General features: G+C 37.8%; 2 protein-coding genes across 2 annotated transcripts; one reads left to right on the plus strand and one right to left on the minus strand.

Moving 5' to 3' along the window:
* Positions 1-315: 315 nt before the first annotated feature.
* On the plus strand, positions 316-19,484 carry NDUFAF5 (NADH:ubiquinone oxidoreductase complex assembly factor 5). The gene is made up of 12 exons (XM_070956488.1): positions 316-366; positions 1,083-1,368; positions 3,749-3,789; positions 5,601-5,664; positions 6,553-6,600; positions 6,695-6,798; positions 7,609-7,648; positions 9,853-10,050; positions 14,330-14,390; positions 16,184-16,267; positions 18,010-18,092; positions 18,515-19,484. Exons 2-12 carry the CDS (start codon positions 1,120-1,122, stop codon positions 18,602-18,604), a joined length of 1,062 nt encoding a protein of 353 aa, XP_070812589.1. The 5' UTR covers positions 316-366; positions 1,083-1,119; the 3' UTR covers positions 18,605-19,484.
* A 4,879-nt stretch (positions 19,485-24,363) lies between these two features.
* On the minus strand, positions 24,364-53,679 carry SEL1L2 (SEL1L2 adaptor subunit of SYVN1 ubiquitin ligase). Its single transcript, XM_070932874.1, has 17 exons — positions 53,537-53,679; positions 46,075-46,237; positions 43,092-43,145; positions 42,941-43,000; positions 42,767-42,848; positions 40,186-40,340; positions 39,561-39,617; positions 38,661-38,729; positions 38,394-38,471; positions 36,999-37,061; positions 36,672-36,759; positions 36,420-36,568; positions 34,456-34,621; positions 34,295-34,369; positions 30,972-31,141; positions 28,978-29,106; positions 24,364-24,483 (listed from the first exon to the last, which is right to left on the minus strand). Exons 1-17 carry the CDS (start codon positions 53,677-53,679, stop codon positions 24,364-24,366), a joined length of 1,821 nt encoding a protein of 606 aa, XP_070788975.1.
* Positions 53,680-72,089: the final 18,410 nt, after the last annotated feature.

Here is a 72,089-nt window from a genome sequence, read left to right on the forward strand (position 1 = left end):
CATTTCACCATTCATGTTGGAGCTCAGAGATGCAGCGCTCCAATATTTTAACTACAATGAGGCTGAAAGAGAAGCCTTAGGCAATCACAATTTAGTTTTCTTACACTGAATTTGCATGCCTCTATAAATTGTGATTGGGTAACTTGAAGCTCAATATGTCATGTAAACAGAGCCAATGAGAACTGTTTATATTTCAGGCTGTTGCTGAATCCTAGCAATTGGCTTTGTTCAATAGCTGGGATGCATTAAATGTGTAAATAATATTCTAAGTCGTTTTTAATGTTATTCTGTTATTTGTATTATTTCCTTAGGGTGCAAGTCAGCAGAAATTGCAAACTAATATTCTTCCTAGAAGCCAGAGGGAAGGTTAGTTGGGTGGTTCTGGGTGTCCTGCAAAAGCAGGCTAGGATTGATTTCACACTTCATACTAAACCCTTGTTTATGGTTTATTGAATAAACCAATCGGTTGGTTTTGCACATAATGGTTTAGAATCTAAACCCTAAACTTTAGATAAACCCTGTCTGTAGCTGATACAGACACTTACTGCTTTTTTCTCCCCAATTGCTTCTCGTCCTTTCCGAATTTTAATCGACTTGCTGAGTCAAGAAAGCTTGTACACGACATAGCAATCTTGCGCCAACTTCTATTCAAGTGCATTGATTTTAGCCTCTCTCTACTTTTCAAAGGATCATCACAGTGGACTGAAATAGCCTAAAGCCATAAAAAGAAGCTGGTGGGGTGCGTTCAGGAGTGAGGGTTTATTATGCTTTCCCCAACTCTCCTTTTCAAGCAATTCAAACTGGGTCTATCGTTACTTTTAGAATAGAATAAGTTGGAAGGGTCCTTGGAGGTCTTCTAGTCCAGCCCCCTAAGTTAAGAAACTTCCCTTTCAGATATATTTTAAAAAACAAACAAACACGACTGTTTCCACTACTAAAATATACAACCCTCTCCTCCCATTCATTTCAAATAGTTTTGCCCGCCCCCTCTATCTTCCAAGCTAAGCGTGCAGAAGTGACCTGAGCTCGACGCAGGCGGATATTGCGAACCCAACAGGCGTTTGTTGCTCTCTCTTTTCTAGCTCTAGCAGTCTTTGCAAAGCTGGCGGCGGCGGAGCAATGGAAGCGAAGGCGTTTCTGCGGGCATCGTGCCTTTGCCGTCTGCAGTCAGCCACGGCGAGAGGAGGCACACCAGGCGGGCTCTGGTTCCGCCGCCGCTTCGCCCCTTCGGCGCCCGCGGCTGTGGGATCCCGTCCCGCCACGGGCCCTGGAGCCCTCAGCCCTTTCGACCGGCAGATGAAGAGAAAGCAAAAGAATTGGGCAGCCGGGCAGCCTCACGCGGAGCGCTGCGAGTACCTGCGGGAAGAGGTAGAGGCGAAGGGGCGAAGGAGAGGAGAGGCTCTCCTTATTCTTGCTTGGAAAGTATTGAAAATACTTAACGGTTCTGTTGTCACAGAAAAGTCCCAAGCAATCTAGCCTCCGTTGCATTGTATTGTATTGCCGAGATTGCATCCTGTGCCTTTTTTTAAAAAAAAAACATCCAATATTGTTAAGATCCTTCTGGCAGTAAAGAATACATTATATTGTAATGAAAGGCATGTCTTCAAAACCTTATATGATGATACATTGCTGGAGATATATGTGGAGCCTGAGCAAACCTTTTAGCCTATTTTCATTTCATATTGTCTTTTAGCCATTTTTTTTTTGTCTGTATAAACTTGTCTTGACTATTCTGACATTGCCGATTTAGTTTGGGACATTTTTGAACATTTTGAATACCAATTCTCTGTCTTGGTTAATTACCCCCATAGAGTTAAGTAAGTAAATTGCTGGGGTTAGATTCAAGGTCGTTTTGATTTTGACCTTCCTTTGGTGATTGAGATGTACACGAGATGTCAACACTTTTGATCTACAAAAGCAACTCTTTAGTTTTGTGTAACCTTAAAATGAAGAAGAAGAAAAAAAGTAGGCAGTGTCCTAAACAGGTAGTCCTTGACTTACAAGCATTTGTTTAGTGACCATTCAAAGTTACAAAGTGATAGATGAGATGATGAAAAAAGTGATAGATGAGATGACCATATCACCATTCCCAAAGTCATGTGATTAAAATTCAGGAGCTTGGCAGCTGCTGTGTATTTATAATTCATTTAACAATCAAGGCAAAATAGTAAAATTGGGCACAACTCAACGGCTTTGCTTAGCAACAGAGAGACTGGTCCCCATTGTAGATGTAAAGCAAGAATTACTTACAGTTGGTTAAGGCGTCAGGCTAGAAACCTGGGGACTTTGATTTCTATTGCTGTCTTAGAAACAAGGCCAGCTGGCTAACCTTGGGCCAGTCATTCACGCTTAGCCCCAGGAAAGAGGCAAAGGCAAACCACTTCTGAAAAGCCTTGCCAAAAAAACTACAGGCAATTGCCATGAGTCAACACTAACTCAAAGTATTGATGACACTAAAAAACACACAATGCCACAAAAAAACAAAAGATACCTTAAAATTAATAAACTGATACCAAAAATGTTTATAAATTGCGATTTATTTGTTTAGATGCCACAATTTGTTCATCCTTGATATGTTGTTGAGTAAATTGCAGTCCGATTATTCACACATTGCATTAAAACTAAATTCATGATTTACAATTTAACAAAACTGCTGGTGTGAATTCATGCAACATAGTAAGTGCAGTGGTACCTTAGTACACATCGTTAATTAGTTCTGGGAGCCACGGTGAGAACCAAAAACTATGAGTACCAAACAACTTTTTCCCATAAGGAATAATGTAGTGAGTCTCAAAGTAGCCGACACTGACAAATTCTAGCTTGTGTGTTGAATACCAAAAAAATGAAGAGTACTAAAACAAAATTTTAGTTTCAAAATGCATTGAGTACCAAATTTGATTAATTTCAAAGCAATTGAGTACCAAGGTACCACTATACCCATGTTGGCGAACCTACGGCACGCATGCCGCAGGTGGCACACGGAGCATCTCTCAGGGCACATGAGCCATTGCCCTAGGTCACCTCCAATGCGCATGCACGCGCACTGGCCAGCTGATTTTTGGTTTTCGCCCTCCCAGACTCCAGGAAAGCTTCTGGAGTCTGGGGAGGGCAAATAACGGGCCTAACGGAAGTCCGGAAATGGGCCGTTTCTGGCCTCCAGAGGCTTGAGGGAGGCCTGCTAGGCCCAAAACAGGATGTGGGGGGTGGGGGGATTCTGCGCGCATGCACGGGCGGCAGGGGGCATTGCATTATGAGTATGGGCACGCACGCATGCAACCCCCTTGAACTTCCCCCGCTTTTGGCACACGACGGCAAAAAGATTTGCCACAACTGCACTATACTATGGACCATTTCCATTATTAGAATTATCAGAACTAGGATGCAAACCTTTTTTAGACCACATGATGGCAGCAAAGAATAGAAAATATTAGCTCTAATGGTCATCTGGATTATTACAGTGTACTTCTAGTAGCACTAATGCTGTGACTTGGCCCAAAGTGGGAATTCTGTAATAGTTTCAACATTTTCCCCAAATCCTATGCCAAATATTAAGATTGCAAAAAATATAGCAAAACTAGAATACAGAATATAGAATAACAAAATTGGAAGGGACCTCGGAGGTCATCTAGTCCCACTCTCTGCTCGAGCAGAAGAGCTATACCGACAAATGGCTGTCCAGTCTCCTCTTGAAAGCCTCTATCAGTGGCAGTGTCTATCTTCTAATAGATATTTTTTTTCTGCATGCTAGGTTGGTGGTAGGATGGCCGATCGTGTGTTTGACATAGCCAAGTAAGATTTTACCTTGTGTTTTTTCTCTACAAAATGAGGTGACTTGTCTGTATAATATAAATTTTATTTATATGTATAATGTAAAATTATTCTATTTAGTTTGTTACTTGAACTTCTTTACATTTTATCTTGTCAGTATTGAAAATGAGGACAATGGCATTCTGATCTATGAAGCAGATGTGACTAGGTTGCTCTGTCTTTCTCTGAACAGAAGCCTGGTCAGATATCCCTTACCTACCTTAAAGCCCCACCCCTTAAATGGTAGACAGATCAGAGGTGGGTTTCAACAGGTTCTGACCAGTTCTGGAGAACTGGTAGTGGAAATTTTGAGTAGATCGGAGAACCGGTAGTAAAAATTCTGACTGGCCCTGGCCCATCTTTTCTCTGCCTTCCAAGTCCCAGCTGATCGGGAGGAAATGGGGATTTTGCAGTAATGTTCCCCTGGAGTGGGGTGGAAATGGAGATTTTACAGTATCCTTCCCCTGCCACGCCCACTAAGACATGCCACACCCACTAAGACATGCCACACCCACTAAGCCACACCCACAGAACCGGTAGTAAAAAAAATTGAAACCCACAAAATTGAAACCTGAGACAGATCTATTTGCGGATATGGGAACAGGAGAAAAAAAATTATGAACTCTTTAGTATTATCTATAATCTTGAAATATTGTGACCTATAGTACAATCAGAGCTGTAAAATAAAAAGATTCTGATTAAACAAACAGCATACAGCACAAACATGCACTGTCTCAAGCCTGTATTGTAAATACTGAGGCAATGTTTTAAAATTATGTGAAATTCTAGAATAATCAGCTCATTTGACTCAGTTGAGTCAACCGGGTGTGGATTTGAGGCACTTTTCTTATACATTTACACACTTTGCTTACCACTCCCAGAACATAGTCTTCTTAACACAGGATTGTAGAAGTGAATCATGCCCCCATCAAAAGAGATCTAATCCACCAAAAAAACGTTTTGATGCTCATGAAGCTGAAAAGAACTGTAAAACCATGTTGGCATGTTTGATTGAAGTCATAAAACCTCACATCCCCTTTCCTATAAAAATAGTGCTGGCTCAGGTTGTTGAGTAGAGATATGACAAAATACACTTCTGTCCGTGTTTCTATTTAATTGGAATCTCTGTCTATTCATACAACTTAGATCAGGGGTTGGCAACCTGTGTCTCTGGAGCTGCATGTGGCTCTTTCATCCCTCTGCCGCAGCTCCCGGTCGGCAGAGGAAAAAACGCCGCCGCGCTAGGAGGAGACTATATCGTGGAGGAACCAGACTTCTGGTTGGCTCCAGAACTGAATGGGGGGCTTCCGGTTAGGACCTTTGTGGTTCTTTGAGTGTTTAAGGTTGCTGACCCCTGACTTACCTGAAGCTCAGATCTCACTGTAAGTACTACTCACTGTTTTCACTCTGCATATCGAACAAAACTGGGTAAATCTGAAACCTCCCGTTGCATGCCATACCTGGTTTTGGGATTCTGGAAATCTTCACCAATCGCAGTAACCCAAATGTGGGAAATATTCTCACACTTTTCAACCAGGAAACAGAACCATAGTATAAGCCCTAAAATATGCTTAATATAGTTTTAGAGAAAATTTAAAATCTTGTAATAATCCTAAAAGCAGAAAGGTTCTCTGCAGTGAAAGAAGCATTCTGTTTTCCATTTGCTGCAGCTATCAGATTAAGCTGTATATCAGCCTTCTTCAATGAGGCAATACATCTTTGAAATTTAGGTTAAAGTAGATGATCGATTTGCAATTTTGCACCTTAATCCTATTCTATTTTTCATTCTTAAGGACATTTCCCCTTGCCTTGGACCTTGGGTGTGGGCGAAGCTACATTGCTCAGCATTTAAACAAGGTATTAGGCTTTTTTTTTTTTTTTTGCAGTTTGGTTTTATTCATGCAGTACAACCTGTTAGATTGTGGATTGCTTAATAAATAACAATATTCTCTTCTATTGAAATCACATTTGGCTGATTTACACAATACATCAAAATAATAAACCATGGGTTAAAAACCAGAATGCTTGGGTTTCTACAACGCATGAAGCTGCAGCTAGACAGATCACATTAGGACTTAATATGTTGTGGGAACCTCCCTAACCTTGTCAATTTGAATCAGACAACTGAACTAAGCAATTTGTTGCATGCTCAAAATAAGATGTAACAAATGCCACTCCTGTTTAATCATTTTGTGTCTTATAGTCTCAGCTTTTTGATATACTGTATGGTCACAAAAAAGTAAGCCTCATTGGTTCAATTGGATTTTTAAGTAATTATGCAGAAGATTGGAATTAATTGTCATTACTTACAATACGTGGGGTTTTCTGGGGTGGGCAGAGAATCCTAATAGTGTTTTCTTTTCTGTGTCTGATCAGAAGCCTCTGTCAGCTAATTAAAATGGCTTTCCTCAGATAAAAAAATAGAGGTCTGTAGTTTTGAGCATGTTTTGATTCCCCAAATACCTGCTTTTCCAAAATGTTTTTAGGTAGTTTTAGACGAGTGACTGTAGTTCCATAGATCAATTATTTAAAAGGCAATGTTTCAGAAGTATTATTTTAACAAAATAACGAACGCAAATAAATAGTTTAATGGCACATATATACAATATTATCCTTTAGCGAAGAAACAGCCTTATCACATACAACTCTTATTTTTCTTCTGGCTAGTCAAACAAACTTAACTAAGTTTCCTAAATAAAATCAATAAAATAACTGTAAATTATTTATCACCTATTTTTCTCTTAGGATGTTGTTGAAAGGCTTTTTCAATCAGATGTCGCTGAAAATGCTCTGGTAAGATTTGCATGCTGTTTATCAGATATTAACTCATGCTACGGAAAAGTTGAATTTTCGTAACCTAAATTATTTTTCTTCTAATCCGATTTAGAAGAACACAATAGATTCAGAAATACCAAGAGTCAATATCATAGCGGATGAAGAATTTCTTCCTTTCAAAGAAAACACATTTAACCTTATTGTCAGCAGTCTGAGGTAATTAACAATTGAATTAAAGTAGACCATTTATAATGAGAATAGTGATTTTTGTAATTGGGAGCTTTAGGTTCTAAAACTGTTCCTGAGGTTGCAGTTTTGTGTGTTAGTATAATATCTGTCAAGCACCGAGAAAATCAAGAGATTCAGGCAGTTCAAATGAGTATAAAGATTCATTGCAAGCTTAAGCCCTCAACAAGAATCTGAACTATTAGTGGTCAAAGGAAATAAGTGGGAGTTAAGGAATTCAAGGTAGGCTGAACTTAGATCTCTTGTGGGGGCGCAGGGACTCATGACTGATGACGCGTTTGACCCCTCCCTTCGGCTCAGCCTCTCTTCTACAATATCTGGCCTGCTACAAGAACAAGTTTGGCGAGTGTAATTTATAATTGAGAGGCCAGAAGATTAATATAAAGAAAATTGACTATTACATGTACTCCTGCAGCCTTTCCAGAACACTGTTTTAGGAAGTGTGGTGTGTTATCTGCAGTAAAAAATGAGGAAAGTTTGAATACTAGTCTCTACATCACTATGAATTTAAGTTAAAGGGATCCAAGATGGAGTCTGTTTTGAATTTGCACACTACAGTGAAACTGAAATTTCGGGTGAAATGCACATCAGAAATGATGCCATTTGTGTTTATGTTACTTAAGGTCATTCTCTTGGTATATTATGTAAATGCAGCTCTCGTGTGGTATATTTTTCTTGTGCCAATATGCCAGTCTGAGTTTGCCATCTAAAATTTACACTGGTGAGATAGTGGTTTTTTTGCCTTTTATTAACTTGCTTTCTATTGTATTTACTTTTTAGTTTGCATTGGGTCAATGATCTTCCCAAAGCCTTGCATGAAGTAAGTACACCTGTCCCCTCCCTATAACCTATTGATATAATGGAGACAATAACACTTCATCTTAACTATCGTTTTAGCAGGTAGATGGCAGCTCCTGACTGACCTTACTTGGGCTTAGAAGCTAAGCTGGTTCAGGCCCAGTTAGTTCTGTGATGAGAGAGGGACAAGAAGTCTGGGGACTAGACTGAGAGGTTGAAATGACATCCCAGAAGGTGGCAGTAATAAGCTACATCCTTACAGTTACCAAGGAAACTACATCAGTGTATTCCTAAAGCAACAACAAAATTGTCAAAGCAAGCTTCCTAAACTCAGCAAGAATTGTGTATGGCTAATAGCTGATTATGCTATTCACTCAATAATGATACATTGAGTGTGAGTTGACAAAAGCAAAGAAAAACAGAAAGGGGTGGAATAAAGTAGCCTCCTTGAGCTTATTTCCAACAGAAATCAGGTTGACCTATAATATTTTGATACAGATCTTACTTTCTATACACATAGTCCTTGACTTACAACTACAATTGGGACCAGAATTTCAGTTACTAAGCAATGCAGTCGATAAGCAAGTAATCGTGTTCAGATTTGATTTTACAACCATTTTTACCATGGTTGTTAAGCAAATCACCGCAGTTGTTAAGTGAATCACATGGTTGCTAAGTGAATCATTAAGCGAATCCGGCTTCCCTAATTGAATTTGCTTGTTGGATCCGACTGGAAAGGTTGCAAATTGTGGTTACATGACCACAAGACACTACAACCATCAGAAATGTAAGCCGGTTGTCAAGCATCCAAATTGCAATCACATGTCCACAGGTATAGTATGACAGTTGTAACTTCAAGGACAGTTTGTAGGTCACTTTTTCAAGATTGTCATTTCAAACAAACAGTCATAAGTCCATAACCCACATGTAACCATAATCACTCTATACAACCCAGATGGCCCACATTCTTTTCTTTGCTACCAATTGATTACCAGAAGGGAAGGAAAAGATTGCTCTTCTGACAGCTACTAGCAGCAGCAACAACAACAGAAGTGCAATTTTTTTTTATTCCTTTCTTACTCTCCCATCCTGTCTCAAGGTTTGTGCTTTTTCCCTGTGAATAATAACATTGGAGCTTTGGTGGTGCACTGGTTAGAATACAGTATTGCAGGCTGACTCTGCCTACTGCCAAGAGTTTGATCCTGACCAGCTCAAGGTTGACTCAACTTTCCATCCTTCCAGGGTCGGTAAAATGAGGACTCTGATTGTTGGGGGCAATATGGTGATGTTACAAATCGCTCAGAGACTGTTGTAAAACATTGTGGAGCAGTATATAAGTCTAAGTACTGTTGGTACTAGAAACCCTTGGCTGAAGTGAGATCATTGGATACAAAAGTTAAAAGCTTTTCTGCCAGGAGTCCCACCCAGATATTTATTTCTCATTTGAAAAGGAGTCTGCTGTCTGTTTTGGGGGACACCTCTTTTTGTATGCATATACATGTGTGGCAGTGGTGAAATCCAAATTTTTTTACTACTGGTTCTGTGGGCGTGGCTTGGGTGTGGCGTGGCGTGGCGTGGCTGGTGGGCATGGCAGGGGAAGGATACTGCAAAATCTCCATTCCCACTCCACTCCAGGGGAAGGATATTGCAAAATTTCCATTCCCACCCCACTCTGGGACCAGTCAGAGGTGGTATTTGCCAGTTCTCCGAACTACTCAAAATATCCACTACCGGTTCTCCAGAACCTGTCAGAACCTGCTGGATTTCACCCCTGATGTGTGGGTATATTATTGATACGGTATATAGCCCTGACTTGTAGCTGCTTCTACATATAATTTTCAGAGCCAAAAAGATTGCTCATTTCTGAATTAGAATATTGATCCAGATGTTTGGGGGCAATTCATTGATGAACTTACCACATATAATACTTTTCATAACTATTGAGATATATTAATTTGGATCCCTAGATCAAACTGGATGGCCCCTTCCAATTCTACTAATTTCTGCAAATGCATTGGTTAAATATTTCTTGTGTTACATGTCCAATGAGATTTTGTGGAATTTAAGAATGAAGTAGGTCCAAGCATTGTACAGTGACTTTCAGTGGCATGCTGCATTACTATGAGATTGGTGGTGTTTACTCTGAAGTAAGACCTTACCATCAAAATGTAGATAAGGATATATTAGAGCTTTATTAATGCCTGGTTTAATTATGATTTATTTTAGGTGCACCGAGTTCTTAAACCTGATGGAGTATTTATTGGTTCTATGTTTGGGGGTGACACACTCTTTGAGCTTCGCTGCTCTTTGCAACTAGCAGAACTAGAAAGAGAAGGTGGATTTTCTCCACATGTGTCTCCTTTTACAGCTGTGAGTGATCTAGGACATCTACTGGGAAGAGCTGGCTTCAACACACTGACAGTGGTAATTATCCATTACAAGAAAGGAACATTCCAGAAAACTACAACAGATGTTAATCACTACTTGTTATCTTGCTTTGACTGAAAGAAATTTTTAAGTTGTAGTGTATGCCTTATGTCAAGCAGACATAGGAACCAGACCATAATTGAGCCCAAAATTTCTGATATTAAATAAGACATTTGTTAAGTGAATCACTGCAGTTGTTAATAACATGGTTATTACATGGTTATTACATAACATGGTTATGTTAAGTGTATCTGGCTTCCCCATTAATTTTGTTTGTCAGAAAGTAACAAAAACTGATCGCATGATCCCCTGGGACATTGCAACGGTTTTAAATATGACAGTTGCCAAAAATCTGAATTTTGATCACATGACCGTGAGGATGCTGCAACAGTCATAAGTGGAAACGTGAAAGTATGAAAAGTGACGTTCAGTAGTCACTTTTTTCAATGACGTTGTAACTTTGAACAGTCACTAAATGAACTGTTCTAAGTCGAAGACTACCTGTACTTAACTTTGGCAATTGATCTATAGAGATCTATAGAGATTTGGCTGAACCTCAGTGTGGATCTCTGATAGGCTTCTCCATGGATCTAGATCTGAGGAAGAAGAGCTTTTACCTGCTGAAGTCTCCTGGATTTTAGCAGAAGGACTTCGAAGTCTCAGATTGTTCAAGTTTCCCTATCCTGTTCATTTAACCAAAGTAGTTGAATGCCCCCCTTTCCAGTCATTCAGGGATATTCCAATATGATCAATGGTACCAAAAGAAATCAATGAGGATTGTGCTTCCCCAACCTCAGACACCACCAAGCATGATCAATACAATTTCTGTGGTGTATCCTGACCTGACACCAGACTGTCAAGGATCTGTGTAGAAGCATGTTCCCCCCCCCCCCCCCACACACACATACATTTCTTTAAAAAGGAAGGTTGGGGATGGATCTAAAGTCTAAAATAGTTGACTGGAATAAATGTTTATTAAGTCGATGGCACACTACAGACTTTTTCAGAGATGAGGGAAACAATCCTTCCCTCAAGGAAGGACTTATTACTGCTTCAATCCAACTTCCCGCCATTTTACAGGAAACCTTAGCCAGTTATCAGGAACAGATAAGAAGTGGTGAGACTGGCACTGCAGAGGGTTCTATCTACTTCCTTGGAACTCACAAACCCATAATGATTCCAGATCACAGGACGACATCCCACAATTTTTCATTGTGTTAGTCCAGGTGAAGTCTAGCTCCTGTTAAATCTAAGCAGTTTTAATGCTGATTCTTCACAACAACCCTTCAGGTGCCAGTCTTGTCAAACATTCTTGAGAAAGGAACAAGTTAGCAGTAGGATGGCAACATATTTTGGTTTTGCTGCTAAACATGAGCTTATATCAGTGTCCAATCAGACCTGAGATGGGCCTTCCAGCTGTGTTCAGGTATCTTCTCAATCACTTCATATCTCTCATCTCCTCAGTAAAACAAGAAACTACAGTGGATCTCCAGGCAGAGAGAGGTTGCCTCAGTGTAATTTAGTCCAGCCCTCTACATGACCCATTGATCCAATGGGTGATCATAATCAAACTGCATACCAGACTCTTAGGAGATTCCGTAAATGTCCTCTGACCCATCTTTCCCCACTGGAGAAAGTGGGATCACGCTGTAAAATTCCATGGCAGTCAGAGAGTAATCTGACTGGTGAGGGTGAGTGAAACCACCCTTTTGCATTGTGTCGATTTGTTTTCAAATTGTTCCCATCTGTTTTTGTCATCCTTGCCATCTTTACTGTGTATACAGTTGCAAGAAAAAGTATGTGAACCCCTTGGGATTACGTGGAGTTTTGCATGAATTGGTCATAAAATGTGCTCTGAACTTCATCTAAGTCACAACAATAGAAAAACACAGTCTGCTTAAAATAATACTACACAAACATTAGATGTTGCCATGGTTTAATTGAACACAGCACGTAAACATTCACAGTGCAGGGAGGAAAAAGTATGTGAGCCCCTAGCCTAATGACTTCTCCAAGAGCTAACGAGCCAGGAGTGAGCCAGCCTTGACTCCAATCAGTGTGATGATATTGGATGTGTTGCTGACAGCTGTCCTGCCTTTAAAAACACACACCTGTTTTGAGTTTACTGGTTTCAAGAAGCACTGTCTGATGTGAACCATGCCTCGCAGAAAAGCACTCTCAGAAGACCTACGATCAAGAATTGTTGACTTGCATGAACCTGGAAAGGGTTACAAAAGTATCTCCAAAAGCCTTGATGTTCATGTGTCCACGGTAAGACAGATTGTCTACAAATGGAGAAAGTTTAGCACTGTTGCTACTCTCTCTAGGCATGGTCGTCCTGTAAAAATGACTGCAAGAGCACAGCGCAGAATGCTTCATGAGTAAAGAAGAATCCTAGAGTGTCAGCTAAAGACCTACAGAAATCTCTGGCACATGCTAACATTTTTGTTGACACATCTACAATAAGGAAAACATTAAACAAGAATGGAGTACGTGGGAGGACACCACGGAGGAAGCCATTGCTGTCCAAAAAAAAATATTGCAACACGTTTGAAGTTTGCAAAAAAGCACCTGGATGTCCCACAGCACTACTGACAAAATATACTGTGGACAGATGAAACCAAAATTGAGTTGTTTGGGAAGAACACACAACACTATGTGTAGAGAAAAAAAGGCACAGCACACCAACATCAAAACCTCATTCCCCACTGTAAAACATGGCAGAGGGAGCATCATGGTTTGGGGCTGCTTTGCGGCTTCAGGGCCTGGACGGATTGTTGTCATTGATGGGAAAATGAATTCCAGAGTTTATCAAGACATTTTGCAGGAAAACGTACGACCATCTGTCTGCCAACTGAAGCTCCACAGAGGATGGGTGATGCAACAGGACAATGATCCAAAGCATACAAGTAATTCAACAAAAAAAATGGCTTCAACAGCACAGAATACGCCTTCTGGAGTGGCCCAGTCAGAGTCCTGACCTCAACCCGATTGAAATGCTGTGGCATGACCTTAAGAGAGTGATTCACACCAGACAACCCAAGAATATTGCTACACTGAAACAGTTTTGTGAAGAGGAGTGGTCCAAAATTACTCCAGATCGTTGTGCAGGTCTGATCTGCAACTACAGGAAACGTTTGGTTGAGGTTATTGCTGCCAAAGGAGGGTCAACCAGTTATTAAGTCCAAAGATTCACATACTTTTTCCTCCCTGCACTGTGAATGTTTACATGTTATGTTCAATTAAACCACGGCAACATCTAATGTTTGTGTAGTATTATTTTAAGCAGACTGTGTTTTTCTATTGTTGTGACTTAGATGAAGTTCAGAGCACATTTTATGACCAATTCATGCAAAACTCCACGTAATCCCAAGGGGTTCACATACTTTTTCTTGCAACTGTAATTGTTTTGTTTGCCTTTAAAATAAACACACAAAATGTTTTTAAAACATTTTTATTGTAATTGCCTAGAATTGTTGGGAATTGGGCAGCATACAAATAGAAATGATAATAAGAAAATATCCTCTGTGAGAGGTGGTAAAATTTAACAAACACCCAACCCCCCATATTTTCCAATTAATTTGTGTCTGCACACATTAGAAACTAAATATATTCCGTGACCTTTCATGTACACCAGGCTCTTAATAAGTTGGTCAGGCCTGTAGTTGTTTTTGTGGTTATGAACTTCTGAGCTGCTTCAAGTCCCTAGCAGAGGGGAAGTTGGTTTGAAGTCTCCTAACCTTACAGTCTCGGGGATGAAAGAAACCAGGGGAGGAGATGATTGTAGCATCACATTTCAATAAGCCATAGCTTGTCAAATGAACTACGTTGTCCAAGTTTACACACAACACCAAATCCCAGTCTTTGATTTACAAATCACAGTAGCCAATCAAACCATGATAAGGCTTAGCGTGGTACATAAGACCAGCGTCTCTCTCCTAGCTAGTGCCTCAGGTTTCTGTTTAACTAGCTTGCTGGACTACTACACTTTCTATATAACCTGGAGTAAAACTATCATTTGTGGGGTTTGTTGTAGTTTTTTTCATATCCAAACAGATTATTCTTCTGTCAATGTGCAATGTTAGTATTTTATTGATAGGTGCTGCTCCAGTTCAATTTTTAAAAAAGTATTTTATGATATGCAGCGGTATGTAGGATGGAAAAAACTCAATTAGCAATATTGGATTTGACCTCATTTATTTATTTCTAAAGTCCCATTTTTAAAGTTCATACGTTTTGTTCTGGGGATTGTCAAAAATCTATTTACTATTTCCAGGATTCAGATGAAATCCAAGTTAACTATCCAGGAATGTTTGAAATTATGGCTGATCTACAAGGCAAGTTCCAGGTTTTTTTTTTAAAACAGTGAGCTACCAAAGTGATTTGACTTCATTTGGAGAAATAAATTAGGGCTTATTACTTTATTATTGAACTGTGAAGTATATTAATGAGAATGAATATACTCTTTCAGGAGAAATTAATGAAAAGTATATAAATATAGAAGTAATATACATTTCAGGACTTAGAGATGCATAATGTAATTTACCCTTGCAGTCTACTTTTTCATATCCTGTTAAGATTGATAGTATACCGTTCTGCATATTGTGTTTAACTTATTCAAAGAAAAAAACAAAAACCTCTGTATGCTATGCTCACATTTTTAAAATAGATGGTAAATTCTGAAATTATGCCAAAGAAATTAATAGTAAAGTGGTTAAATTTGGGGGTAGGTATTATTTTTGGACATCCTCCAAGTTTGGGGAGGGTTTTAAAAATGAGAATTGTAACAATTTATCTCTTAGAAGCCACAACTCCCTTTTTCCCAGCTAACCACCCTGTGGCCATATCTGGAGGGGGATGGCAAAGGAGAAGGGGGTAGGGGGGGGTCAGATGACAAAAGCATCATTGGGAGATAAGTCCTGCTTCTTTTCTCCAGGCATCACAGCATTGCATGTGTGCCAGTGGTGGGTTGCCCCCGGTTCTGACCAGTTCTATAGAACCGGTAGTAAAACCGGTGGGAGGCTCTGACCCCCGATGTTATCGGGAAGCTTCTGCGCATGCGCAGAAGCTTCTGCGTATGCACACATGGCCCCATTGCAAAATGGTAGTAAAGGTAAGTAGAACCCACCCCTGATGTATGCTCCCCAAAAGTTGTACCCTGCAGCACCACACCATGGCACTGTTAGCACCCCCTTCCTTCTTCTAGAAACAGTTGAAAAAAGCTATATGCTGTCCCTTCCCTCAAAAGATGTCTGACCTAGGGTGTGCCAGAATGATTTTTTTAAATAAATAAGCCATAGCAATGACCCATACATTCCAATAGGCATTTTGTGGGTCTAAATTATAGATTTGTTGAAGGCCAATTTGCTGGTTCCACTTAAGCTAATATATATGTATGTATGTATGTATGTATATGTATATGTATATGTATATGTATATGTATATGTATATGTATATGTATATGTATATGTATATGTATATATATACAACAGAGCTATCACCATACATCAAGTAAAGCTTTTCATTTCTGCTTAGACTTGATTCACCAGAGTAATTTTCAATCACCCTGAATTCTTACATCTTTTCTTCCCTTAAATAGTTAAAGGAAATGCTTGCAAGCTGGCTTGTAACTGTCTTGATTAATCTGTACATTAAAGAGAAACATAGGTTGCAGTTTTAAGCACAATTAGCTGGAAATAAATTCCACTGAATTTAGCGGAGTTTATCTCCCAGGTGACATATAAAGCATTGTTCTGTTGTAGAAGGAAGGTATATGTATATATTGGAAGTTTTATGCTGCAGGTGTTCTGAAGACATTTTCATAGAAAATTGTTTACTGGTAAATCATATTAATTTTTTATTTTGTATAGGTCCCAATTTTCATTGGGTTCATTAATCTTAGTGTATATAAATTTATAAGGAGATTTTTGGGCTAAAGACTACTTACTGGGGCTGCAGTCCTGCATGTTAATCTCATTGTTGATGGATAAATTTGTCTTTGAGTAAGCAGAAATAAGATCTTTGGTGTTATTTTAAAACATTTGCGCTCATCTGATCCTATTCATATTGCTGAAATAATATTCAACTGATGGTGTGTGCTGTATCTTTTAAAGCCTAAAACTGTTTTTAGGTATGGGAGAAAGTAATTGCTGTTGGAACAGGAAACCTATGATACATAGAGCGACCATGTTGGCAGCTGCAGCAGTATATAAGGGTATGAGCTTTCTTTTCTTTTCTTTTTTTATAATATACTTTATTGGTTTTGTAATTAAAAAAGAAAAACAACAGATCTCTACTGAGATCAGCAGTGCAGTGTTTGTACATATTTACAAGATATATATCAGATATACTACACGCTTAAGTTGCAAGTAATAAGCACAATAATAAGCATACCCTAACATCATGATTTTATCCTATTATTTAACCATTCATACCACTTTCCCGATACTACTCGGTGTTTAGACTCCTCGTCATTGTTTAGCTCGTTCGTTAGTTTTGACATTTCTGCGCACTCTAAAATTTTATTTATTAAGATTTCCTCCGGTGGTATGGTTTTTTCTTTCCAAGCTTTCTATTAAGTAATACAGCGGCCTCCAACCTTTCTTGGTGGACCAGCAGAAGTGGTGAGGGAGAGGGAGGGAGAGGGATGGTTTTGTCCCCACACTCCATTTTCACAAAGGCAGCTTCTCACACACGCATTCACCCATTACCTCCACGACTCAGTTCCGAACAGGTTGCGGCCCACCACGAGGCCACAGACTGGAGGTTGGGAACCCCTGAAGTAACTCATCTTTATCACATGGAGGTAGATTTTGTCACTCTATATTTTCAAGCTTGCTCATTTCATGCAATTTTCTGTCCCACCATCTTTTCTGTGGTGCTTAAAAGTTTGTGAAAAAGTTTGCTTTCTGTAGCTGGAGTACCTCTTTGGGCAGTATACAGTCCTTGAATTATCACAATTGGAGACCATAATTTTGATGACTAAGTAATGTGGTTTCTAAGCAAGTCTACCTGACTGAACACGGTTTTACGACCATTTTAATGGTTGCAAATCCAGCTTCCCCAATTGAGTTTGCTTGTAAGAAGCTGGCTGGGAAGATTGCAAATTGTGAACGTGTGATCATAACTTGTTGCAGCTGTTGTACATGCAAGCCAGTTCTCAAGTGCCCAAATTGCAATCACATGACCATGGGTTGGTGTAACAGTCATAACTTGGAGGACAGGTTGTAAGTCACTTTGTCTGAGGCTGTCGTGACTTCAAACCATCGTTAAAAAACTAGTCGTAAGTTAAGGACTACCTGTAAAAACATCTCACATTCTTTTACCACACACAAATATGTAGCTTTGGATAATTTCCCTCAGTAAATAAATGAGCAAATAAAACATTTTTGACCCATTTGTTTAATAGGGTTTTATTTATCAGCTTTAGGACTTGTGTGGTGAACAAATCAGGTTTTAAGTCACATTTATGCAAAAATATTGAAAATTCAAAAAGGTTCACAAATCTTTAAGCACCATTGAATGTACCATTCCAGCACAGATGTGTAATCCATTGGCCCTAATACTAAAGAGAGAATGGAAAGCTACAGTCAGTAAAATATAGTTATGATATAAAGTTTTCATTCTTTGTTAATTCTTCTCACAGACTGCCATTGTTATCAGTGTCCCATTTGGGTAGCAGAACCAGTGTTGAGCTCAGAGACAGGAAAGGGAGAGGGATTTAGGCCAAGGGGGCTGGTGTGATTCCAATGAACCCCATTACATTCACTTGTGTTCTCTTTTGAGAGTTCCTTATATTTGATAAGTTTGCTGGCACGGGGAGTTGAACCAATACATTTGAAGCATCAAGCTGCCTTGAATTGGATATAAATCACTTATTTTATAATAGATTAGGTAGGTTTCTGCTGTATTTCTTGCTGCTGCAATGAAATAAATGCAAAATATTTCTTTTTACAGAATTGTATGGAAATAATGATGGGACAATACCAGCAACGTTTCAGATATATTATATGATAGGATGGAAATTCCACAAATCACAGGTAATATTTACCTTCCATGTAATACATAGGATGGCTAAATAAGAGTATATTAGGGTTTTTAGTTGACCTTAAAAAAAAAAAAAACTAAAACCATATTATTTTACCTAATACTTTTTTTTTTTTTTTAATTTGATTTATATGCCGCCCTTCTCCGGAGACTCAGGGCGGCTTACAATGCGTTAAGCAATAGCCTTCATCCTTTTGTATATTTATACAAAGTCAGCTTATTGCCCCCACAAACTGGGTCCTCATTTAACCTACCTTAGAAAGGATGGAAGGCTGAGTCAACCTTGAGCCTGGTAAGATTCGAACCTGCAGTAATTGCAGGCAGCTGTGTTAATAACAGGGTGCATTAAACCACTGTACTACCAAGGCTCCTTGGTTCTTAATATTTAAAATGACAACTTCTTTCTCCTTTTCAGGCACAACCAGCACAAAGAGGTTCTGCAACAGCATCATTTGGAGATCTGAGAAAAATAAATGAACTTATTTCAGGCAAAAAAAATCTTTGACATGAAATACAGTAATACAACTTGAACATAGCCTGTTGGATATTTAACAGTTATCATTTAACTTTGACAAATGAACAACATTGTTTTCCCCAAAACTACTTCGTTGCCTAGGAAAAAAAGGGGGACTATATTCCTGTTTACCCTATCAGTGGCTATATTTTACTATTACCATATGCATATTTTTATATGCAAATAATAATAGTAAAATTGCCAATTTGATCTGGATACATCCAGAGAAATGATAGTGTGTATTTCTGTACACATATTATCTGCCTGTGAAAATATGAGAGGTTCGGCTATTCAATAAAATAATAAATGAATGATGGAGAAGAGACTTGATAGTTGCGCTTATGATTCCTGGAAAGCCTAATTCTGACGACTGCAATTCTTGTACCTTCTGTGAGATAATATGCCCTCTGTTATCTGGTGGGCTGTTTGATGAAAGGAAAGCCATGTAATTCCACTACGCCAGGCCACATCCTTGTAGGACTTAGATTGTTGGCCAGGATCCCAAGGCCCACCAGTGAAGAGTTGAGATGAAATGTAATGATATACAGTAGGCATATGCTAAGAATAAAGGAATAGACGCTTCTATTTATATGGTTGTCCCATAGGTAACTATTACAAGCCACATGACATCACATGGCATTATGATATCGTTAGAGGAATTTATTATTGCACAATGACATCTGTTAACTTGAGCCACTTGTGGAATATGATGCACAGAGGCATTTACCCACCTTACCAACTTGGTGACATTCATATGCCAGCCAAAATAATAGAGATCCAGATGTTTTCTTGGTTGCAACCATTTCCTTTCAATTTTTTTCCTCAACTATCTAGAATAAAAAAGTTTTTTATGCTGCATTAGACAGTTATGTCGGGCATGTATGCTGACTTGTAGCAAAATTATCCAAAGATCTACCACTATTTCTTATTCTACTTTTTGCATTTGTTAAAACTAATTTGTTAGAGCTAATGAACTGATCTATATACTACCAAACTCATGTCTGTAACCTTTAACTGGGTGAAACAGTACATCATAGAGCAAGAATTTTTGAACCAAGGTACCTCAAATGTTCTTAATTTACTGATTGTGTCCAAAATCCAAAACACATAACAGCCAATTGAAATTTGGTAAATTTTATAAAACATTTTATAAAATTTTATAAATCCTCATGTTTATGCTATGCAGTTCAACAAGGAGCTATTTTCAAGTGAAGATATAACTCTAAAAATATTTCCTTGAATTTTCCAATGAAAGTAGTACATGGCTGAAGGCATTGGGAAGAAAATGTATCTAAAACAGGTCTTCAAACTTGGCGACTTTAAGACTACAGCATAGATGGCTGTAGAATTCAGGGTCCACAAGTCTTAAAGCTGCCAAGTTTGAAGACCTCTGATCTAAAATAATGACCCAATAGATCACGGGTTGTCTTAATTTGCCTTAAAAAGGAGGTCCATTTCACTTTTGGTGTGCATGGCAAATTGTGATCGATCAGACTTGTTCATACTTCCAGATGTATAATCCATAATTTTTTTTCCAATGTGGAGGAGATGAAAGCACATAATGATATGGGGAAACTGATATATGAAAGAGCTAAATAGTTTGCAGGAAGGAACTCAGCGAAGCAGTTCTTCAGCTGTTCAAAATATATAAGTTGCCATATTGCTGAACTCTGAATGAATCAATCACACCTCAAATGGCTACATGCAACTGCATACACTTGTCCCGAGTGTCTATTGCTGTTTGTTTAGAGTTTCCATTCTCTCACAATAATGCTCAATTAATATAAGTGTACAAACAATCTATAAACAATTCAAACTTCAAATTCCTTGTTCTAAACTTATTGGAAGGGTTCTGGAAGTTAGTATATTGTGTGAATCCCCCCCTTGTAGTTTTTAGTTATCCTGTATAGTTTACTAACAATTGTATTTAACTTAATGGTGCAGAATGCCAGTTAATGCTACTGAGCTTAGAACAAGGAGACAAAGAAGAAACATTTACAGTAGAATAAGTGTCTAAACACTCAAAGAGTTGAAGCAAAATTTATTTGAGCATTTAGATGTCCTAAATATTTGTTCTTTTTACATTTTCAAAACTACATTTCAGTACTCCTATTACCCCAGCCTATTATTGTGCAGTTTTTATGGTTACATTCTCTTGTCCTTAATTTCAGTCTGTTGACCTGGCGTTCATCAAAGAGCTAAGGATTATGAACTAATTGAACTAGAAAGAAATATAACAGTCTGATAATGATCTGTGGAAGACTCTGACTGCTGTCTTCTATTAGCAAAAAGAAATTAAATGCAAGTATTATCCTTAGCAGGACATGGTTGCTTAGCTTGATTGGCTAAACTATAATATCCTTTCATTCACCTTTTGCACAGCTGAGCTCAGGAGATGTGGATTCTTCTTCTGTCCTTTAATTAAACAGGCTGGCTCAAATGTCTGTAGCCTAATTTACATAATACTAAAACAATTAACAACAGTTTACATGTTTGGACTTAGTGTGATACACAAGCTCACTTATAGCTTTCTATTATGTACAAACCAGGCTACTGTGGTATGTTCAACAAACTGGTTAATAACTTCTCATATGCAGTGTGTGAACATTCATGCTACCAGTGTTCAGGTTGAAAATGTTATCTGAACATCAGTTGGACCCATTTTTAATTAATTTACAACCTTATGTATGCTATAAATAAGTTCTGGCATAGAGAATTAATATATTGTCCTATCCCTTCAAATATAGTACAGAAATCACGTAAAGGCTATTGCTTTAGTTTAGGGTAATTGAGTGTTTTCAGCGATGTATTACTGTAAGGTAAAGGTAAAGGTTCCCTTCGCACATATATGCTAGTCGTTCCCGACTCTAGGGGGTAGTGCTCATCTCCGTTTCAAAGCCAAAGAGCCAGCGCTGTCTGAATACATCTCCATGGTCATGTGGCCGGCATGACTAAACGCCAAAGGCTCACGGAACGCTGTTACCTTCCCACCAAAGGTGGTCCCTATTTTTCTACTTGCATTTTTTTACGTGCTTTCGAACTACTAGGTTGGCAGAAGCTGGGACAAGTAATGAGAGCTCACCCCATTACGCAGCACTAGGGATTTGAACCGCTGAACTGCCAACATTTTGATCGACAAGCTCAGTGTCTTAGCCACTGAGCCACCACATCCCTGTTTGTATTACTGTAGTTGGACAAAATCAAGATTAGTTCCAGTCTGCAAATACTTCTTATGTACTGAACATATATGGTTACATTAAATAATCAGAACAGTATGAGTTAAAATGTCAAAAAAGCAGAATTATAACCTTTATAAATGATTTAGTTAGAAAAAATTCTGCATAATACTTCCACAAGTCATTGAGTATGTCAAGGAGCACCTCAAGAGGTCATCCCTAAATTTTAAACATCTCTAAAAGTTATTCAAATGTGTGTCCGCATGTAGTCATTTTCCAGAATAACGCCTGGAATCATCAGATCTCAAGCTCATATTTCCAAACAAGAATAAGTCTCTGTTACTTTATGTGGCCACTGTTCTCTGCTTCTTTTATATAAAAGGCTAAGGCTTGCCTTTTAATATTTTTAACCAATGAAACATCAGTCCCACTAATACGTAACATTTACACTGAGTGGACTCACAGGTTTATTAAAATCACAGTGCGATTTATCTGGTTGTGGCTTAGCAAGCTTTGTAAGCCAAGCTATTCTAGGTTGAAGACTATGATTTAGGGCAGAATGCAACACAAACTCAACTCCAGTGATTTGTTCCGGAAGCCAAGGTTAAAACCTAGAATGAAAGAGTCAGCAATGAAATCAAATGGGAAACTAGCCGCAGTAGGGTCTCTGAAAATATCTCCATGCATTCACACACATTAAATAAACAAAGCTCTTTGGGCCTTCTGCATGTCAGCCAGGTGTAGATGACGGTGTCTAGGGGGAATGGACTTTAGTGTTTCTGGCTGCAGTGGGAATGCTTAGCTCCCCAATCAAAATTTTGTTTTTCTTGTTAAGAGTATAAGAATGTTTTTCTCCTCATGAGCCACTTCAGTATATCAGGCTAAATGTCAGGGTGATGCAAAGATGGAATATGAAGGGAGCTGCTAAAAGGAAGAATGTCAACAAGACAGACACCCCCCCACCCCCAGGGTGAATGGGAGTTCTTGGAGCTTGCAAGTTTTCTTGTTTTTCCCTTATTTTCGCCAATCACTGCTACTTATTCCTTGAATATTGTAATGAGTACTGAGCCTGTGACTATGTGCTAAAAAGAACCACTCATCATAAATTCTGATTTGAATTAGGGATTAACTGGATTAAGCATGTAATGAAAGCAAAATCATTCCATTAGTGTGAAACAATGCAGAACTGGCATTGGGAAAGGAAAGGAATGAAAGAAAAGGAGCAATGAATCACTGAGGGAGAAAAAAGTCAACTCAGTCCTAAGAAACTAAAAAGCACAAGAAAGACATTCATTTTGTTCAGTATATATGGGGTAGAGAGAAAGTTTGATGAGCTTTCAAATGGCATATCTCATAAAAGAATAATCTGGACATTTGATCTACCAAGACAGATAAATAGGACCATAAACATTTGTGTATATGGTTTCATTTATGTGGATAAATGTATAATCTATAACAGATATTAGAATTTGAAACAGGACAAAATGGGAGTATCCATTCCATGGATCCATTTCATGAATTCATGAAATCATCCTTGATTTAGTACCTGTTCTCAGATCTGCCTTTTGACTAGGGTTTTTTTCATCTGAGTTGACCTTTGTTTTCCACCGTCTAGTAGATTATCAATAGCAGAATAGTTTTACCTAAAGATTTCAGTCACTGATACAAAAATTTGAGGCTACTTGTTACAAAAAGAGTACTCTCTTGGTACTTTTGAAGCCTAAAATTTTGCAAACTTGCAGAAATTGTAGACTTTTTCTCTGACACTACAGAACTGTCTCCACACAATTTCAAATGTGTTTTTTTCAGCTACTAGACAAATTACTCACCTAGATTATATTTCATTCTGTTTAATTAATCCAATTGCCAGGGATTGCACAATATACCAAACTGCCAACTAAATCACATCATTTTAACTTAAGATGTGTGAAACCCAGCCCATGAAAGCTAATCTAGGAAGCTAGTATCTATATCTAGTGACTGGGATCATGTGGTATAGCAAGACATAATGAGATCTGTTTAGTGCTGGCTCAGTGTGATGGTGAATCCAGTCAACAGTTCAGATCATTAGATCTACTTGACCCAGTTTTGTACTAGCAGCAATGTTCCAGGAATTCAGGAAGAATATTTTCTGTCCTACTTAGTCGGTTAAATCTTACTATTGAATTTTAGGACCAGAGTACTTTTAACTTTATAGACTAAAATAAACTTAAAGAGATACTTTCAAAAGACAAGTCATTTAATTTCAGAGTTTGAAAGATGTTTCTGCCAAATAAATTGGAAGACATAAGCTAAAGATGTATATAAGAAAATATTGCAGGTAAAGTTGATAAAATTTTATGAAGATGTATTTGTGCCAAATACTTAAGGAAGAAAAAGCATCACCTTGTGTTGGAATCATATGGCTTTCAAACAAAAGTTCTGAATATACTTCAGTTTGTACAGTAGGATAGAAAGAGGAGACTGGCACCGTTAAAAGTCTTTTATTATGCTTTAATTTCTTATTAAATAAAGGCTTTAGAAAATTAGAATTTAAAATCAATTTAGATAATCAAAAATATGAACTAATACTATTCAGTTTTGCTGATTGGCTCTTAACAATATCACTAATGCAAACAGGAATATAATCAGAAGCAGATCCCAACGTACTCTTAGCAAATCATCAAATGCTGTCAGTTTCCAGACTGCAGTAAGCTGTTGAAGAGAAGGAAAGAAAAAACTCAAAAAGTGCTTCTTATGGATATCTTTTGTACTAAAATCTTACTTTTTTCCCCTTGTGGCTACTACAAGAACTTTACTGGTGCTGTGGAAACCCAGCAAGATATATTCCTAACTGGTTAAATGCACTCTTTTGCTGAGAATATATATTCCCATTGGCCTCAGCAAGTCTTCCTTTTGTGTAAATCATGGTAGGATTGTAGTGTAATATCTTTCCAGAAGTGTTTTAATACCTCCATAATGCCCTTGGTTGCACTGATTTAAAGGTTCTGGAATTTCTTCTTAATTTTCCTCCCAAAACTATTTGGTTGCAATATCTTTCTTTCTTTCTTTCTTTCTTTTTCTTTTCTTTTCAAGGTATACTCATCTTTTGTTCCTTTTACTAAAACCCTGGCTGCAATTTCGTATTTTTATTAGACTGCTGCAGCTTCTTCTTTGTACGATTTTTCCTTGTTTCTCTTTCAAATGCCTGCCATTCTTCCAACTTCCATGATTATGTATATACCATAATAATGGAATAACTGTCATTTTTCATGCTGACTCTGCCTATCCCCTGGGCATTTTCATTTCAACTATGTTTGAGCTCTTTTGAAGTGCATCATCCTTTTATTTTGTATGCATCATCACCCACAATTAGTGACTGTTCCTTTCTGTGCTGTGCTGTCAAATCTTGGGTTGTAAGAAAGGACCTCTCCCGCAAATCCTTCCCACCCACCAATTTCCAAGAGGGAAAGATCAATACACATAATAGATTGATATATGAACCACTCCAGTGACTCCATAAATATCTTTCCGATCCTGGCTTAGCATAATACAAAGTCATGATTTGTTAAACCATGCTTATGAACATTGCACAATGCACTAGATAAATCATGGTCTACAAACCACAAAAACAAATCTATGTATGAAACACAGATAGAAAATGTGTTAAAGTCAATTTTTTCAATATGAATTTGATAATATTCTCTTCACCTGTAATCATTTTTATATACTATGTAATTTGCCACTGACATTGACAACATCAGGTTGATGGTTACATCCTAACCATCTTTCTTGAATCTATTGTTTATGTCAGGAATAATCCCAATTTCTTTGTTTTCCTTTAGCACCCCAAATTCATTTACTAATTAAAGGTGTTAATGAATTGTTAAAGCCTTGCTTGATCCCCTTCAGCTTAATTTAATATAAATGTCAACTTTCTTCCTTGCCTTTCTTTTATTGGGCATCTAATGGAAACAGGCATCATTGCTTGCTGTTTTGACAACAATCTGACACATTGGTTTAATATTAAATAATAATGTCTAACAGTCTATCAACTTTATTTGGTTAGTAATCTAATACACTAACAATAGAGGCCATATTAATATTAAAAACAAATGTGTATATTTCCTGAATATTGTTCAGTGATATTTTTATTAGTAAATAATGAACTTCTGCTAGTATGAGTAGGAGGTAATACAGTAATCATACAGCCACAGCCATACAGATTTGGAATGCAGTTTTCTTAAGCTTTTGCTGTCATTTGCAGCTTTACCTTAGTATATATAGGAAAGGTTTTTGCCTATCTGTACGTTTCAGTTTGGTTTTTACACATGTTCAACACAGCTGATGGATGTTTGCATATATGCCAAATACTTTTTTGAGATTATCTGCAGTTTTGTTAGCAGTGGTGGGTTTCAAAATTTTTTACTACCAGTTCTGTGGGTGTGGCTTGGTGGGCGTGGCTTGGTGGGCATGACATGGGAAGGACACTGTAAAATCTCCATTCCCTCCCCAATCCAGGGAAGGTTACTGCAAAATCCCCATTTCCTCCCAATCAGCTGGGACTCAGGAGGCAGAGAATAGATGGGGGCGGGGCAAGTCAGAATTTTAACTACCAGTTCTCCGAACTACTTAAAATTTGCTACTGGTTCTTCAGAACTGGTCAGAATCTACTGAAACTCACCTCTGCTGTGGTGGCAATATTATTTGCAGTATATCTCAGTTTTGACACTTAACATTTAAAATAACCATCATCATTTGTTTAATAGCAACCTAGTTTTAAAAACCACAAGTATTATAAATGTAAAGCAACAGCTGTTTCATAAACAAAGTATTCTGGAACAGCTAAGACTACTGGATCTGGACAATCACTAAATGACATCTATCTATCTATCTATCTATCTATCTATCTATCTATCTATCTATCTATCTTAAGAATTGTCCTAAAGATGCGAGTTCCAGGTATAGTTATAGAAGAGGTGATAGACATCACGATCTCCGGAACGTTTAAAAGTTTAAAATTTTTTATTTTAAAACTTGTGCTAAGCTTTTGTCGGCCCCTACCAACTTCGTCAGAGTATAAAAGCCCCATTGAGGAGCTGCTTGCTTTTATGTGATGCTGATCAATTTAGTCATTGCGCGTGTAACAGCCCACATCCTTGCCTTCCCCCTGTAATTATCTTATTTTCTGCCTTAGTCAGCATGACGAAAGCTTAGCACAAGTTTTAAAATAAAAATTTTTAAACTTTTAAATGTTCCGGAGATTGTGATGTCTATTGCCTCTTATATATATATATACAGACACATTAATTTCAGTGGTGGGAATCTGCCGGTTCTAGAGGGTTCGGCCGAACCGTTTATTAAATTGCTGGCTCACCCCGCCCCTTGCCCCGCCCCTCCGCCCACGGAGCTTCAGCATAGGCTAATTAGCCCTTGATTAGATTGGCTCCCGGCTCTCAGCTGATTTGCTCTCAGCTGTTTTGCTCAGGGCTCTGCTGCTTGCTGGAACAGATTTTTTTCCCCCTAGCTATGCTGAAAAACGAAACTGAAAGTAAAGCAGGCTGTTGGCTTTGCTGTTGCTGCAACATTGGAAAATTAGGCAGGCAGATTTCTTTTCTTTTTCCTCACCAAAAAAAGGTAGGTGCAAACAATGGGAAATTTAGGGAAAAAGAGGAGAGTTCAAGATTTTAAAACACAAAAGAAAAAAAGCTCTATTTAACTAGGGAATTGTAATAATTGAGATACTATTAATTGTATATTGTGTTGAAAGCAGAAATGGTTAAGTTGTGGTTTGGAGGAATATATGGGGGAAATTATTTGGTTTATTATTATTGGTAAATATAATTAATTGATTTGTAAGAAATTGGATTGCATGGAAATAATTGGAATATTCATGTTCATATTGATTAATATACAAAAAAGGTAGTTATATAACTAATTGATTTATATTAAAATGTTGAATTTATATTAAACAACTGTAATATTACATAATTAACCAATTTGAGGATGGATATAAAAATAGATGACAATGGGAAGGGGTATAATATAGAATAGAAGGGAAAATTGAATTTGATTAAGATCAGAGATGAGGATGAAGGGTAATATTGGTTTTTTACAAAAATAGATGAGGAATAAATATGGCAAAAAGGAAATATAGAAATTGTAAATTTAATTGAAATGACTAAACACTGTTTAAATTTGTGAACCGGCCAAATACTCTGTTCAAAGAAAATACATTGTATGTTTGTATGTGTGTTTCTAATTATTGTTATTTATTCATATTTGTTCTCTTTTATTCTTTAAAGTTTAACAATTCATTCTTTATCTTAATATCTTTATATTTGTTTGGGGTTGGCTTTCTTCCCTTTCATCTTTTTTATTGTACAGCAATCTTTCTCCTCAAACCTACCACCTCTCTCTTTTCTTTCCTTCTTACTTTCTCTTCCTCCCCCCTCTTCTTCTCCTCCCTACTTCCTCTTCCTTTCTCCTTCTCCTCCTCTCTTCCTCCCTCTCTTACCCTCACTCCTACTCTAATTTCCCTTCCCTTCCTTCATCCCTCTCTATTGCTGTATCCTTTTATGCATAAGGACTACTCAGAGGGCTGAAAAAGTTATTTCTGACTGGTCCTCACACTTTTGACCAGTCCTCGAACTTACGACTGTCCTCACATTTTACGTTTTTGCCCTATCTTGTCACCATGATGAAGAGAAGCAGTTGTGAAATGAGTGACACGGTTGTTAACAATGCCACAACGGGCATAAATGTGAGGATGGTCATAAGTGCGAGGACCAGTCAAAAGTGCGAGGACCAGGCAGAAATGACTTTTTTCAGCCCTCTGTAGTCCCTATGCAGATAGCCACGCCCACCCGGTCACATGACCAGCTAGCCATGCCCACCCAGTCACATGACCACCAAGCCACACCCCCAACTAAGCCACGCTCACAGAACCGGTTGTTAAAAAAATTGAATCCCACCACTGATTAATTTGATTTATATGCCGCCCTTCTCCGGAGACTCAGGGCGGCTTACAATGCGTTAAGCAATAGCCTTCATAATTTTGTATGATATATCAGATATATATATATATATACATACATACACACACACACACACAGACAGAGCTAAATTCAGTATTTCTCTGGAGTTTTGATCTGACAGTCATACAGCTAACATTATTTGAATGTTACAGTTTATATAAACCAGACTTACATTAAGAAGTGGCAGATATGTAAGCACATGCATAGTCTCGAGTTTTATATATGCTAGGAACACTGGCATGACAGCATCAGGGGTGGTTTCAGCTGCCAAGTCATACCATCTTCTAGCTAAATGTATATCCTAAACATAAAAAAAAAATAATTTCTAAAAATAGCAAATTGCTTTGGTAAAATACAACTGGAAACCGCAACTAATCTTAGGTTTTACTTCTATATAGACATATGCGTGCATTTTCTAGAAAGAACATACCGGTAATTGTAGAGCTTTTTAGGGTCATTTGTTTGAGTGTCCTGAAGAGTCAGTATTGGATATGAATCAAAGACCTTAAGATGTTTCATGTTGAAAAACCTCAGACAGCAGATGGTTCTAGTTATGAGTCATTACTTACTTGGATTCTATCATTATTTTCTAGACATGGCTTAGATAAAGAAATCATTTATTTTATGTATTTATTATCTAATTTCATTATTATTATTATTATTATTATTATTATTATTATTATTATTATTAATAATAATAATAATAATAATAATAATAATAATAATAATAATATAATTATATTATTTAATTATAATATAATTATTGAGTCTTTCATCTGTACCTCCATAACTGTCTGGTTTGGCTCTGCAACCAAACAAGACAAACACAGACTTCAACGGATAATTAGAACTGTAGAAAAAACAATTGCTATCAACCTGCCTTCCATTGAGGATCTTTACACTGCATGAGTCAAAAAGAAGGCTATGAAAATATCTACAGACCCCTCACATCCTGGACATAAGTTGTTTCAACTTCTACCATCAAAAAGACACTATAGGGCACTGCACACCAAAACAACTAGACACAAGGACAGTTTTTTCCAGAATGCCATCACTCTGTTTAACAACTAATTCCCACAACACTGTCAAATAATTTACTAAGACTGTATTACTATTATTCTTCTCTTCCTTACTAGTATCTATCTCTTCCCACTTATTCCTATAATCATGTTGCTTGTATCTTTCAATTATATTGTTTTTACTTGTACCCTAGTACTATTTAGGTACTAGCCTATCACTAAGTGTTGTATCTTTTTATTCTTGATGAATGTATTTTATTCTCCTTATGTACACTGAGAATATATACACTTAAGACAAATTCCTTGTGTGTCCAATCACACTTGGCCAATAAAGAATTCTATTCTATTCTATTCTATTCTATTCTATTCTATTCTATTCTATTCTATTCTATTCTATTCTATTCTATTCTATTCTATCAAGAGCCAAAGCCCTACAACTGAGGTTCTCATTTGTATGATGGCTTTCCCATTGCTAATGTCCTTTCTTACCGACTCAGGACACAAAATAGTGATTCCTGTCTGGGAGGAAAAAAATGCTTCTACACAGAATGAAACACTATACTTAGGCAACACATTTTAGGCATCACGAAAAAGCCTTGAATTGTAAGTCACTCCACTGTAGTGCCAAGAATGGTCTAAAATAACTTGTCCAAGTCTGAATATGATGTCTATTCACTTCTGGAGTAGGCTGCAAAATGTTGTAGGCTGGTCTTAAGCCTTTTCTCAACTAGCGCTCTTCCAAAATACTGGACCTATTGGTCTATAGTTTCCATAATTCCCAGCTAACATGGTCAAAAAGCACTGGTTGAAAATGATGGAGATCAGAGTTAGTGGGGGAAGGCTTTTTTTGAATTTTCAGTTCTCCATGACGAAATAAAACTAATTCGCACTCTACAATCTACTAATTTGTATTCTATAACTGAAATTGCAAATGTCATGGTACACTTATTTCTTAATGCTTTATATTTTCTATAGTCAACAAGTTATTGTTAACATTTTAACTTACAAAAATAGCCAGTTGGTTCTCAACTGATTAAAGTGCATCATATTGCAGTAAAATTGTTTTGTTTTGCATTATTTAACTGGAATATTTACAATAAATATTAACATTACTGTTTGAAACAACCTTAATGATAGGCTACTTTACCTGAGGAACCCCTAAACCATGCTCATGCATGTATGCCAGATTGAACATGGCTTCAGCGCTGAGTTGTTTTGCAGCAAGACTATAATAAGTTACTGCTGAAACATAATCTTTTGTTGTTCCAAAGCCATAGAAGTAATAATTTCCAATTTTAAGTCTGGCAAATGCATTGCCTGGAAAACAAATACATGGAAGGTGTCAGTATATAAAGGTTCATGAATTGGAATGGACATGGTAACAGGTCAGCCAATGGGGACTGATTGGTGACTCAAATGGCTTGGGGCCTGGGTGTGGCTTAGGTTCACTGATCTGTCTGTCTGTCTATCTATTTATGAATGCTTCTGTGATTCTATAACTTCTGTGATTATTGATTCTGTACTTCTGGATTTTGAGTTCTGGTTCTGGCTTTTGCTGTATGGTATTGTATATAAAGAAGTTTCTTATATAAATGAATCCTGCTGAATTATTTACTTGTGTGCTGGTTGGATTGCTGCAAAATCTAACAGAAGGGATAAAGATGATGAAGAAAAAGAAGATGATGATGATGATGGTTTTATTTTGTATCTGCACTTTGTCTATAGTCTTGAAATGATGACAATAAACCTTCCAGAATCAATTTTTCCACTGTCTTTTGAAGAATCTTGGGAAAATGCAAACATATGTCCCACATGGGTATTTTAAATTATTTATATTATACCGTTCTATCTATAGGGATTTGAAGACAGCTAAAGACAATAAAATACCTAAAATAAACACTTGAAATATAAAACCGTGAATAATTATCCCTAAGAGCTCGTATAAAGTGACAAAAAGTAGGACTAAGTCTATTTCCTGACTATAAATATATTTCACGGTTTGGAAGCAACTCAGGAAGAGGATTTCCTCCATGCGCCAACAAGGAGACCTCTGAATCAGAAGGTGAGAACCTGTTTAAGATTGCCGGCTGATCTTATAATCTTAACGGTTTCTTATCAAGATGGCCTTCTGATAGGGAATAGAATTGACTTATTGTCTCTCCATGTATAAAATTCAATTCCATTTAAATCCATAAAATCCTCAAACATCTTATTTGATTTCTGAAAATGTTAGGCTTTCAAAGCAAACTTATGGCAGAGTGATTAAATTCTATTTATCTTGTAAACTTTCAACAGAATTTGTCATTCATGAAAAATAATATATTTCGTAAAGTATAACTATTGTAATCTATATGATAGTTTTGATCAGTAATTGGTAGAATTCAACTCATTTATGCAAAAGCAGGGGTGGGCTGCTGGGGGTTCGCAGTGGTTCGGGAGAACCTCTAGCTAAGATTCTGTGCAGTTCGGAGAACCCCCAAATCTCACTCGTGGCTGGCCCCACCCACCCTTCCCAGGAATCTCCACGCAGCCTGCTTTGGATGCAGGAAAGTGCAGGGTATGTGCGATAGGCGAAAAACAGGCCTACCGGAAGTTCAGAGGCTCCAAAGGGCCTCCGGAGCCTGTGAAGGCCGTTTTCACCCTCTCGGAGGCTCACGGAAAGTCTCTGGAGCCTGGGGAGGGCAAAAATGCCCCCTCCCCACCATGGTGCAGGAGGTCAACTAGGCCATGCCCACCATGGCCATGTCCACCCAGCAACGGGGCACAGAACCCCTTGCTAAAATTTTTGAAGCCCACCCCTGGACAAAAGAGACCATCTTTTACCACTTGCAATTCAATTCACAGAATCTACATTGAGTGGAGAGAGGATTTTATCTATTTTATAAAGAGAAATGATTCAATTGTTATTATCAAGCATTGCTCTATTTTATGATCAAACTCTACAGCAATGTTATTAATATAAAACCTATTAGGCAGAGAACATTGGTAAAATGTTCTAGTCCATTAGGGGAAAAAATGAAATTTGACTCTCTCTCTCTCTCTCTGGTAATAGAAATGTAACGGGTTCCTTACTATGAGCTGGACATCTCTTGATTACATGGAAATAACCATGAAATCTCTTGGCAATAATGTGGAAGTAGTTTGCCATCTCTTTCTTCCAAGCAGGCTGGCATAAATTAAATCTAAGACAGTGTGGAAGATTGATAGCACTTGTCTGCTTAACTTCTATAAAATATAGTCACCATCAGGGCACCGAAAAGGAGGAGACATACTATAGTTGCTGTGTTTGAGTGGGAATTAAAGGTACATAGCTGAATCTTCATTCTTCCATAAATTTATTTCTGTGCTCTGAACACTCACAAAGAAAGTTTAAGAGGCAAGTCAAGGAACTGAATAAATAACTTTCTCTAACAAACAAAGCATTCTTTCTTTCTGATAGAATGAAATGACTTGCATGATTGAAATAACAAAGTAAAGCAATTCAAAGCATTTAAGACTATCTTCTCTGTACTAAAAATAAAATGGGAGGCAATAAGAAAGTCATTAAGTGAAAATTGACTGGTACTGTTTTTTTTTTCTCTGTGAACTGATTTCAACTGTTGGTTAAAATGTTTATAATCACGAAAATAGGCCAAACAAAAACAAGGAACAAGGAACAAACCCCAAACAGGCATATGTTGTTGTTGTTTTTATATTGTCTTCTTTTTCTTCTTGCTGTATTTTGTTTTCATTTAATTTTTATCTGAAAGCAGCCTAGACTACTACAGAGTTTTGGGCAGACTCAAAACTGAAACAAACAAATAAAAATATAGGAGTTTTAACATAAAATGAGTACCTGAGAAAATGCCATCTTAATATTTTAGTGTTGTCTGCATATTCTATATCCAAAATACTACATGTTTCTTTGGGATAACTTAACATAATAACATAAGAGTGAAAAAAATGAATAGGGGACTGGAGGCTAAAACATATAAAGAACGGTTGCTGAAATTGGGTATGTCTAGTTTGATGAAAAGAAGGACTAAGGGAGACATGATAGCAGTGTTCCAATATCACAGGGGTTACCACAAAGAAGAGGGAGTCAAGCTATTGTCCAAAGCACCTGAGGGCAGGACAAGAAACAATGGATGGAAACTAATCAAGGAGAGAAGCAACTTAGAACTAAGGAGAAATTTCCTGACAGTTAGAACAATTAATCAGTGGAACAACTTGCCTCCAGAAATTGTGAATGTTCACTGGAGGTTTTTAAGAAGAAATTGGATAACCATTTGTCTGAAATGGTATAGGGTTTCCTGCCTGAGCAGGGGGTTGGACTAGAAGACCTCCAAGGTCCCTTCCAATTCTGTTATTCTGTATTCTATAATCATTTCTTATACTTAGCTTTAAGTATAGAGGAAATTATGTTAATAAAATAACAAAACAAAACATAAACAAAACAAAATTATGTTTTGTTTTTAACTCTGTTCATACCTTGACTTGCGGCTTGCTTCAGTAAGAGAAGAGCCAATGGATACACTTGATTTCTATGTAGAAGTTTAACTTTTTCTGTAACAAAATTGTGGCGTCACATATCTTAAGGCAGTCCATCTATTGCAGAATGCAAGAATGAGCATAATAGGGTTTTCCCTTACCAGATTCCATGATGTAAACTAAATTAAGCTGAGCTTCTTCATAGCCCATTTCAGCTAGATAGGCATATTGGACAAGAGATGAGTCTATATTACCAGTCTGGTAAGCAAAGTATGCTGTCCGGAACATTTCTGACCATCCTCCTAGCTCACATACAGTTTTATAAAGCTGAGGAGCACAAAAAAAAGCTATTTAAAAAAAACCCCAGCAAATAATGCTTGGAGTATCTGGTCTCTCCTGTATTGATTAGCAAATCTCGTGTTTATTTCCTACCTTTCTTGCAGGGACCCGAGATCGAATAAATGGTATACACCCCACTTTGCAAATGGTTACACTGAAAAAAAGAGTGATGATCTATTGGAAGTGATACACTGGAAGTGTAGATTCGAGTGAAGGTCTCTGTGCCAGCCCTTCAAGGTAGTTCAGACAAGAAGAACCAACCATGAGAATAGGATATTAACATTACCTTTATTGTAAGGTTACAGAGATAGAATCTTGCAAATCTGAAAGCATCCCTCTTCTCCCTCACATTTATTCTTTCAAAAACTAGGGAGGATCCCTTCTGAGATACTTTCTCCATCCCCATCTCTACTTCATATTCAGATTTTATTTATCAGATCATGGTCTAGGCAGAGATTCTCCCAAGTTCATTTGAACATACTGTTATTACATTCTGATCCAAGATCAACCTTCTAATCACTACACAGCACTGAAAAACTAAAGTTGAAAAAGGTTTGCTTATGATACCGAGCTATGGTGGTGCAGGGGTTTTAGAGTGCAGTGTTGCAGGCTAATTCTGCTGACTGCCAGCAGTTCGATTCTCACCAGCTCAAGATTGACTAAGTCTTCCATCCTTCCAAGGTTGGTAAAATGAGGACCCAGATTGTTGGGGGCAAAATGCTGACTCTGTAAAGCGCTTTACAGAGGGCTGTAAAGCACTATGAAGCACTATGTAAAGCACTATGAAGTGGTGTATAAGTCTAAGTGCTATTGCTATACTTAGATAGTTTTATGTGTTACTTTTTTTAAAATACTAAACATATCGTGATATAGCATTGAATAAATTATGACTATTGCAGATCAATGGAAATTAAACACAACTAAGCCCCCAAAATCAAACAATATATAAGTATACAACTTAAGCAGAATGACACCATAGTGGCTTTAAAAAAGAAGAGTCATCTTCCAGGTAGTGAGTGAACAACCATTACCTGTTCTCAGGAGAGGAAAAATATACGTCACTGCATAAACTGAATGTTACTCTTTAAAAAAAAAAAAAAGTACAGCCAGTACATTTTCTCTCAAGTAATATTTCAGTCCAGTAGTAGAGCCTTCCCAACCGCCCGCCCCCCCCGCCATGAGAATTATGGAGAAGATAAAGGAGGCAGCTTAAAAATAGATGTCCCTTCCTATAGTACACCTATAAAGGGAATTTGTGTAAGTTGGAAGTCACCTAATGGGGCTTATTTCCCAATGCAGATGCACAGATAACAGTGTAAATACGCTTACCCTGATTGCTGTAGTGTTTAGTGTTCCTGTCCCTGAACATTGCATTAAACACCATAGAACAATTCAAGGCAGAACATTTCAGGGCTAAATTTGGAAAGAAGGATTCTCCCTACATCCCAAAGCATCTTCCAGCTATTTGGATCCTGTTACAATAATCTGATTTTGTTGTATGGTGTTGTATTCAGTGGTGGGATTCAAATAATTTAACAACCGGTTCTCTGCCCTAATGATTTCTTTCAACAACCACTTCACCAAACTGCTCAGAAAGTTAACAACCGGTTCTCCCGAAGTGGTGCGAACTGGCTGAATCCCACCACTGGTTGTATGTGGGTGAGATTGGTTCCCCCCAATAACAACTGATTACAGGACAGTAAGAGGATAATATGACAACAGCTGTTGATTCAATTACCTGTAAGGACATTATGGTTATCTTAAGCAGATGATTGCTGCTACTTACTTCAACGGCATTTTGACAGGATTTAAACACTCCCATTCCTTCAGCATACATCTGAGCCAAATAGTACATTGCAAGGAGATGGCCATTTTCAAATGCCAAGTAAAAATATTTGAAGGCAAGTTTAAAATCTCTCCTCACTCCTAAACCATCTGAAACAAAGTTTAATTTGGGAATTTTAGGTTTTCAGTAGGAGAGAGGGAGGGAAGGAGCAAGGGAGGGAGGGAGGGAGGGAAGGAGGGATTTAGGACTTACCATAATACATGACTCCTAGCTGAAATTGGGCATTGTCATATCCTTTCTCCGCTGCTTTTTGAAAATACTGAAAAGCTTCAGTGTAATTCTGAAAAGTAAGTAAACTTTGATGATTCACAGTAGAGTTCTAATTCTTCCTTAGTTTTGTATTGCTCTATCAATGCCTCAAAAACTATTTAATGCTAAATTATTAGAAAACTAATAAAGTCTGCCCATGTGTTTTTGAACTCTTATGGGATGTTACCCTACATTAGATTGAACATTTTTCCTTGATTTTACTCATTAATATGTAGGATATAAAAGAGGCCTAATGAAATTAAGACTTACCAGTGGGACACCTCTACCTTTTAAATAAAGGATACCAAGCCCCCAGAGTCCAATAGAATTACCCTAAATAGGAGAGATAACTCCATTTAGACATAAGATAATCTTCACCAATAAAACTGACAGAAGTACTAAGTGATTGTTCATAGTTCTACCTTCCATAATTTTTTGCCTTGATGAATATGAGCTGGAACCTCCCTGGAGCTCCTTTTGTGGCAGTGAAGCAGCAGTTATGTCCAAAGTACAAACTCTATTCAGAAGGTCCATGACTAAGACCACAGTGCAATAAAAAGGCAGCCAATCACTCTGGAGTGTCAGGATACAAAGAATCTGCTCCTTTCCTATATGCATGCAATGTAATAAAGCACATGCATATATAAAAGTGGCAGAGTTTGCTCTATGATGTCACAATGCTTTTATTGTTTGTCTCCACTTGCCTCCGAGGTAATACCCATGGTGTAACATTTGCTATGTTTATTATAACAGGAAGCACGTAACTAATAACTGCAGGAGAAGCAAGAGGAATTGAAAAGGCCCTTAAAAAAAAACCAAAATCAAGTGCCATGTCCTATCTATTTTCCTAACCTCCTCCAGAAACAAAAAAGAAACTGCAACGACAGGGTGCCCCACAACAAAGACCTCTGTCACTTAAAAAACAGAAATTATTGATATTTTCTAACTTCTCAACTTTTACATTTATTTTTATTTATTTATTTGATTTGATTTCTATACCGCCCTACTCCCGAAGGACTCAGGGCGGTGCACAGCCAAACAATAAAATACATACACACAAAATTTAAAAAGCAGAATTAAAATCAAATTAAATAGTTTTGGCCCAGACAAATTAAAACCCCAATCGATTTAAAACCAATTTTAAAATTTGAATATATAAAATACTAAAAATATTAAAAATTAAAAATTCTTTTATAAAAGAGGGAGAAAATTAGGCTAGGCCCGCCTGGTGAAATAAAAAGGTCTTTGATCCAATTCCTTTAGCTACCTGTGACCTTCTTAAAACCATGTTTCTTTCTGACATGAAACTTTATTATCTTTCTTACAAATTCCTCCATATCAGTTTTTAATTAATTTCTGCCCACCGTAAGTTAAATAAACCATTTTCCTTTTACACCATCCATTTCTGGCCCAATACCATTAGATTTAATCTCAGTATTATTTTTATCCATATATGTTATGTATGTCCAATAGGATTATTGGTATGGTATTATATAAATTCAATTGTGTGCTCACGGTGTCAGTGTAGAAGTGCTACATTCACATACACTTTCCTATTTCTCCTCCTTTCTCTGCAAGACTCCCTAGATAAATTAAATGAGCATTTTTGCAAGTTCCTTGAAATCCGTGCAGTCCAAGCAAAAATTTTAAAAATTAGTACATTACCTTATCTGCGGCCATGGTGAAGAACTTCAAAGCCGTAATATTATTCTGAGTCACAACAGTACTTCCTTTTAAATACATCTGCATATATTAAAAGAACACAGTTTAGCTGATGGATATATAATACCTTAGTGAAAATTCCCAAAGAAACTGTTATGCACTGTTCCTTTTTTTTTCTTTTCTGTATTTTGTAGCTGACCTAGTTTTATTTATAGGAAGAAATAGAAAATAATACGAGCCCAAACTGATCTCAGGAAACAAAATATGTACCTTTCCAATGAATGCCATCCCATATGCATTGCCTGCATTTGCTGCTTTTAGGAAGTAGTAGAAAGCTTTCTGATGAAAAACAGCAAGGAAAAGTTAGCATGTCTATAACAATGTTCTTTCTAATTTGAGCTTTTAGAATTTTTTAAATTACTTTCATATACAAAGAGATAAAAATGGGGGAAATGAGAAATTAAAAGAAAAAGTTTTTTTAAAAGTTCTTGGAAACAATGTATCTTCTCTGGCAGTAGTTTTTAATTGAAATGGATTTGAATATAAGTAGTTTTTAATTATTTATCAAAAAGTACTGCAATCCCACGCTGATTCTAAAACTGACAATAATTCAGTGGTTTCAGATGCTGCTAATGCACCTGGATCTGTTTGTGATGTTAAGAGAGTTGGGGTTTGGTTCTGAGTTTTTTTTCTCTCTCCCAATTTTAGGTAATCCCGTTTCCTTTTGAAAAATTCAACTTGAAATATGATAGGGAAAACAAGCCCAATGTTTCCTACTGTAGTTTTTAAATCTGAGGTGGGATCCAAAAGAAAGCCAAGGTTTATTATTCTCAGATAATGCTGATGAAATTCCCACATTGCCATCATTTCTAACTTTGCTATTACTTCATTTGAAAAAAATTAGCATCAACCTTTTCAACTGCATTTGGTACATACAAGAATTTAAAAAGGGAACAGAACCTTAAAAGAATCTGTATACATGTTTGCTGCATTCCAACTACCACCCATTAAAAATGTTTAGCCAGGATAGCCTTTAGATGGGAATTCTTGCAGTTTTAATCTAACATTAGGATATTGGGATTTAAAAAGGGTGTTTTTAAACATATTAAAAATTGAGAATGCATATTAATGAATGTTAATGGAACATCCCTGAAATCTGAATATACATACAGCATGATCTCTTTCTAGTCCTCTTTTCCCCACAAGATGCAGCTGTCCAAGATATATCTGGGAAAATGAATTGTTGGTATGCAAAGTGAATGAACTATACATAACAGCAAAAGAATAAGACCTTGAAGAACTATATGGAAATATGGAATCTCCATAGTAATTATATCCTGCAATTATACTAAGTAATCTCTTCATGGATCATTACCTTGTAAAGTTTGAAGGGCTTTATATAGTCCACTTCGGCAACATTTGCTGTATAAGACACACAGAAATTTCCACCTACTTTGTTTTGGGGGGGGGGGAATGCATCTTATAGTCCGAAAAATACGGTAACTAAGTGGTCACTGTTTCTTCAGCTTTTTTGCATAGGCAGCATTTACTGTCTGTTGCTGTCTTCTTAATACTGGCTTTGTATGCATTTGTTATTATTACTATTGTTGTTATGTCTGTCTGTCTGTCTTTCTGTCTATCTATCTATCTATCTATCTATCTATCTATCTATCTATCTATCTATCTATCTTAGTGTATTGTGGAAACCTAGACTTGTATTTTGTGAATTCAGAAAGTGGATTAATTCTTATGTGAAGCAAGCCAAGGAGGAAGAAATTTAGGACAATTGTCTTACCTGTATCCGTGTGTTTCCTCTTTCAGCCAAAAACTTAAAGAATTGATGTAAATCCCAGTCCAAGAATTCTTCATTAATACTCAGATTTTCTGACCCTTCTATCAGTCTCACTCTTTCAACTGGTATGTCTTCATTTTTTTCAAATTTGTTAGCTACTATTGATAACAATAACAATAATTTACATGATCAAAACAGCTACTGTAGTTTGTAAGATATAAATGCTACAAAATCATCCTTTAGGGGACAGAGAAAATGAACAACTGTTACAGATTTAGTAAAGCAAATGGAAGAGGAAAAAATGGGCAACACTTTGGAAATCAGGTGCTTTTTTATCAGTTTCAATACAAAAGATGCAATGGAAGGCATTACATCACACATTTAATTCCAACTAGATTAGCACAAATAACCTATAGTTATTCATCAAAATGTTGGATGGGTTGCAATCAGAAAAGAACATGTGGTGGACATTGAAAGGGGATACCATATTGGAAGGCAATATTCAAAGAATTTTAACAAAACCAAAAATGGAATACATGCCACAGTTACATAATTTTGAGGGTCATAATTTAAAGTAAACAAAAATGTCCAGAGTTGCTTTATAGTGAGATGGGAAAGGAAGGAAGGAAGGAAGGAAGGAAGGAAGGAAGGAAGGAAGGAAGGAAGGAAGGAAGGGAGGGAGGGAGGAAGGAAGGAATTTTATTCTTATATCCTGGCTGCAAAGTTGAGAATTTCTGGATAACTTATCATTGGATAACTGACTTGCAAAAAAAAAATGCTTGTATGGAAAAAATGACTGATAAAACTTGAATACTGATTATTCAAGGGGATTAATCACATTTTAGTTAAATCTGGGAAGATTATATAAATTACGGTAATCTCTTCTATTGAAAAATTGAGTGCTATGTATAACCTATGATTAAATATTAACATCTACTTTCTGCTCTGTTATTTTGTATTGTTGACTCTTCCCCCCTTATTTATTTGAATTTATTGCAGAATATTAAAATAGCATGGAAAATATAATATTATATTTAAAATAGTAAAATATGTTTTAAAAAAGAAAATGGAAGGTCTATGACCGGAAAATGGGTACTATGATCCTAAACATTTGCCCACTAACGCATGCAAGCAAAATGGAGTTAAATCAAAATTATCCAGAGTTGATAAAAAAATATCTATTCACATTGAGGGGAAAGGAAAATGATGTTGTAACATCATTATATGAAATTCCACTGATGCAATCTTTTTTTAATATACTCCAGGTAGCCAAAGCCAAGTGGCTCCTTGATATGGAAAAAAATATTTATTTTATCTGTCTTATCTATTAGCATGATTTTACATTGCTTGTCACATAGTTTGCACAAGAATTCACATAATAATACAATTTCCATAATACTTTTTATGTTTTCTTTTTATGGAAATGCTTATATAGATTGACATTCATGTCTCAGTAGAAAAAAACTGTATACAATTACAGTATTCAAATCACTTCTCTTTTCCTTTATTCTCTGCTACTTGGCCTGTTACCTTATTTTCTTCATGCAGAGAGTAAGCAGTGATGCGGTTACATGGGAAGAAAGCAAGTCTCTTTTTTTAATCTCTAACCTTGAGCAGGTGATTGTTTGGGATGGCTTTGAGGCTCAGTGGAAAAAGATGAGCTTTTACCCATTTTACCCAACTGTGGTGGTACAGTGGTTAGAATGCAGTATTACAGGCTAATTCTGCTGACTGCCAGCAGTTTGATTCTCACCGGCTCAAAGTTGACTCAGCCTTCCATCCTTCCGAGGTTGGTAAAATGAGGACCCAGATTGTTGGGGGCAACATGCTGACTCTGTAAACTGCTTAGAAAGGGCTGTAAAGCTCTGTGAAACCATATATAAATCTAAGTGCAATTGCTATTTCAGCAACCAGGAGGGGAAGCACCACATCAATGATACACTGGTTAATACAATTTTGATTTGATTATTAGTTCTCTGTTAATGCACTGTTTTCAACAAATGCACACACATTTTTCATTAACTGTCAGATAGGCTGTTTGGCATAATAGAGGGATCCATCCTTATAATGAGCACCTCAGAGTTGTAATGTTGGGTGTGTCCAGATGTAGAACCTCAAATTGTAGCCTTTGTTTTGAAGGCAAGCTTCATGTTCCTAGACTGTTACCAAAAAAGCAAGATCATATATCTGAAAACACAGGATATTCATGCTGTAATGTGGAGGAGGGTTTCTGCCCTCTGCACATCCAGAGAACCAAAGGACTGTGCACCAAGATCCTTAAATTCTATTTACAAGTTGTAGAGACTCAAGCTTTACTGGTGTGCACTTACCGTAGTAGAATCTTTTTGGTTTTGGGGGAAGTTTTTTTTTTTAACTGTTCTGCTCAAGGGCATTTCAGAAGTGAGAATCTTTCCATTCTTCCTTGGCACTTATGACTGCCTTTAAGTACCATTTTGTATTCTGAATAAATGGATCCCAATGCTCTTTTGAAAATTTCCCCCCTTTTATATTGTGTAAAGTGAGGTCCCCCCTTTTTTTCTGTAAAAGTCTTAAAGTACTACACAGTAGATTCAACAGCACTCACCAAACTTTGCAACTTTCTTATAATTAGTTAACGCTACTTTACAATTCTTTGGAACATTGATTCCTAACCAGTAGCGATAACCCTAAAAAAAAGAAAAGAAAAATCAAAATTATTTTCCTTATTATTTAGGAATTTAGAACCGGAAATAGTTGAAATACTACATGTTTTACAAACCATGATCATCTGAGATATAAGATTTCCTCCAATACTAGCAAATGTGTAATATATGAGCGCCTAAGGAAAAAAATAAATATAATCATGCTAGAAATATATTTTGAATGCCATTTTAGATCAGATTTAACAAACCAGAGAGTTTTCTTTTTACCTTTGCCTGATTATATTCCACTCCTATTCCATATGATGATAAGAATCCTAATGCCTATGGAACCAAGACAGCAATAACAAAAAGTCCTTTTACCAAACAACATGTTAACAAAATTTGTTAAATTAAAATCTTAATATGACAAAGTTACTTTGATGTGGTTTCATCAAGATATCCTGCAATGATTAGCTTTGATTTATTCCCAAATAAAAAGTGAATTGGCATATTTACCTTAATTTACTATGGGAAATTTAGGGAAAGTCTTTGCACAGTAAAACTCTATTATATTATTTTTGACCAAATGCTTCGCCATGCAAGTGATTTTACTATATCAAAGACAGTATGAATCAGGCCTCAATCCTGAGGTCCTGAAAACTACATGGAAATTTGAAATTGAGATTACTTGGTCTTCCTGTTGATAAGGAATAATATTAACAGGGATCCTTGGCACAGAGCAATTCGTATTTGCAACTGTGCAGAAAGTGTTCTGTATTTCATGCAGCAGCACTAAATAGCTGGTTAGCATACTACTAAGAATGCAGGATCAATGAAGAAGATAAGGAATGGCCTGTTGGACCCATATAAGTAGAATGAGTGAGTGAGTGAGTGAGTGAGTGAATGAATGAATGCTCATCTGTGCTAATTTCTCATTGACAATTACTCTGTGAAAAGCAACTTGTTTGAGGAGGTTTGAAGAGGTTTCATAAGGAGGCCAATGAGGTCACATTTCCTTTTTAAAGTTGAGCAAGGAAAGAATAAGCAATTTGCCTACCACTACTTGGGATCAGGTTCATCTAAATTTCTCTGGTGTCCTAATTTATATCATGTTGAATCTGAAAGAGGAGACAACCTGCTCAATAATAGATGAAGGATAAACTAAAGAAAGTAAGAATAGCTTTGGCAGTTGAAGAGGAAGCTAAAGAAAATCATACAAATAGTAATTATTTTGCCATAGACAAAAAGTGTGAGACAAGTACCATAGTAGGATAAGACCTTTCCCCACCCACAAAGCCAGGCAAAATAAATTCTTATTTTTCAACACAAAAATTTGGGCAAAAAAAATCCCGTTTTTCTCATTCCAGAGCTCATGACTTGGAATCATGGATCTGTTACATGGAAATAGTTTCCAGTTAAGTTCGGGAAACAGTTTGACCATGGGACCAATTACCTAGAGTGGCAGTGGATTTTCCTTTCCTATAGATGTTCTAGTGGAAGCTAAACAGAAATCTCTGAGATTATTTATTAATTGAAATTTTATAGCTGCCCATCTCAACTTTGTAAATCAAGATAGGTCACAATAAACAAACAAACATAATATATAAAACCATAATGGAACCAAGGTTCCCAAAAAGCTCTCTCATAATGAATATCCCATTCATGTAGAGCTCAATTAACAGCTTGGCCCCAATGTCTGATTGAAAAGCTGGGCCCAAGGCTTTCTAGAAAACTAACAGGATTGTTGCCATCTAGATCTCAGGAGGCTATTGTTCAATAGGGCAAGCACATAACAGAGGAACCATGCTTCCTGGGTCCCACTAAATGACATGGTTTCATTGAAGAGATCCAGTGCAAGCTCATCCTGACGCCACTTGGATAGGACAGCCATGTTGCTTTCCATATTCAAGCACCATGGATGTCAATATCTGGTAAATTTGCAAGATTTGTTTCTCTCGCCATGTACATGTATACCTCTCCGTATCATATAATATATGTGGGTATATGCATAATTTTCTATTTATTTATTTAGTTAGTCATGTTTATGCAGTATATATTGGAGGTGGAGACCCTAGTTTGAAAGCTGTATGCAATGAAATTTCATTTTAATGTATGCCGATTAGTGTATATTCAGAGTGACAATAAAGTTATTCTAAGTCTGTCTGCCAATCATGCTCCCCTTTCCAAACTCTATTATATCCTACAATCACCCTATGGATGGAAGACAGCATTCTGGTAAATCATTCACACCATCTCCAACTCTATTAGGAAGCTCATTCCCAGATGATCTTAAATCTAGTATTTAACCTTATTAAACTCCACCCTTGTTAACCTGACCATAACTCCACTACAATTTTCCTTTGCTGTTGTTAACTGCCAACCCTTGCAACAATGGCTATCAGGTTCTACTGCTCTCCCAGTGCCACTGTTATTAATGTCATTCCAGCACCAGCTGGAAATCCTTATTGGCAGTGGTCTCTGCACTCCTCCACTGCCAACGCTACTACGCAATTGCTACTAATCCAACTGTGTGGCATTTCTTGCCAACACTCCATCAAAATCTCCAACAATGGTGGCAATGGTAGCCACCATGCCCGGCCATTGCTGCTGACACTCTAAACCCAGACAACCCCCTTTAGCAATGGTTACTACTGTAGCAGAGTTGTCGTCCATTGCTCCAGATTGAAAGCTCCACTCCTCTCATCACGCAACTGTTTGCAGGTCAAACAACTCTCTCCAGTGGCTCTACCACTTTTGTTGTCTTACCAAAATAGTAGTCTTCCAGGTCAACTCTACTTTCCAGCTTTCTCCAACTATGTATCTGCTACCATTCAAACTCCATCTCTCTCAAATGTATGCAATCTGAATCTTATTCCTTCTCCAGCCCTCTATCCTCACACATAGATTGAATGCCACCTTCTCTGATATTATTTGGGGCGGGGGGGGGGGGGAATGAAAAGCTGGCTTTTTAACATTCTTATAAATGTACATTTAGCTTTGGGAAATGATTTCCAACTATACACTGTCTTCAGAGAATTCAGGCTTAAGTCTTGCCCTAACTTTTTAATCAGTCAATAAATTTGTGGGCATATTTTATGCATACATGCAACCACCCTCGTAAAATTAGTCAACTGAATTCATTATTTACTTACCACCTAGTTGAGATCTCTTTGTTCCATGTACATACATTTATTCCTTTTCAATTATTCATTATTCATTTTAAACAGACTAGTAATTATTTAAAGCAGCAGTTAATTAAAGAACCACATACAGTCTGGCTTCTCTGGGACCCTTCTTCGGCTAAAAGCTTATACAGTGATACAGCTGCTTTTACATTCTGGTGACCATTATATCCAAAGAGCATATCCGCTGCCAGTCGTTCCATAACTTTTTGACTTTGTTTTTCTGCTGCCTCAAGACGATGTTGGTGGTTTCTGGTTCAAAATAGACACATTTCAGATTTAATCAGGCAGAGATCTCTGTAATGGTAGTTTAATACTCTGACGATGTCAGCAGATGGCTGACGAAAGCTTAGTTAAATACAATTTTAATTATTTTAAAATTTTAAGTTCCGGAGCTTGCAGGATATATATCCTACCTCTTGATGCGTTCTAACTGGGTCAATTAAAAATTTACTACCTCATTTAGAATTTGATGATGGTCAACTTTGTGTACAATGAGCCATTTTGACCACTGGGGAAAGGGAAGGAAACAGATGTAGAGAAGTGTTTTCATCTCAGCAGTCCCTAGTTTCTACCTAGTTTATTGTTAATTACAGTAGATAAATCTTGTTAGATCGTGGGTGCAAGAATGGACAGGACACGCAGTAGAATCAACACTTTTATTAGCTCCGTAAATCGCAATGGTGTAGGTGCTTCTTTAATGGCCCTCAGTTTTCCCGAAGTGGGTCGTATTCCTGATTCATCTATTAAATATCCCAGGAATTCTACTTGTTTCTCTGCCAAGTTGCATTTGTTCTTTTTTACTTTTAGCCCCACTTCTTGGAATCTAGATAGCACTTCCCTTAGATGCTGCTGTAGCTGGTCTAAATTTACTGCCGATATGAGCACATTGTCGAAATACGGGACAACTCCTTCAATCCCTTGTAATAGGCATTCCATCAGGCTTTGGAACAACCCTGGGGCTACGCTGACTCCAAACTGTAACCACTTGCACTTAAATGCACTCCTGTGTGTCACGATTGTTTGGGCCTCAGCTGTGGCATTGTCTACTGGAAGCTGTTGGTACGCTTGTGCCAGGTCCATCTTTGCAAAAATTTTTCCTTGGCCCAAGGAGCGGAGCAGATGTTGCACCACTGGTACTGGGTAAGCACTCTGTTGTAGTGCCTTGTTTATTGTACTTTTGTAGTCACCACAGATGCGTACCGACCCATCTGGCTTAACGGGGGTGATGATGGGTGTCTCCCACTTCGCATGGTTGGTAGGCTCTAAGACTCCCTGGGCAACTAGTTGTTCATCTATCTTGGGCCTTAGAGCAAATGGGACCCTTCTGGGTTTAATCCGGACAGGGGTAACTTGGGGGTCTAGATTAAATGATATCGGGGACCTCGTGTACTTGCCTAATTCGCCGTTGAACACCTTCACGAATTCTGTCATCAGCTTTTCCACCCAGCCGCAGTCATTGATGTGGTCGATGCCCGTTACAGTCCTAGTGGCTCGAACCATTCCAGACCTAATAGGCTAGGTCTATCTCAGTCCACGATGGTGAGGGGTAGTTTTGCTTTGAAGGTCTTGGAGGCAACGTTGAAAATTCCTGTGCCAATTACTGGAATCCGATTCCCTTGGTAGTCTATTAGTGTCAGTCTTTGGCGTTTGAGTGCACTGGTGGTGATGCCAGGAACTAGTCGCTGGATTGTTGCCCAGGAAACCATGGATAAGCAGGACCCCGAGTCAACCTCCATTTTGCAGGGTCTTCCCTCGATGAGTACGGTCGCCGCCATCTTGTTCGATTTTCCCGCCCTTGCATGACCCACTATTAAAGTTTGGGGGTTTCTCCTCTCTCCGATTCGGAATTCTCGCTTCTGCGACCTCTTCCAAATGGTTGTCTTTTTCCGCTTGCCTTAAACTGTCGACTGTTTGATGGTGAGCTTGGTGGATGGTTTGGTCGGCTCCTTTGGGACGCTGGCTGAGATGCTCTGCAGGCTCTCGCTATATGTCCCTTCCAGTCACATCTCTGGCATATGGCATCGCGGAATCTGCACTCTACCCTGGGGTGATTTCCCTCGCAGCCTGCGCACCAGAATTCTGACTTCCCTTTTCCTCGTGGCTTGCCCCTTTGGTCTGTTTGTAGGTGATGGACTTCATCCTCTTCTTCTTCCTCTGATCCCGTTTCAACGTCCTCATAATGGATCGGCTTCTTTTCCTTGTGGCCCCTTGTTCATCTTTTTCATGGCTGCTGCGGATTTCTGGGATGCCTCTGATGCGGTGGCTTCTTCCATTGCTTCTTTGAATGTTATTTGAGGCTTGGACAGGAGTCTATTCTGCAACGTGAGGTCTTTTAACCCCAAAACCAGCCGATCCCTCATAGCTTCCTCTAAATTAGAAAAGTCACAGGCTGCAGCTATCTCCCTCAGGATCGCGACAAACTCAATGATTGATTTACCTTCCCTCTGGTCCCTCCAGTAGAATTCATGCCTCCTTACCAGGGATGAAGCTTGGGGAGCGTAGTATGCCTTTAGGATGCTTTGTAGGGCCGGCCAGGACATCGTTCTTAGTTCGATAGGAGCTATGAGCGCTTTTGCCATTTGAACACAGCAGCTCCACAATGCGTGAGGAATATTGCTCCCTTTCTTTGTTCCGACAGGCTCAACAGGTCGTTTCCTTCCAGGTACATGTGGAAACTTTCCATGTAAGATTCCCAGTCTTCTCCAGCCAGGTTGAATGGTGCGGGTGGGCTGATTGAAGGCATGGTGGTAGCCGATGATCTGACCAGTGTTAGTAGTCGTTGATCTGGATGGCTGACAATTGCTTGTTGGAGGTTCAGTGCTTTGTTCTTTGTCCTTCAGTATCCCACCTTCGTCGCCAGTGTTAGATCGTGGGCGCAAGAATGGACAGGACACACAGTAGAATCAACACTTTTATTAGCTCCGTAAATCGCAATGGGGAATCCTAGCCGTGGCAGCTCCTTTTATAGCTAGGAGCTGTCCGTGGCTTCAGCCACTGACATTACTCTGAATTTCCCACTCTCGTCCCTGATTGGTCCATTCAAATCTGCCATTCAATACTCAACAAATCTGTATTTAAGAGGCAAAGGAAATTTGCCCTGTCTGTCTGTCTCTCATACTTCCATCTCTTAAAGATATAGATTGGATAGAAGCAAATTTATGAACTTTTTGTTCAAAAACTTTCCGTCTTCATATATTTTTAAAATTTATATTAACTTCAATTGTAATCACTATTAGCTGGTCTAACCCATATTTGATATTTGAGACATCTGTATTAGACAAAAAACAAATAAGGAAGGGTGCTTTAAAGCAGGGGTGAAATTTACTTATCTTCGCTACTGGTTCAAAAATGTGAGCGTACATGACTTTTCCACACATGCGCAGAACCTTCTGCGCATGCGCAGAGGGTCAAAACAGAATGTGATTATATCCGGGCAGGTGGGCAGAGCCTCCCGCCACCAGCGCTACTGGTTCGCCCAATCTGGATAAAACCGGCTGAATTTTACCACTGGTCCAGAATGTGGCCGCGAGGGTGGTTATGGGCGCAACTCATTGCGCCCACGTGACACCCCTCCTGCGTGAGCTGCACTGGCTCCCAGTGGTCTTCCGGGTGTGATTCAAGGTGTTGGTCACCACCTTTAAAGTGCTCCATGGCATAGGACCCGGGTACCTTCGAGACCAACTTCTGCCACCAATAGCCTCCCACCGGCCAGTTCGCTTCCACAGAGAGGGTCTCCTCAGGGTGCCATCGGCCAAGTTATGTCGGCTGGCAACACCCAGGGGGAGGGCCTTCTCTGTGGGAGCCCCAGCCCTGTGGAATGAACTGCCCCCGGAAGTGCGTAAGATCTCCGACCTCCGGGTATTTCGTTGTGCACTCAAGACCCTGTTGTTCCGCCAGGCCGGGCTATCAATATAATAATTTTAAATTGGGTGTTTTAAATTTCTGGGGTTTTAAATTGAGCCGAATTATTTAATAATTTTAAATTATTTTAATTGATGTTTGTTTTGTGTTTTTAATAGGCTGTACACCGCCCTGAGTCCTTCAGGAGAAGGGCGGTATAGAAATAAAATTATTCTTATTCTTATTCTTTAAAGATGATGGAGCTTTCTGTCCCCCTCCCCCAATTTTTATCTCTCTTCAAGATGTAATTTAGAATCAGTGAGGCTTTCTTATTCTATATATTTCTTAATTAATCTACCACTTACTTCAAATTAAAGAATGTCAATTAGCATTCATTGATAGCTGGGTTAAGCCTTTACTTTGCATCCAAAGCAATCTTATTATGAACATTTCACCTTTAATTAACATGTTCTGGTATTTAATTACTTAGGATCTGTTTTGGTTCAGGGCACATCTCCTAATCAAAGCTCCTGCTGAAATCAGCTATCCAACTTGATTACTTTTGTGTGCATATATCTATATAGTACAGACTTATATGAATTCAATGTGTTTGCAAGCAAATTATTTTAGAAATGTAAATTTGTCCCATGGCCCTCCTATGATTTCTCTATATCATTGATATATACCCCAAAGAGGAATAAACAGGTGGCACCAGGGCCGGATTTTCCTATAGGCTAACTAGGCTTCAGCCTAGGGCCTCAAGATCAAGAGGGGCCTACACAGTGGTGGGATTCTGGGGGTTCTAGGGGGTTCGGCCGAGCCCTTTGTTAAATTGCTGGCTCGCCCGCCCCTAGCCTCCCACCCGCGCGGCGCCAGCCTACCGTAGCCAGGGGTGGGCAATTGTGGCTCTTTTACAACCTGTGGACTTCAACTTCCAGAATTCCTGAGACAGCTTGGCTGTCTGAGGAATTCTGGGAGTTGAAGGCCACAGGTTGTAAAAGAGCCACAATTGCCCACCCCTTTCCTAGCCTGAGTTCCGCTGCCTGGGATCCACGTGGGCTGCCACGTGGTTACCCACCGGCTCCGGACGCAAGAGAGCAGGATGGAGAAAGCCGCTTCCACGCCTTCACTCACCCTCACTCTCTGCTCTGTTGGATCGCCGGCCGTTCGCTTACCCCGCCCACTCCCCATCTATTGCTGCCTCCGATGGCTAGAGGGAAAAAAAACTTCAAATTCTTGCCGCGGAGCTTCAAAGGGCCGCCCTAGAGCCAGTGCTGCAGCCGAACCCTTTGTTAAATTGCTGGCTTGCCCCGCCCCTCTGCACCACTATTTATTGCCAATAAATAGTGGTGGGTGAGGGGTGGGGGAGCCAGCAATTTAACAAAGGGTTCGGTGTTTTTTTTGTAATTTTATTGGCCCCCGGAGCTTCAGCATAGGCTAATTAGCCCTTGCTTAGATCGGCTCCCGACCCCCAGCTGATTTGCTCTCAGCTGTTTTGCTCACGGATCTGCTCCTTGCTTGCAAAGAGTGCTGATTTTTTCCCCCCTAGCTATACTGAAAAACGAAAGAGAAAGTAAAGCAGGCTGTTGGCTTTGCACGTTGGAAAATTAGGCAGGCAGATTTCTTTTTCCTCACCAAAAAAGGTAGGTGCAAACAACAGGAAATTTAGGGAAAAAGAGGAGATTTTAAAACACAAAAGAAAAAAAGCTCTATTTAACTAGGGAATTGTAATAATTGAGATACTATTAATTGTATATTGTGTTGAAAGCAGAAATGGATAAGTTGTGGTTTGGAGGAATATATGGGGGAAATTATTTGGTTTATTATTATTGGTAAATATAATTAATTGATTTGTAAGAAATTGGATTGCATGGAAATAATTGGAATATTCATGTTCATATTGATTAATATACAAAAAAGGTAGTTATATAACTAATTGATTTATATTAAAATGTTGAATTCATATTAAACAACTGTAATATTACATAATTAACCAATGTGAGGATGGATATAAAAATAGATGACAATGGGAAGGGGTATAATATAGAATAGAAGGGAAAAATTGAATTTGATTAAGATTAGAGATGAGGATGAGGGTAATATTGTTTTTTTACAAAAATAGATGAGGAATAAATATGGCAAAAAGGAAATATAGAAATTGTAAATTTAATTGAAATGACTAAACACTGTTTAAATTTGTGAACCGGCCAAATACTCTGTTCAAAGAAAATACATTGTATGTTTGTATGTGTGTTTCTAATTATTGTTATTTATTCATATTTGTTCTCTTTTATTCTTTAAAGTTTAACAATTCATTCTTTATCTTAATATCTTTATATTTGTTTGGGGTTGGCTTTCTTCCCTTTCATCTTTTTTATTGTACAGCAATCTTTCTCCTCAAACCTACCACCTCTCTTTTCTTTCCTTCTTACTTTCTCTTCCTCCCCCTCTTCTTCTCCTCCCTACTTCCTCTTCCTTTCTCCTTCTCCTCCTCTCTTCCTCCCTCTCTCTCCTACTCTAATTTCCCTTCCCTTCCTTCATCCCTCTCTATTGCTGTATCCTTTTATGCATATGGACTACTCAGAGGGCTGAAAAAGTTATTTCTGACTGGTCCTCGCACTTTTGATCAGTCCTCGAACTTACGACTGTCCTCACATTTTACATTTTTGCCCTATCTTGTCACCATGGTGAAGAGAAGCAGTTGTGAAATGAGTGACATGGTTGTTAAGAAAGCTGCACGGGCATAAATGTGAGGATGGTCATAAGTGTGAGGACCGGTCAAAAGTGCGAGGCCCAGTCAGAAATGACTTTTTTCAGCCCTCTGAAAAAAGTCTATGCACATAGCCACGCCCACCCGGTCACATGACGAGCTACCCACGCCTACACAGTCACGTGACCAGCTAGCCACGCCCACCCAGTCACATGATTGCCAAGCCACACCTCCAACTAAGCCACGCCCACAGAACCTGTTGTTAAAAAATTGAATCCCACCACTGGTGAAAGGGCCTCATAAGTGGAATAGCCTAGGGCCTCTTTCAATCTAAATCCGGCCCTGGGTGGCACGTGTATTGTTTGGATTCTCCCTTGCCACTATATAATAATTCTCCATCCATTGCAAACTCCCTTCTCCTTTATATTCGCCAAAGTGTGAACTAAGGCACTTCTAGAAATCCTGCAAATAGTGTGGATGTTTGGAAATCAACTCTCCATCTCACATTTTAAACACAAATTTAATTTGATTTTACTGGATTTTTGCATCAAAAGGCAAAACAAGGACTTGGTCAGATTGTCCCGATCTATAAATTTTGGCAGGTATCGGTCTTCTTCTGCCTATTAATTCAGTTGACCAAAGTATCAGATTTATTCGTATAAAGCGAATAAAGCGAATTTCTCAAGGCATTCTTGAGAAATTTATCTAGGTGATTTTCAAAAGCTGACCTCACTTTTATCTTTTCCCACTGATTTGTGGGGTTTCCCTGAACTAAAATAATTTATTATTTAAAATAATTTATTACCGTTAATTTCTTTAAAAATGTTAAATAATGTATTATTATTCAATCATTTCAATAACTTTTTGCTTATGGAAATATGCAGTGAAGAGTGCACATTTTAGAATTAATAAGTGGTTCTTTTAATAATCAATGGTGTGCCATATTTCCTACTGATATATGTTTGCTCTGCCATCAAAACAAATGAATGGATACTTACTCTTCCTTGTCTTTGTCATTTTTCAAATGCCTCAGTATTTTCTGGCTACTCTGAGAAATACTCTTCTTTTTTCCAACCTCCTCTTTTATTTGAAATTTGACCAGAAAAAAATAAAATAAAATCAGATTTAGAACAAATGCCATTTTGGTCATCATAGCAATCTCTCTTATGTTTGGCATCTGAATGAGTGTCTATCTGTGAGTATTTAATGATCCTATTCCAATGAAGGCTAGAATGGAATTGAAATACAGATTTCAAGTAAAATTTGCACATTAATTGAGACATATTTCAGATGTGGTGCATTCAGCATAAGGCAGTTTGTGCTTACAAAAGATAGCTTGCACTGCAGAATCCCATGAAATATTTATTAAGATCTTTTCCTGAAAACCCCCGTCTTTTAATCTACCTACCCAGAGGTTAACACTCTCTGAAGCTGTAATAACAGGAAGCAGTTCTACTGTCTGATTTCTGTAATTTATCCTTAGTCTTACAACTTGCTCTGTCATTTTTTGCAACTCCTCACACACAGTGTGGCCATGCCCTCTCCTTTGGATACATGTCCCCTTCTACAAATGCTGTTTATCACAGAGTCTCTCTCAGAACCATAGACCTTCGTTTTTTCCCCTCAGTGAACTAAATTAGCTTGATAATTCTTCTTATTCTTCTGGGGCCTATTTCCCCCTCCACATCTGCTAAGCTTTCGCTCTATAACAGCCAAAAAAGGTATGCTACAAGAGAGCTATGATCCCCAACTTTGCTTCATTCCCTTTTGTTAGAAACATAAAGCAGCTGCAGTTATGAAAACTTCAATTTTAGGAGAAATAATCTAGGGGATGGAATATGTGTATATCACCTATTTACTACAATATCTAATCTCTGACTGAGTCAGAGTTGAAGAAGCTTCTTGGATGAGAGGCAAAACATCTTCAAAGAACACCTAGAAAGCCTAGTTGCCTCTGGAAAAAGCACCTTTGGGACAACCATGACTTGGATGACTGAGAATTTCCATAGACATTGAGAGCCAATTGTTTCTCACTAGGAAGAGAAGTTAAAATTTGTGCATTATTATTGTAATAGACCTGTCTGGTCTCAGGCTCTTTATGTCTGATCATGGTCCTTATATTATGACAAACTTCTAAAGTGTCACACATGATCAGAGGAGTAAGATTCACACATATTTTCATTGATCCTGAGAAAAAAGACAGTGAGGTTACAAAAACTTAGAAAATAAATAGACAAAGCTCCAGTGTCCTTTTACACTGAACAACAAAGATTTTGCTTCCTGGACACTTTTGGATGTATCTTAACAGATTTTGGGCTTGTAATCTTGAAAATAACCTTTAATTTAACATATCATAAACCATTTTATAGAAATTGTCTGTTTTTACACAATGGCAATGTACATCCTTGAGTATCTGTTGACTATGCTGCACATATGTCATACAAAAACATGGAATTGTTAGTGAAGTAAATCCAGCACACTGTTCTGTCCCCAACCCCACGCACACACACCACCAGACATTCAGGAGTTAAAGACCAAACCAGCCGGCAAAATCCTTTTCCTTATGATAACGGAACTAGTGGCTGCCTGCCAAGAGTTTATGTTGCAATATTTTCAGGATCAGACTCAATAAAGATAATAGAAGTTATAGGTTTAAATATAATTCTCTTTAATCATAATAGGCATTCTATATTCGCTGAATATTCAAGATAGAAGCAAGGAAAATGGGGAGGATGGCTCCTTTTATATACAAGGGGCGGAGCCAGGAATGGGAGTGGTAAATTATGAATACATTAAAGCTCAAGTAATAAGTTAACCCCTGATGTTCCATATATACATTATTTACACATTAGAGAATAAGGCATTTACATCTGACAAATCCCCCTCTAAATGCCGGTTCGTTATACAACACCAGTTACATTCAGATTCAGGACAATATAATACATATAATTTAGAAGTTAAATATTTGTGTTGTTTAGAAGGTAAGGGTTTTGTTAATATGTCAGCTAATTGTTCAGAAGTATCACAATGTATTGCTTTGATGAATCCGTCTTGAGATAGTTGTCTCACGTGCTTAAATTTTATATCAATATGCCTGGACCTTTGTCCAATTGCATCGGATCTAGAAATTTCAATGGCCGCTTTATTATCTTCATGCATAATAAATGGTAAAGTAGGTTTCTTCCAAACATCTGTGATCAAATCATTGAACCATACAAGGTTATTTGCAGCTTTAGACAAGCAAACATATTCTGCTTCTGTGGTAGAGGTGGCTACCAGTTCTTGTTTACCAGTATACCAGTAAACTGGACAATCGTTCAATAGAAAAACATAACCAGAGGTACTCTTTCTGCATGATGTATCACCAGCCCAATCTGCATCAGCATAACAAGTAATTTTTGGTTCTTTGTCATTATTGGGTTCCAATATTAAACAAAAATCTAATGTACTTTTCAGATATCTTAAAATTCTTTTGACAGCTTCCCAATGATACAAGGTTGGTTTGCTAACATATCTTGACAATAAATTGAGAGGTAATGCAATATCTGGCCTAGTCCAATTAGATATATAAAGGAGTGAACCTATAACTGATCTGTAAAATGTGTTGTCTTTAAACTCAGGGGAAGATTCATCATTGTTTCTAAGAAAATCAGTTTGCATAGGTGTGTCACATGTTTTGGCATTATTTAAGTTACATTTGTTTAGGAGTTCAATGATTTTATCTTTCTGAGTAAGTTTGAATCCCCTTTTTGTTTTGTTAATTTGTACACCAAGGTATTTATTCACTCTACCTAGTGATTTCAATGAGAAGTGTTCGTTTAACTTATTTACAAAGATTTCCCTGCTCTCTTTATGCTTTCCAATATATAAAATATCATCCACATAAATTAATACAAATTCAATATGATCATTACTCTTTTTTACAAAGAAACAGTTATCAGCAGTGGTGGCGTTGAAATCCATGGTCTTTAGTACTTTTACCAAACAATCGTACCATCTTTTGCCAGATTGCTTCAATCCGTACAGACTCTTATTTAGTAACCAAATTTCGTTCTTATTAGTGTATTGACTGTGTGGTGCTCTTACATATATTTCCTTATCTAATTTTGCATGTAAGTATGCAGTCTGTATGTCATATTGAAACACGTCTAGATTGAGTGCAGATGCTACTACAAGAGCTGTTTTGACACTCTCTGTTCTCACTGTGGGTGAATATGTGTCAGTATAGTCTTCTGGATATTTTTGTGCATAACCTTGTGCAACTAGTCTGGCCTTGTATAAGGTATTACCTCCTTCTAAATTCTTAATTTTATAAATCCACCTGGTACCTATAATTGTTTTATCCTTAGGTGCGATCGCAGGTGTGAATACATTTAATCCTTGTAAACTTTTCATTTCTTTTTCCATAGCTAATTCCCATTTTTCTCTTTCTTCACGGGGAAGTTTCAATACTTCCTCATATGTATTAGGTGTTATTTGTTCTCCATCCATATGCATAATATAATCTTTGTATTTATTTGGTATTTGGTTTCTATTATTTCTAATATTTCTTTCAGGTTTGCTATGGTTGTCATGCAAATATCTGGCTTCCTTTTTTGTTAATGTGTCTGTCTTTATTTTATGCTGACTATTTGTCCAAGTTTTGGTTTTGTTCTTACTTTTGTTAATATTTTGATTTTCTGTTGTTCCTTCCTCGCAAGATATATTATCTTTGCTTTTATTAGGAAAAATTTCATTAAGGTGCAACTTAGACCAATTGGCCTGCTCATGAAACACAGCTGTTCTGGATACTATAAATTTGTTATTATTATCGATGAATCTGTACCCTTTGGTTCCAGTTTCGTATCCCATGAATCTTAATCTCCTGGATACGTTTTCTCCCTTTCTCCTCAATTGTTTAGGTATGTGCACGTCTGCAGTAACTCCAAATATGTGCATGTGTGCTAATTTAGGTTTTCTATTGTACATCACCTCATATGGTGTCTTATTCACAATACTGGACCATGTTCTATTTTGAGTGTAATTTGAATAATGTAAGGCTTCTGACCAAAATTGTTTGCCTAAACCAGCATCCTCTAATGTGCATCTAATCATGGTTTGTAGTGTGGAGTTCTTTCTCTCTGCAATCCCATTTTGAAAGGCAGAAAATGGATTGGACGTGAAATGTAGCATCCCTCTATCCTTTAACCATTGGGAGAATTCTTTAGACATGAATTCACATCCCCTATCTGTCATAATTTGTTTTATTCTGATATTATGTTGTGTTTCTATGCGTTTGTAGAATTCCTTAAATTTCTGAAAGGTTTCATCCTTGTGCTTTAATGTGTAAACAAAACCATAGCGACTGTAATCATCCACTATTGTTAGGAAGTAACGTTTTCTATAGGTAATTGATGGAGTTAATGGACCAACTAAGTCCATATGTACCAAATCAAAAATATTGTTAGTTGATCTGTTAGATTTTTTTGGTCTAGGACTGGTTTTTAGTTTGGTGGATTTACATACTGAGCATTCTAAATAATTTTCACAATTTTTTATTTTTACACCTTCTGCGTGTTCAGTCATTTTTTGTACTACAGGAAAGCTTGCATGTCCTAACTTCCTATGTAAGATATGAGCACACTCATCATGAATTGGTTTACCTATTTTTGGTTTCTTCTCATTGTGTGTATTTTTGTTATCATGAGTTATTTTACATTCATCATTGTCACTGTTACTGACATTTTCATCATCTGCTTCAATACAATCTTCCATATTTGAATCAATGTTATGTAACCATCTTTCTTTGGTTATCAGATAGGGTAGACCCCCTTTTATCATCACAGTGCCTACATTTGTTTTGTTCTTTTCTATAGTTGCTTTCCCCTTTGAGAAAACTATATTGATGTCAGATTCTCTGCTTAGTTTTATAGCACTTAGTATGTTGTGAGGTATTTCTGGGATTAATAATACCCCCTCTATTTTCCCTAAACCAGGCAAGGTCACATTTCCTCTGCCTAATACTTGAACCTTTTCTTGATTAGCTACCTTTATCACAAACTTATCTTCTGTAAATGAAGATAATATACTTTTGTTATTAGTGGTGTGATTTGTTGCACCAGAATCAATAAGCCAATTATTGTTCTCATCTTGTTGTGTTTTGGTGCTGTCTTGTTTATTTAGCCCATTTAGTGACCCAGATTTTCTCTCTTTTGAATTTTCTCTACCCCCTCTACTTTCTCTGTAGTTTGGTGGACTTCTATATTTGTGTCTATCTGTGGAAGATTGTCTGTAATTGTATTTGCTCCTATATTCTGGCCTATGTCTCTCCCTTGGGACTTTGGGACAGTCTCTTCTACTGTGTTCCCTGGATCCACAATTGTGGCATCTAAAGGCCTCATTATATTTATCTTGAAAGACTACTTTCCTAAAAGATTTGTGTTCTGTTTGGTTACTGGAACGATTTTTTCTTGAATTGTCTTCTGCTATCAATTTGTTAGATAGACTTTCTATTGATAAATATCCCAAATTAATGGTATCTAAGTGTGACATAAAGCTATCCCATGATGGATCAAGTGAATTGATAATAACACTTTTCATAGTTTGATCTGAAATCACTTCCCCCCTCAATTGCAGCTCAGCTCTTATTTTGTTTAGATTTATCAAATGTTCACTTATAGAAACCCCTGGTTTCACTCTAGAAGAAAAGAAATCCTTAGACATTCTTGTGGTTGTGGCTACGCTATCGCTGTGAAATAGATTAAACATGCATTGAATTATTTCTGATACAGTTAGGTTTGGTTTGATGCTATGATACATTGCAGGAGACACGCTAGAAATTATTATGAAAAATGCTCTATGATGTAAACAGTCTATTTTTAAAGTCCAAGGTCTTCTTGGAGGACTAGTTATAAAGAATAGTAAATTTTCTTTCATAAAAATAACCTGAAGCTGTTGGTACCACTCTTGTAAATTAATGCCATCAACTCTAAGTTTTGGGAAGTCACTGGGTAAGTTCCCCACATTATTTTGTCCATTACTTACAACCTGAGGCAGTCCGTGGTCTCTCAAGTGCAGGAAATTACAGAACGGCATTGGGATGCTTGTAACGAGTCTGCGCGGTTCTCTGGCCAGTTCAAGTCTTTCGGGGCCGTTTACGTAGTTTTGCACATGCGCGTTGCTCATTTCTTCTTTGGCGCCGTTGTGGAAGGTTCTCTCCATTTCAGCTCTCTCGATCCGCTCCTCTTCAGATGAGTCGGTCTCTGGCTCGGTTTTTGGGGCTTTGGTGATGGCGGCGGTTCTTCTCTTTCTCTTGTGTGTGCTGGCACTCGATTCTGTCTGCGGTGTAGGACGGAATCGGCATGGCTCTCTGGGCTCGGGTGTCGTCGTTTTCGAAGTCAGGATGGGAGCGTGCAGGTCTTGAGTTGTCGGTTTGATTGCTTGCTTCTTCGTTGATGTCTTAGAAATTTTCAATCTTGGCCCAAAAGCAGCAAAAAATGTTTTCATTGCTGACTCTACTTGAGACTTTGTTAAATCGTCTTCACTTTCTGATTTTGGTTCATCTGAAGAGTTTGAGACTTCTTTTTCACTTTCTTCGTCTGATAGCGTTTTTCGCGCCAGAAATTTTGAACTGAGCGTTTTGATTGGCTCTGCTTCACTCTCTTTTGAAGTTCGTTGAAACCAAGATGGCTGCCGTTCAAAATTTCGCGCGGGGTCACATCTTTTCTTTTTTACAACTATTTTCTCAGTAGTCATTTCACTCACAGTTTTTTGATCTTTGGGTTTTTCTTTAATGATGTTTTTCTCTCTCGCTGCTCCGCTGTTCCTCAGCATCTCCTGGAGGTCCGCGATGAGGCTTTCATCATTCTTTTGGCTTTTTAGTATTTTTAATATTTCTGACCTGAGTTCGTTATTTTCTATCTCGATTTCTTCCTGGTCGTTATTTTCACTCATCAGTTCTTCTTCTTCAGTGGTGTATTCTTCGGATTCTCTCGAAATCGCATTAGTGGATTCGTTGATCATCTCTTGATCAGTTTCTATTTCTTTGCTGTAGGCCCTGGTGTTGGGCCTATCTTTCTTGGACATTTTTAATTACTTATTGAGTCAATTAACCATCCTCTGCTACCAGCTTGTTGCAATATTTTCAGGATCAGACTCAATAAAGATAATAGAAGTTATAGGTTTAAATATAATTCTCTTTAATCATAATAGGCATTCTATATTCGCTGAATATTCAAGATAGAAGCAAGGAAAATGGGGAGGATGGCTCCTTTTATATACAAGGGGCAGAGCTAGGAATGGGAGTGGTAAATTATGAATACATTAAAGCTCAAGTAATAAGTTAACCCCTGATGTTCCATATATACATTATTTACACATTAGAGAATAAGGCATTTACATCTGACAGTTTATTATTCGTAAAGAGGAGAGATAATTTCTCCCCACTTCTGATACATCAAAGGAAAGCAGCTCAATAATTACAATCAAGTCCAGAGATAATCCCGTCTTAAAGCAAAAGTCCGGCAATGCAGAATGGCGTGGAAGCTTTCAGCTTTGTTCGTCACAAGGTTTGACTGGCCACCACGCTCCCTTTTATATCCTGTGCGGTGTGGTCCAGTGATTCAGCCTAATTTCGGGCACGCCCTTTCTTCTGTTGCGTGCGCTTATCTCTGCGACGCTGGTGTGGGTCCAGCCAAGACTCATTACCCTCATCACTGTCCATCTGTGGCTGCGTGGACGTGCTTGGCCCTGGCCCTATCTCTTGCCTTTCAGCGGACACCGAAGGCATTGCCAGAGAGGAGGGTCCTGGAGAGGGAGGCCTTGCCAACTCCTCCCCTTCACTCTCGGAGTCCTCTCCTGACGATGACACAGGCTCCGGTAACGGAGCCACAACACACACCAAGAATAACTGGAATATTCTGTGGTGATCTAAAGGTAGTCCTTGACTTACAACAGTTCATTTAGTGACTGTTCAAAGTTACAATGGCACTGAAAAAAGTGACTTTTCACATTTACGACCATTGCAACAACATCCCCATGGTCACTTGATCAAAATTCAGACACTTGGCAACTGACTCATATTTATGACGGTTGCAGTGTCCTGGGATCATATGATCACTTTTTGCAACCTTCTAACAATCAAATTCAATGGGGAAGGCAGTTTCACTTAACAACTGTGTTACTAACTTAACAACTGCAGGGATTCACTTAACAATTGTGGCAAAAAAGGTTGTAAAATGAGGCAAAACTTACTTAAATGTCTTAGCAACAGAAATTTCGGAGTCAATTGTGGTTGTAAGTCAAGGTCTATCTCTACCAAGTACTGATGTTATATGTGCAAATGGAACAACTGTGCAAGAGAGCTGCCTTACATTAAAAATAAATGGCCACTCTGAAAGAATTTGGTTCCAGGGGGAAAAAAATGTGACACACGAACCACTTGTTGACGCAACAAAAATAATTTTGCCTCTGTTGCACATAATCGGATTGATGAAAATTTCATAAAAGCGATGAACAATGAAGATAAAGGTGTTATAACTGACGCCAAGATTAAGGAAGGCATTTTTATTGGTCCATGGATCAGATGCATCATCAATGACAAGTGGTTCAAAGATCTGTTAGTGAGGCCAGAGAAAATCACTTGTAATGCATTCAAGGACATCGTTGAGAATTTTCTTAGCATCAAACTACATTCAGTTGGTTGATAAATTTCTTACAGCATACAAGACCATGAAACGTAATATGTCACTGAGGATTCATTTTCTGCCTTCACATTTGGACTTCTTTCCTGAAAATCTAAGTGTAGTCAGTGTCAAACATGATGAAAGTTTTCCCTAGGACATTGCCACAATAGAAAAATGGTATCAGGCCAACTGTAATCCATCAATGCTGGCTGACTATTATTGGACACTGCAGTGAGAGGCATCAGAAACTGACAACAAATGAAAATGAGCAGCAAAACACTTTTGTCCTTGTTGAACTCATGTGACATGTCAGATACATTAGGCAATTAAATACATTAAAAAGTCATTAAAGTTCATTTCATATTTCTCAAGATTCCTACATGATATATTAGTCATACTGAAATTATATTTCTGTACAGTTTGAAGGGGTCTATTATAATCACCAAAAGTTTTTCAGGAAGCAAAAAAAAAAAATATTGTCCAGTGATATCCATAAATTAAGAGGGATTCTCTGTGAATTGCTTGAACTTCTTTGTTAGATTGTTTAACTGAAAGGCTAATGCTTCTTTTACCAAATAACACTGAAACATTGATCTATTTTTCCAAAGTCCCCTCAGCCAATTGGATAAGCTTGGGCCAGTTTTTCTCAGACTTAGGAAGAAGGCAATGGCAAACCAATTTTGAAAATTCATTTGACATCATAACAGCATAAACTTCTCTAGGAAGTTGCCGTGAGTCTATACTGACTCAAAGGAACTCAAACACCCGATAGCAGCTAGAAAAGAGTCTAGGACCACACTAGATTATTTTGTAAGCAATGATCACATGCAACCAGGCCAGATGAAAAATTTCTGAAATTTCTTTCATCTGAAAATACTGAGCCAATGATGGTTTAGGGTCAATTCAAACTTTATTTAAAACTGTAAGGATTATTCTGCTATTGTTGCAAGACTATACGCATGTACAGAGTTGTTGTTTGTTAGTTGAAAGTTGTGAGGTTGAATAATTATATTGTTTTCAGCTGTTCTGACAATTCTACCATTTCGCTGGTTGATTCCATAATCTCTGTATTTCAATTGTAAATCATAATACTTTATAATCTATCCAGTTCCTTCTGAGCTATTTTACTGACATTCGGTGTTGTCACATCTATAAATAAAATGTGATTTTCTTCAATTATTGTGATGTCTGGCATGTCGTATTCTAGATGTTATTCAGAATTCAGAAGTTCCATAACAGCTTTCCATGTTGATTCTGGAACACACTTTCAACGTTAAGGTCTTACCTATAGATCAAATTCATACTGATTATACAAATTCGAATGCATATTTTTTGCCACAATCTCGGCAGTTTTGCTACAACTACTTATTAGGTGATCAAACAGTCTTTTCTTTCCTTTTGCATAATCCATATTGCTGTTTCAGGATTCTTTTTTATTTTAAAAATGGTATTGATTGCCAGTGCTTATTTCCTCGGGCTGCAATCTTTCCTTCTCTTTCCTAATGGATCAATCACAAGCCTCGCCAACTTTTGCTACTATTCACACTGCCTTCAATTCCTTTCAGGTTTTGACTAGGCAGAGATTTGATTTTCCCCCCAGTTTTTTATTCATTATTCTAATTATTCAGTTTTGGATGTTGCCTTTCATTCTCTCACATTCAAATTTTTTTCCCCTGCAGACATTTATTAACATTTTTTCCTTGCTTGCTTTTATGTAGCAGTTTAAGTCTCCGCTATCTACTTCTCTTGCAACAAACCACAACAACCAACATTTTTTTGGGCTGGGGTGGGGGGGATAGATACAAAGATCTATGTCATTTTGAAGGTGAAATGGAAGGTACATTTTTCCAAGTTTTCAGAGTGTGTGATCTAAAGCAACTAGCTCAGCCTGTGTCCAATTAACAGTAGTAGCTGTATAATGTGTTACAGTAACAGCCCAGGTTTTTATGTCTGCTTGTATTATCATCATTCAGATCTGTTTTTAAAACTTTTCCAATTGATTTTATATGTTCACATCTGTTTTTCTTTTTCACCTATGCAAGTGAAATATCTGCTTATCTTACATATATATGGGCATCATGCTACCCGCTCTCAAGGCAAACAATATTATGCAAAGCACAGAAACAGTCAGAAATAGTAGGTCAAAAAAGTTAAAGGAATGGTTTTTTTAAAAGGAAATACTGTTAAATTTAATTTCACCAACATTACCCACTATATTTCTAACTAGTGTCCTTGCGTATCATTTTTACTTCCACCGCAGCCGTGTCATTCATACATTGCTTTTCTTCCTTGAACTGCTTGCCACTCTTTTTTGAAGTTTGCATTAAATCATCCAAACCTGACTTTTGAACTTCCATTTTCATTTCCTTTTGCCTCATTCAGTCTTCCTTCACATACTGTATTCATTTTCTAATTTGATCCTCGTTTATTATCTTTATACAGACCATCTTAATGTATTTCTTTGCTGCTGGTTACTCAGTTTTGCATTTAATCCATTAGTGCAACATCCATTCATATTCTTGACCCTATCTTTTCTTGTCTTACTATACAAGAACTATACACTTCTTAAATCTCTTATTTTTAATTGCATTCAATTTGCCTTTCTGTTTCTCCTGACATTCCTAAGTCTTACTTTTCTGTAACAAAGTTGGCAGAAGCCAACTTTGACCATTTTTGTAACTTTGAATAAACATTAATTCCTTATAACAGATTATGCACTACTCACTGATCCGGACCTGAGCATTTTACGACTCCCCAGGCAATATCCAGCCCTTTGGCTATTCTTATTTGGCCCATGTGAGGTCAATTGGAAATTACAAATTAGATGTAAATAAGCATGCCATACAGGGGCATGGGACATAAGCTGAGTTAGGTCTGGCTCTATATGGTCACCATACACTCCTTCAATGAGGCAAAGAGGGCAAGTGGTAATAGCAGGTAGGCAGCCAAAAGGGCAGAGATGTGTGGGAGATAGACAGGTGGGGAGGGGCAGTTCAACAGGAGGCAGTCCCTTACCTTATCGAGGCTGGAAGCTGAGAGGAACCAATCTGAGAATGGCTTGGATCAGGGTGGGTCCTAATCTAAGGACTGCTGGGATTCGCTAAACAGCAACAATCAGGACTGTTGAGATTGTGGTTGCTAAGTGATGAGGTCGTATGATATTTTGTTTTAGAATCCCATCGCTTTTGTTGGGATTTCTTTCGTTAACCAAGGATCACCTGTATTTGCATGTCTTACAATTTGTCCATCGACTTTTCTCTATTTAGTAAACATTTTGTCAAGGTATACACACATGCATCTACTTATTCTAATTGTTCATTTTATATGTATGTATGTATGTATGTATGTATTTCTTTTTAGCCAGGTTCTTCCTACGTAAACCAAGATTTTTATGCAGCCCTAGTTCAGTGAAATCACAATCCACTAGTTTCTAGGCTTTTTTCAGGCAGCCAGCAAGCACCCTGCTGCCCACCCTGCTGAACTAGGGCTGCATAAAAATCTTGGTTTACGTAGGAAGAACCTGGTTAAAGAGAAATACACATAAAGGCCTACGAAAAGAAAAGAAAAGAAAAGAAAAGAAAAGAAAAGAAAAGAAAAGAAAAGAAAAGAAAAGAAAAGAAAAGAAAAGAAAAGAAATATATATATATATATATGTATGATGATCTTTGATATATTTATTTTCAAATCCATACTCTTCATTATATCGTACATTGTTTTCACAAGAAGTAATTTTGGCTGTCAGCCAACATGTGGCATTGTCTACATGTAAGAACACAGGAATTTTCATCCATCAAATACCTCTAACATCACTATAAGCATTTTTTACACATTTACCCATACATATATTAAACATGCAGACATTAATAATTCTTTTCTTATTCCCTGCTTAAAGCTGAAACACTTCAATAAGTATTCTTTTTTTATGGTTAGGTATGCTTTATAATCGTCTTACACTAATTGCTTTCAGCAAGCAATTTTAATCTCCATATTCATTCAAGCTATCTTATTATTCAAGTCCATTTGTTTTATTATATATATTTTCTCTAAATAAACAAGCATAATACATTTTCTCACTTTCATACATTTCTCAGTCTCCTTCTAGAGGAAGAATCTGATCTGCTTGTTCCTTCCTTCCATACATTTTTTTCAGACACAAAATAAATATGCTTAACATCTTTTCAGGGATAGAAAACAGCTAATCCCTGTTATTTTTGCTTCATTCTTGATAATTTTCTCTTTATTATACACCAGAACAATAATTGCATTTCTTCCAATGTTCAGGCGCTATCATTACATACATTATATTTTAACATGTCTGCATTTAAACCATCCAGTTATACTTACAGTCTTAATGATTTAACTTGTTCCTAGCATTTTCTGATTTCATCTATTTTTCTGAGAAACTAATATTTATAGCATTAGTTTCAATTTTACTGTTTTACATGTTACTATTATTTCCATGCAGGTCTCTAGAATTCTTCTAGCATTCTCTACCTCGATTTTATCCCAAATTGTTTCATCACTTTGTTTTTTCAATTCCATTCATTCTGCTGAAGTTTCCTTGTTTAGCCCTCTTTCATATTTTTTTTAAAAAAATGTTTTAATTTCCAGGAGAATTGTTCTGTTGGCCGTCGGCCAAATTATGTCGGCTGGCGACACCCAGGGGGAGAGCCTTCTCTGTGGGAGCCCCTGCCCTTTGGAATGAACTGCCCCCCCGGACATACGCAAGATCTCTGACCTCCGAGTTTTCCGCTGTGCTCTTAAGACCCTGCTCTTCCGACAGGCAGGGCTAGCTTCATAAATTGAGTTTTAAATTTGGAATTCTTAAATTTTTGGGTTTTTTAGTTACTTGGCCTTAAATGTAATACTTTTAATAATTTTTTAAATTTAAATTGTGATATTTGTATTGTGTTTTTACCTGGCTGTACACCGCCCTGAGTCCTTCGGGAGAGGGGCAGTATAGAAATAAAATTATCCTTATCCTTATCCTTCTGCAGTTTCTCTTTCCATGTCTTTCTTCTTTCCCTTTTTCTATTATTTTATTGTCAATTTTTCGCCACTTTTCTTTTTATGTCCATTTCTTTCAAGATTTACTTTTAACATTACTCTAACCCTAACCCTAACCCTAACATTACTCACTGCAGTGCACTATATACAGATTCCAATAAGAAGTTTTAATATAAAGATTAGGGGTAAAGTACAGAAACTTGGATATTATATTATGAACTTCCAGCCCTCATTTTAGTGAGTTCATTAAGATAGGATCTGTTTGAATATTTTTAATTTCTTCCAGCACTTTTTGCAGCCTGAACCAGCTTCCACATGAAATACATTACTAATTAATTCTTCTCCCATCTATTGGTTCATTGCATCTAACATTATTCCTCTTATTTTCACAGTCTTTCCCTCCCAATCACTCCCAATGGCCAGGAAGTAATGGTCTGTTGTCTATTCAACACCTCTTCCCATCCTTTTATCCTTCACTAATTTTGCCAATATCTTATCAGAAACACTAAAAATCAATCTAGCTTTTAAATGTATATGCAATGTGTACTATATGTGTGAATAGACCGGGGTGGGTTCTACTTACCTTTACTACCGGTTTGCATTGTGCCCGTGCACGCATGCATGCTTCGCTCACACGCACATGCACTCTTTTGCGCATGCACAGATCACTTATGATGATGCTCAGGTCAGTGGGTGGAGCCTCCCGCCAGTTTTACTACCAGTTCTTGCGAACCGGTCCAAACTGGGGGCAACCCACCACTGGAATAGACTTATATTTTGTCTTAGAAATAGAATTTTAAAACAGATATCCTCCCTCCCACATCACCATTCTCACTGAAATTGGCCCAGTCCCTTTTTTGTCATCTCCCATCTCATTCCCTTACCCCAGTGGTGGAATTGAAATTTTTTTACTACCGGTTCTGTGGGCGTGGTTTGGTGGGCGTGGTGTGGCTTGGTGGGCATGGCTTAGTGGGCATGGCAGGGGAAGGATACTGCAAAATCTCCATTTCCACCCCACTCCAGGGGAAGGATACTTCAAAATCCCCATTCCCTCCCCATTCTGGAGCCAGCCAGAAGTGGTATTTGCCGGTTCTACGAACTACTTAAAATTTCCGCTACCGGATCTCCAGAACCTGTCAGAACCTACTGAATTTCATCCCTGCCTTACTGCCATTCATATCAGCTGACAGAATGATTGAATCATATTCATTTGGAAGGTTGCAATTTTTCCCAGAATTAATCTGGTTCACAATTCACTGGAGAGCCAGATGCCAATGGATTTCTATTTCCATACATACAATTTTTAAAAATTAATTTATTGGCTCTATAAAGCCACCCAACTGAGTATGACTCTGGGAGGCATATAACAACAAAAAAAACCAACAACAAATAATAACCCCAAAAGAGCCATATAATGTTAAAACATAAAAGGTATAAATTATAAATATGAAACACAGAATATAAGCTGATAACTCCAGCATTAATATAAAAAGAAACAGAAGGAGATCCATTCAAATGGCCCCAAATGCCTGGAGAAAAACCCAGGTTTCAATAGCTTTCCTAGAGGTGAGCCAAGATGGAACTCTTATACATATAACAACCTAAATCATATCATTCATGTTTGTGATGTGCATTTTAGGTGTTTCATTCATAATTAACCTTATTCATTTAATTAACAAATTTATACAGTCTCCCAACTCCCATATAGTGACTACAGGGGGTGTACAATATTAAAAATCCATAGTTAAATTGCCCTATTCCTAGTAAAATCCTGGATGGCTTGGGACAGGCCCATGAAAGTCATGGTTTCCATGAACTCCAGAGCTACCTCTGATCCCACCTCCAAGGAAGGCAAATTGAAATCCCCCAGAATTATAAGCCTTGGAAACTCCACTTCTAACTCTGCAGATCTAAGATCTAAACGGTTGGACAGAGAGGCAGCTATGCAGTAGGGAGGCTGGTACCAGTGGTGGGTTGCCCCCGGTTTGGACTGGTTCACAAGAACTGGTAGTAAAACCAGCAGGAGGCTCTGCCCACTGACCCAGACATCATCAAGAAGTTTCTGTGCATGCGCAGAAGCGCATGCACAGTCCCGTTGTGAACCGGTAGTAAAAGTAAGTAGAACCCACCCGTGGCTGGTACAATAGCGGAAATCCACATCTGGTCCCTAAAGCCCACCCCAAGGAAAAGGTCTTACAGCTGAGAATCCCTGATAGCAACTAGATACTTTCTGATGACAATAGCAATATCCCTCCCCTTTTGTGCAGTATATCCAGCTGGGAACATTTCTGAGAGAGGGACCACTTCCTCTGACAATAAGAGGAGCCATATTACAGACGGATCTGGAATTTAAATGCACCAGTTTAAAACAAATGGACAAATGTTAGTCTGCTGACAAATGAGTTGAGCCCAAAGGGCTGGAATGTGAACTGAGTATAAGGCATTTGTTGGGAACACAAGTGTTGGGCATTTGTGTTCCCAACAAATATACTGTCCCATCTCCCACAATTACATCTCCAATTACATACCTGACAACATTGAGCTACAATGATCCACTTTATACACCCCACTAGTCTCTCCATCTCACATCCTTGCCTTCTCCTCTCACACTCAACACACACACACATGGTCTAACTACATGCATTAGAAGATAGAGAAAGAAACCTGATAGGCACTGTAGCACTCAACTGTCAATCATACGAATGATAACTGCATGTATTCATCAACTCTATAAGAACAGACCACGTTCATTCAGACCTATTCCCTCCTATCCCTTTTGTTAAATTTTAAAGAGATGACTTATCTATTTCTTTCACTTTACTTGTTAATTTATTCTCTTTACTATGTATTCCTCTTATATTTCAAGACACAATTGTTCAAATGCCATCTCCATCACCAGACGGACTCTTAGATATAGTCCTTTACCACTTATCATGGCTTTGATCATTTAACACTTGTTAATAATACATTACATTCTTGATTTACAGACTAATGGTGAAATAAAGAGATTGTTCAAACAGAATGTTGCTAAATCCAAATGGGATTTTACCCATGCATTTTTGCACTGTTTATGCATGCATAAAATCAGAATGAAATTGATGTATGCATATTTTATGTAGTTTTTACATTTTATGCATGGGCATAAGCATAGAGCCGTGATGGCGAACCTATGGCACATGTGCTGGAAGTGGCATGCAGAGCCATCTCTCCAGGCATGCCAGCCGTCACCCGTTGTTCTTCTGGGTTCCGGTACCACATGCATGCCGACCAGCTGGTCTTTGCGCACACGGGAGTGCTGGAAACCAGAAGAGCAGCTCCCTGGTGCGCGTGCACATGCTGGGAAGCTGAGTTTTCGGTTACCAGTACATGCATGTGCCGGTCAGATGGTCTGTGCTCACGCATGCATGCCAGAAACTGGATGACCAGGTGACCAGCACGCATGTGCACGCTGGAAACCAGAAGCTCAGCTTCCTGGCTCGTGCATGCACACCAGGGAACTGCTCTTCCGGTTTCCGGCACTCCCGCACATGCACACCGGGGAGCTGCTCTTCCGGTTCTGGTGTTCCCCCACGCACGTGCGCTCCTGCCGAAAAGCTTCTTAAACACTGGTATAGAGTATAAAAACAGATTTTCTGTGTTGTATCCAAACTTCAGTAAAGTAAGGTCTGCTTATTGTATCGGAAAGTGTAAATTAGAGATCATCACCCTTGAAGTGACATTATTACCTTGGGTTGGAAAAGAAACTTGCATTGTTGCTCTTCGGATTATGTTCAGGATCTTCTGCAAAATAGTTTAGTTAAACCATTTTTCAATATTGAAAGAAATTGACCTAGAAATTGTTTCATGGCACTTGTTTACGTGATGGTAACTGCATGTGTTATTTCTGTTTTCTACATACAGTATGTACAATGTGACTGTGGTGTGCCACATTAATAGCATACAAACTGGTTTGTTTTTAAAAGAATGTTGAACACAGGAATAGTCTGCTAGGCTAATGGGTATGGCAAAATGTTTAAGTAGTTCATTGATTATTGGCACTGAAATGCAGACCATAATGTGTGTCACATTACCAATGATAAATAAAGAAAAAAAAGACCCCAACAATTCCAACTTATTTTAAGTGGTTGTTGCAATACTAAGCTTTCTACACAAATGACAAAACAGTATTTGAATGGTCTGACCTATCACATTCTGCTCACATCTTTACAAAACATGCTGTAAACTATGCTTGCCTTTTGTTTTTCAGAAAATAAACTCTTTTTAGGGCTTTACTTCATTTTGCCTCTAAAAATAGCCTTTCACAATTACCCAAGAAAGTATATTCCTGTCCTTTGATTTAAGTAACTCAAGGAAGAACACATATAAGAATCTTTTATCCCCAATTTAGATTCTTCTTTGAATGAAATGACTCACTTTGCAGCAGATTTTTTTTTCCTAGAAACAATGTACCAGAATATGGAAAAACAACACGCATCCTATTCATTAGATGCATCATCTGTCATTTAGGCTGGGAAAAAGTAAAACCAACTTTACCATAGGCAGAAAAAGCCATACTTAATGAAAAGAAAGATATTGTAATCAATGAATAAGACAATTGTTTAAGCAATTGAGCTGAGTAAGTTCTCCTATTTTTGGCATAAATAATTATTACTGGATTCACTTGAATCAACATTCTCATCTAAGCTCAGAGGTTAAACAGTCATAACTACAGTATTGTAATTAGTATTTAGTTGGGACACTATCAGAAAATTAAAGAGCTGAAGCTTGGACTGGGAAGTCAAAAGCATCTGAGAAGAAGGGTGGCAAACTATCTTGGTAAAAATAGTTTTCCCCCTCCCCCAAAAAAACCCTCCAAAACATCCTTGTATGGTAGTGTCCATGG

Source organism: Pituophis catenifer, unplaced genomic scaffold (assembly GCF_029215685.1).
Source record: "Pituophis catenifer annectens isolate HBS135680 unplaced genomic scaffold, rPitCat1.0.hap2 SCAF_1, whole genome shotgun sequence".
Lineage (NCBI taxonomy): Eukaryota > Metazoa > Chordata > Lepidosauria > Squamata > Colubridae > Pituophis > Pituophis catenifer.

Excerpts from the sequence above, each read along its gene's own strand:
- NDUFAF5 (XM_070956488.1), top strand. The coding sequence starts at position 1,120 with ATGGAAGCGAAGGCGTTTCTGCGGGCATCGTGCCTTTGCCGTCTGCAG. Across the intron at positions 6,601-6,694 it reads ATGTCGCTGAAAATGCTCTG|AAGAACACAATAGATTCAGA; the intron begins GTAAGATTTGCA and ends AATCCGATTTAG. Across the intron at positions 14,391-16,183 it reads AATTATGGCTGATCTACAAG|GTATGGGAGAAAGTAATTGC; the intron begins GCAAGTTCCAGG and ends AACTGTTTTTAG.
- SEL1L2 (XM_070932874.1), bottom strand. The coding sequence starts at position 53,679 with ATGGCATTTGTTCTAAATCTGATTTTATTTTATTTTTTTCTGGTCAAA. Across the intron at positions 34,370-34,455 it reads AGTTTACATCATGGAATCTG|AAAAAGTTAAACTTCTACAT; the intron begins GTAAGGGAAAAC and ends ATTTTGTTACAG. Across the intron at positions 29,107-30,971 it reads ATGGTTTAGGGGTTCCTCAG|GATATACATTTAGCTAGAAG; the intron begins GTAAAGTAGCCT and ends TTTTATGTTTAG.